Raw genomic sequence first — 72089 nt, 5'->3', positions numbered from 1 at the left:
ACTGAGAAACATATACACTGTCAGCAGTTCAGTAGTCATGTCTATGGACTGACAGATAAAAGAATACTACCAGAGGTAAAACTTTATACGCTGAATCCGTTTTACATTCACCTTCATGCAGGGCTGTCATTTTTTTCGAGCCCTGCTTCTGCGTCCGTAGAGGGCACGCGTTTGTTTCCTTTGAGCCTCTTGCTTTCATGTGTTTGGTCTTTGACTCATTTATTTTTAGCCCAATCCCCCTAGACGCTGCTTTCAGTCTGGCGTAGGTAATCTCCGCCGTCAAAGTTCAAAGTTCGTTGGGCATGATACCAAAATCATTTGCAAAGCTTAAGAGTTTGCTACTCTTGGTGAAAATCGTGCCTCTCGTTACGGCGTCCGCTCATCGGGTCACCCTTTCAGCAGGATAAGCCGTCAAACCGCCTCTCGAAGGGACTCGAGAGTGTCCCCCAAAATGCGTACGAAACACATCCTCCAGCCAGTGTTGCTTTGATCAGTCACGTCAGTTTATTCGGAAAATCTTGCTATCTGCCCTAGCTGGTCTCGATCGACTATATCGTCTGCTGCTTTGAAAACAATTAGGATATGATGCGTGGGCAAATTGTACTTCCGACATTTCTGCATTTCAGAACTACAGGGGTTCGTTAGACAAAATGATCGGGACTGGCAAAATTTTGACGAAATTGAAACAGCCATAAGTTTTTTTTTAAGATATTTTTAGATGAAATTCGCATTCGACGAGGAAACTTTTCTAGTTTTTTCCAAAAAATTCATTATGGACAACGGGTTTTAATTCTCTTTTCACCAATAGAATGAAAATGAAGTCTTGTTTTGGGATAAAATATAAATATTATTAAGTATCCATGACAGAAAAAGGTACAAGCGATGAAAAAAGTCAGCTTTTGACATACCCCCGTACATCCCGGAATATCACCAGTGTCCACTTACTTACTTACTTTTATGTGTTCACGTCCGCCGCTCCGGCAGAACAAAGAGATGAAATCTCCACTGCTGACGGTTCCCCGCCATGGCTTTTACCTGTCGCCAGGACAGGTTCTCGTCTACAGCCCGGATGTCGTTGGCTAGGCTGCGTCACCATGAACCTCTGGGTCTGCCCCGTCTACACTGTCCTTGTGGATTCCAGTCGAGTGCTGCTCTGCAAACCTCGTTCGCTCCTTTCCTCAAGGTGTGTCCGATCCACTTCTACCTACGTTCACGATTTTCTGTGGCTATCGGCCGTTGATGACACCGACGATGGAGTTCCTCATTGGATATCCAGTTATCAGACCACCAGGCACGAATGATGTATTGCAGGCACCGGTTAATGAATACCTGCAGTTTTTGCGTTGTCTCCGCTGAGACGAACTACGATTCGTAGGCATACAGCAGTACGGATTTAACGTTTGAATTAAAGATTCGGGTTTTCGTGCGTAGAGTGATCTGGTTTAAGCACCAAATGTTTCGCAGACCTGCAAAGGCACCCCTGGCCTTCCTGATCCGTGTGGCTATATTAGTCTTGCTGCTACCATCGGGCGTTGTCCATGACCATAGACTTAGTTTTCGCTACATTGACTGTGAGACCTGCTGCCTAGGAGCTCTCGGAGAGGTCGTCTAACTTGCTCTGCATATCGTTTCGGCGTTGTGCGAGCAAGACAATGTCGTCGGCTAGGCCGAGGTCATTTATCTGCTCCGTCGTTAGAGGATTCCAAGGCAATCCTCGATTTGGTCTACTGTCAATTGCTCCAACTAATATCTCATCCATAACGATAAGAAACAGAAGCGGTGATAAAATGCAGCCCTGTCTCACGCCAGCAGTAACCCTTATGGGGTCGGACAAGACGCCGTCGTGCAAAACCTTGCACGAGAACGCCTCGTACTGAGCCTCAATGAGATGGACTAGCTTATCTGGAACTCCTCTACGCCTAAGTGCGCCCCAGATGTTTTCATGGTTGAGTCGGTCGAACGCCTTTTCGAAGTCAACGAACACCAGCAGGAGAGAAGGAGTTCGTTGATCTGCTCCAATATAATTCGGAGCGTTCTGATATGGTCTGCACATGATCGGCCAGCACGCAATCCAGCTTGAGGATCCAGTTGAAGGTTACCTTACAGAGTACTTTGAGAGTAATACAGAGCAACGTGATGCCACGCCAGTTACCGCATTCCGTTAGGTCTCCTTTCTTAGGGACTTTGACCAATATGCCCTGCATCCAGTCCACCGGAAAAGTTGCGGTTTTCCATGTATTGCTGAAAAACTGATGCATCATCTGGGCTGACAAAGATGGGTGAGATTTGAGCATTTCGGCTGACAGTCTATCCCTGGCTGCTACAATTTCCACCCACAGCCAGATCTCCAGGACTTTTTAAGTAGACTTAGAAGTTGGATCATCAGAACCTCTCACTTTGCAGGCAACTCCGTATCGTTCTTTGGCAATAATTTAAATATCCGTCCTTAACATCTCCATCCCGAAGCTCAAGTTCTTTTCTGTAGCGTGCCGTCGGTTCTCCGCGACAAACCTTGAATTTGACAGCCAATTCCGTATCACGAACCGTCCTTGAGAGGGGTTTAAACGTACTTGCCTAGCTAACGCCACAGCCGACTTTCGCCAGATGTACGATGGAAATCTCTCCAAGTAATGCATGTAGCTCGGAATTCATACGCCTCCGCTACTCGTAAGTAGCGTTCAGTTTGTAAGGGTGGCAAGGGTGCGTATCTTCTCCGTGAGTAGCGTCCAGATACACGAATTCATCTACCACTTCTAGTTCGTCGCCGCCAACGGTTATCGCCAGTGGGAGGCGCACCTTTGTTTCCTTTGAACCTCTTCCTTTCATGTATTTGGTCTTCGACGCATTTATTTTTAGTCCAATCCTCGTAGACTCCGTCTTCAGTCTGGCGTAGATTGCCTCCACCGACGCAAAGTTTCTGGCTATGCTATCGAATCACTCGATCCAGTGAGCTCGAGTGTCACTCGCGTCAGTTTATCCCGAAAATCGTATTCGTGCCTTATCTACCATAGGTGATCTAGATCAATTGTATCATATGCTGCTTTGAAATCAATGAAGATGTGATGCGAGGGCACGTTGTACTTCCAACATTTCTGCAAAATCTGTCGCAAAAAACAAACATTTCACATTGTACCACAAGCAACACAGAATTTGGCACTCGCTAGGATAGACACAAATGATTTGAAAATTAGGGCCGATATAGCACATGCAGATCCCAATTTCTTCGAAGCCAGACTCAATAGATCGTTTAATTAATCGTTTAAGTTTAATCGTTGGGGCAGAAATCTTCTACAACGTGCTCATAGCTGACAAATTGAAGCTATAGGAGATGATGGCCCAACTCTACAAAATACTGACTTTGGGCAGATTGTTTGAGGTCTAATTTTGAATGCTGCCAGCGCGAGTGGGGTTTTCTCGCTGTGGAAAAGCGGTTCAAATTAAACAAATATTACTTTTTATCAATTAGTCAAGTTAATTTGGACTTCTTACTAAGGAGTAAATGTGTTTTTGTAAAGAACTAACATTGGAAGAACTGGGGAAAATGATAAACAAATAATAAATAATAAATATAAACATAACACAAGATAAACAAGAATTCAAGATAAACAAAGGTATTTCCAGTTTGTCGAAGAATACGCTTGGGCTATATGAGAGAAGCCACGGAGGATAAAAACTACAAGGTATACAGCCCTAAGGGTTGTACGGAAGGGTGACGTACGACTATATCAAATCATTAGATCAAAGACTAATGTAAACTGCATTTCTGGCCTATGTATGTTTATAAGAATCTGTGAGTGCCTCTGTTTAAGTGAATATTTAAAAGAGAGAAGCGAAATATTCAGATTCGATTCTTCATTGATTGCAATGATGGTTTTGAAAAAACGTGGACGGGGGTTCACAAGTACAACGCCTGCAACCTTTGAGACAAAGAGATTTCTTTAAAAAAATCACTTGTGTGCATCATAAAGGTTGAAATAGTAATGAATGACCAGCACACAGATTATTGTATTAAATATGGTTATGCGTAGCTTGACACTTTCAATAATCTTATTTTAACTCGCTTTTGGCCTTTAAAAGGGCCATTGGTTACAAATAAACATTAAAGCTAAAGCACGTTCAACGCAAATATGACGTGCCATTGGAATGACCTTCTCTTTTAGCGGCGTCGATTCACTGTCGTTTGTTCCGAGAAGGTTTTACTAGTTTACTTTCACTGCTTACCGCTTGTTACTTATCAGAAAATATGGCACACACGCAAAAATGTCTGTTTTATTTGTATGAGAGTCCTTATCCTTCGTTCCACGGAGGTGAGGGGTCTCAAACCATCATAAAATAAATTCAAGCCTCCAAAAACCCCCGCATGCCAAATTTGGTTCCATTGGCTGGATTAGTTCTCGAATTAGGAGGAAATTTGTATTTCATTTTTATGGGATCCTCCCTTCTTAAAGAAGTCCTAATTCACCATAGAAAAAAATCCTGCCACAAAAAACCCGCAAGCAAAATTTTGGTTCCATTTGCTCAATTAGTTCTTGAGTTATGAGGAAATTGGTGTTTCATTTGTTTGGGAGCCCCCATGTTAAAAGACAGATGGGTCTCAGTACACCATTGAAAAAATTCCTGCATTCTAAAACATCCACATGCCAAATTTGGTTCCATTTGCTTGATTAGTTCTAGAGTTCTCTAGAGAAAATCTACAAAGAGCTCAAAAGAGTTCTTGAAAAATCCAAGTAGAGTCCAAGAAAAGTTCAAGAAGAGTTTCAGAAGAGTTTAAGAAGAGTTCAAGAGAAGTCCAAGAAAAGTCCAAGAACTACCCGCGGAGGGTTCAACAAGGGTCCAAGAAGAGTAAACGAAAAGTTTCTGAAGGGCCCAAGAGGAATCCACCGAAAGTCTACGATGAGTCGAAAACGAGTTATAGTGGTCAAACTTTCCGACATAAAAAGGAGAGTCTACGATGAGTGCAAGAAGGGGGAGTCCAAGAAAAGTCCAAAAAGAGTCCACGAAAAGTCCAAAAAGAGTCCACGAAAAGTCCTATAAGAGTCCAAGAAGAGTTTAAGGAGAGTCCAAGTAGAGTCCACGGAAAGTCCAAAAAGGGTTCAAGAGCAGTCCACAACGCATCCAAGAAGAGTTCCAAGAAACAAAAATCCAAACCAAAGAGAAGTCCAAGAAATGTGTTCGAAAACTCCGAGCGTTCATCAAAGGTCCTGGCTTCCTGGCTTTCTTTTAGTAATGTTTATGGCATTTTTTCTGGTCCGTTTTGGGCTTGTTTCTCGCGTTGTTTTTTACCTTCTTCGCGTCTTCTTTTTGATTTTCATCACGATCCCCTTTCTGGTATTCTTTGTGACCAGCTTTCTTACCTTCTTTTGGACTTCTTTTTGATCATCTTTTAGCCTTCAAAACATCTTCTTTCAGAACTTCTTTCTGCTTTTTATAACGTTCTATTTGTTCTTTTGTGGTCAGGGCCGGCGTTAACCAATTGGTCGCTCCAAGCAATTATATTATTGTCTGAAAATCAGCTTAAATATCTCTAAACAAAATCGAAGTCGTACACAAAGCTTATTAAATCGCACCCTAGATTATATTCAATCGTTCAAAATTATTACAACTGATTCACATACGATTTTCATCACAGGTTGCATTGCATTATCATAGACAAACAGTCATAACGCTTGGAAGAACAATCAACAAAAATTATCGTGCCACACATTTTGCCTGAAGACTAGCACCATCTATGATCGACATCCCAAATATCAAATAGCAACAGGAGTATCCCTCGAACTAGCAAGTATTTTTATGGGGCATTCCCTTTCTTTCGTTAAAAAGCGCCACTTTGACCAAAACGGAGGCATTCCCAACTAAGCCCAATTTTGAAATGACGGTTTAATCGGTGAGAAGAATGGAAAACGAGTGTTATGTCTGTTTGTCTGTGGCATTATGTTGAGTTGGATCTCATCGTTACAATTACTTATGAATGTGAATTATTTTCACACCATCTGCAGTGTGTATATAACTTATCCTGCAGTCCTCGAGCGTACACCTGAAGACTACATGGCGGCTTTCAAGGCGTGGCAAGCCGTCAGTTGTCATGTGCGACAACGGTTGTAACTTCGTTGGTACTTGACGTATACTCGGCAAGCTTCGAAGACTGTTTCTCACTCAGCAATCACGACTGACAATCGCATCAGAAGCAGCCGATGACGGAATCGCGTTTAAGTTCATCGCAGCCAAATCCTCTAATTTCGGGGTCCTCTGGGAGGCCGCGGTAAAATCGATGAAGCAGCACGTTAGAGAAGTAACCGGAACAGAAACTCTAACACCTGATAATACTGCAAATTGCGTGTTGGTTTAACTCAAGGCCTTTGGGAGCTTGGTATCAACACAAGGACTGCGATATTACATCAATCTCCATCTGAAAGATTACCGTACCGCGCACGGCACTGGGTAGATCGAGCTACTGCATCGTATACGTCGAAAGTCCTGCGGAGGCATGCAAGCCATCAAATGAACCACAAAAATGTTGGTTAAGGTACGGATTTTTCTTCAGCAAAGTCTGACAACGCTGATCACCGAACCAGATCTGACGGTCAAAGACTGGTTGGAAAATGGAATTGGCCATTTTAAGAATCCCAAGTGGAGTGTTTATTACCAAGAAACCAGAAAAGGCTGGTACAATTCCAAAATCCAAGTCCTGAGTCTTTCGACTAGAGCTTCGATTGGATACCATACTCACCATGGTCGTGGTTAGGAGATTTTAACTCCAACAGCATAGTAGATTTGGGTTCTCTTTCCAATGAAATTTATAATCGTTTCAACAAGAGGGCTATAGTACGGATAAATGCAGAGTTAGGGCTATCTTAGTGCGGCCTGTGGACTGTGATTTTCAACTGAAGTTCATGCTCTGTAAATCATGTTTGTACTTCAAAATAAAAATGGAAACAAAACATTTAAATAAAATCCTAACATCGTGCTAGTTGTTGCTGAACTTTTCACGGAAAACCCTGAGTATACGAACAATTCAGAGGCCGCATTCCAACGGACTGTTTTTGAGTTTTTTCTTCTTTATATGAATATAATGCATATTGTATCATCTTCTGTTTCGAAATAGTTCAATTTTCTTTGCACTCTTTCGGGGTGATGAGCTAAAAGCCAGCGAAAATGAAGGCACGCCAGAGAAGGCAAAAAAATTGTTTACGGGCTCAAAACCAGTTGAAAAGCAACAGAAGGCTTCGGCTCCTTTTGCTATAGGAAGCATTGGGAGGGGGGAAAATAACAACAACAACCCCGCCACCACTACCAACATCATCATCTATCCAATCCATCCATGGTGATGATGATGATGATGATGATACCGTCTACCGCTCAGCTCAGCTAAACAAGTGGAGGAAACGAGACACAAGGAAAACACCAAAGTCCCGTTAGAGATCGGATCGGATGGTGTAGGCATCGCGCACTAAAGCTGTGTATAGCCAAACGGTGAAGTTGAGTTTCTTCGTTCAACAGCATTTCCCTTGCCCCATTTCTCTCTCACTCGTTTTCTTTACCACCCACCGGACTTTCTTTCGGAGCCAGCAAGAGCAAGACCATTGTTTGATTAGACTGCGCATAAATCCTCTCTCCTCGCTCGAATGTACCTACCTACGAAGCATAGGTTGGTTGAAACCGGTTGTTTTACGGATCCAGTTTGTTGTGTGTTGGAGTCCGATCCGAAATGCCGGACCACTTCTGTGTCTCTGTTCGGTGCGGGAAACCGGAATTTGACTCGAACTCGGACTCGGACTCGAGCTTTGCTATGTGGAGCTAAAAGAAATTTCACAGAGTTACGAAACGAGCTGTTGTAGCGGGTAGGTAGGTAATAATGATGTAAACTTTTAATTTCTTTACCGAATCGAGTGCTGCTGCTGGCTGCCTCGAAAATGGTGTCAAAAGAAAAAGAAATCTCCTCGGTTGAAACATAACGGTTGTGTCACGGGGTTGCTTTTGCTTGGCATTACCTACTCGCGTCGGAGTCGAAGCTTGGAGCTAATGTGCGAATGACGCGCCCGCCGCACACGAAACGAACGGAATCAGGGCACACAGCACTCCCCCCGTCCTCACCTGGCCACACCATTTTGCAAGTGGGGGGGTAAACCAACGCGATGGAGGAAGACAGATGATTTAACAGGAGTTTGTTTAGTTTGTGGTTATCATGTCAAGTTCATATTGAAATTGATTTGCTTGCGATTACCATCATCGTTGGGTTGCGGTTACGAAATTAGATTTATTGTATTTTGCACAAGGAATAAGGAAAATATATGATTACTTCCGTGCGAATTTGCTCGTTGCTAGGATTGCATTTGAAATGATGAAATGAAAATGGATTGAAAATACTTACAGCGAAATTTCAGCTTAACGCGTCGTGTCGTGTTTCTTCCTGCAGTCGATAAGTTTTACTTTCACTGGCTGCTTTTTTTTTATTGGTTCCTTGACCATTGAGATGACTGTCGTGGCCAGGCATGAACATTCTCTTTTGGCCTATTTAACACTACCCAGATGTAGGTACATAAACATATTCAATTTTCTTTCTTTACTTGCACTGAGGCGTTGCTATGGCCTCGTTGCTATCCAACAGCTTATAGAACAAATTTATATTTGACGGCTACTTTCTGTCATCAGACGAAAAAAAAAATCGTTTTTATTGACACTTAATAATCTTTTGCTCATCCAATTGTATCGTAGCTCTGGTCCTGTGGATGCGATTATTACTGGGACGTTTTAAGAAGCTTGTTTAAAATTAAAATGTATTCGAATTTATGTGGTCCGTGTTACAGAATTATTAATTGATGCGTGTTGCGAACGTGGCTGCAACGAACCAACATCGATATAGCAATTACAAATCAAATATAAGATGCCACACCTCTATTATTACCATGAACCGTGCCCACTAACACTACTGCAGAACCTCATACGTGCACCTTTCACAATTAATCTATCTTGCTTCTATCTGTCAAAAAAAATCATTATGTCTTTGGAAAAGCGACTAAAAGGAAGTAAGAAAATTTCAACGTAAGATAACGTGCAATCTAAATTATAACTAACCTATATATACATATTATCTTAAAGCTACTTAATCCTAAAGTGAACGGCTTAATCCTAAAGTGAACGGTTTAATCCTAAAGTTACAGCTAACGATTATACTAAAATTAAATCTACGGCAGGTAACTGTTTAATTGCTATTAAATAGCTTGTGAATCCAGAAGCTAACCTAGCTGATCTACATACAATTGTTTCAGCACTTACGGCACGTGTTAACACACAATTTATAAGAACTGATTGATTATCCTAAAGACACTAAACGTAAGTAATTACAAAATATGAAAATGACAGTTTCTTACAGTAACATTGATTTATACAAACATGCACAAGATTCTAACTATGTATCTCTATATATTATATATCTATAATCGGTAGGAAATATTTAACCCGTCGTCCGCACACAGATATCGTCGTAAATAAACGGTGGTTAATAATTCGGAAAAGTCTTTAGTTGCTTTCGCAACAATGCGATTGAGTTGCAACTGTAATCCACTATGAGTAAAATTTCACTGAATAACGTTTAGAGAGTGTAGAAACAGAGTAGATTTATCTGTTTACTTTATGGAGACAACGGCAAAAGCACGTCATTAATCGATACTGCTTGCTCGCAATGAAATTCCCGAAGAATTCACTCGTAAATTGGCTAAACTGGTTAATTATTACTAACCCACGTTATGCAATGTCTTATAATGATTTGGAAAATGTCTAACCATCATCGGCAGGTAACCCGGAAGTGACAAATAAGCGATTAAGTAGAATTTGCTAGCGAAATGCGACTGCGTCATTATGAATGATGAAACTTACTGAATGGGCGTCGCTTTCAGAGCTTCTGAAACCACGAACTAGAAAATTTATCAAGAGAAGTACCAGCAGAACAGGTTGCTAACTTTTCTAGAGCAACATGAGTCGACTTGGCAAGCTGTCACTATTCAAATTTAGTCAAACAGCGTATGGTACAACGACAATGGCGTCACTGCGGTTCCCAAGAAGTAAAATCCGGTCGATACCTTAGAGTTCAGGCCGATTGTGAAGGGTAAAGTGACGAAGGAAAAAGAAGTTCAAACGAAAAACAAATTTCACTACTAAACAAGTGAGAAATCTTTCCTCTCCTTCGAAAAACCTTAAACGTGATGAACTTTTCTGCGTTAACTTCCTTCGTTAACATTATACCTCGAAGCTAAATTTCAAGACCTCCATCGGAAAGCTGAGAAAAAATGCTATAAAAAACATTCATCAAGCTAGATATGCAATGGCATTAACTAAATAAAACAATTAATTTTCTGTAGCAAGAAATTCCATTATATGGGAGTTGTAAACCTTGATACAGATAATTATTTGTTTTGTTTAGTTAATGCCATTGTTTATCTAACTTGATGAATGTTTCTTATAGCATTTTTTCTCAGCTTTTCGATGGTGGTCTTGAAACTAAAATCGGTTGGGGGATCATTGCGAAAACGGCGATTTTTTGATAAAATCCAACATGGCGGCCAAATCAAAGATGTCCGCCAATTTTTTTCACAAGTCCTATCTCTCCTCTTTACAAAACCGTGTCGTTTGTAGTTTGTTTCATAGCAGATTTTCGAAATATAATAATAATACGACATAAACATAATAATCATAATAACACGAATAATTTTCGTATTGTGAACCTTACTACAAATAACTGGTTGTTTTATTTAGTTAATGTCATTGCACACCTGATTTTATAAATGTTTTTGTAGCATTTTTTCTCAGCTTTCTTATGGTGGTCTTAAAATGAAAATCGGTCTGCGGGCTCATGATGAAAACAGCGATTTTTTGATAATATCCAACATGGCAGCCAAATCCAAGCTGGCCGCCAAAATTTTTTTTACTCCTTTTGAAAGCCCTGTTCTTTTTCTTTACAGAACCGGGGCATTTGTTAGTTGTTTCATGACAAATTTACGAAATATCACATGATATAGACTTCAAGGTTTGCTCAAAATTCAACTTTTTTTGAAACTGTTAGGCCCCTTGGCGAACGAGGGGTCCACCATTTTGAGGTATTAAAAGTGCAATTCTTATTTTTTAACCATTTCCAATCAATTAAGGGCAAAAATTCCAATATTTGAAGACCTCGTGTCAGTAGTGGCCCCGTTTCAGCGAGAATCTATACCTATAAAAATGGATTTCTGTCTGTCTGTCTATCTGTCCGCCCGTATGTTCTTTATAGAATCGAAAACTACTGAACCGATCGGCGTGAAAATTTGCATGTTGGGGTTTTTGGAGCCAGGGAAGGTTCCATCGATGTCAAAAGACCCCTCCCCCCACTAAGAGGGGGGGCTCCTATACAAATAAAACACAAATTTCTGCATAACTCGAGACCTAATCAAACAAATGGAACAAAATTTTACATGTGGGTGTTTTTGGAGACAAGAATTTTTTCTATAGTGAATTAAGACCCCTCCCCACTTTAGGAGGGGGGGCTCCCATACAAATGAAATACAAATTTCCTCATAACGCACAGTGGGACGGCTTCAAAAATAGGCGGACATCAGCGTTTGCGGCGAAACTATTAAATTTTCCGCATTAGTGTCTTCGCAAAAGTTTGGTTTTTAATGTATTTTTTTTTGTTAAATAAAAAAAATTACATTAAGGGGGTGGGTCAATATATAGAGAAATTAACTTTTTTATTTTAGATCCAAAATAAACAGTCTCTAAGGAAAAGTGGTAGACGACGTTTTTAAAGAGTATTTGGTGAAGGAAGAAAGTTTCTATCCCTTAAAGGAAAAAAGGTATTGAGCTACACAATAACAAACCCCCTTAATATCAGTTTTCCTAATTTTACTTGCTTATTTTCATTTTTACGTAGTTTTGATGTTCAGTAAAGTTTAAGATATAGTAAAAATACATCTTTTTGCTGAAGAGAGCAAAGCTCTAACCTTATGGGATTTTGAGCTGTTCAAGTTTTCATATAATTTTATAGTCAATTTTAAGGTGATTTATTTCAAAAAGGCGCAAGTATGCGCAGCCAATCTCAACGACTTTAAGTGTTGTGATGTAGGGCCTTTCATTTCATGTATATGTCACGGTGGAACACGGTGGAACATTTGAGCAAACTGCGACTAAAATATCACGTAAACGTAAAGTCTGAAAAATTATAAAAATAAATTTATTAATATATGATTTAAAAGTTCAATGATGCTATATTTCTAAATAACTGTTCATTTCTTCATCGTTAGCTTCGGAAGAGTCTGGTTCACGCAATAACTTCAGTGCTGCTTCACTAAATGGCATTTTCTTCCGTTTTGTGTTCTTACCCACTGTTGAAATTATCGGATCAAATGACAGCGAACATAAGCGAATGCAATTAGGAACAAAATACAACATATATGATGACTAATATGCACCTTGAACATTTTGAAACAGCAAACGGGAAGCGGTACTCTTGACTCCTCCGAAGCTAACGATGAAGAAATGAACAGTTATTTAGAAATATAGCATCATTGAATTTTTAAATCATACCTTACTAAATTTATTTTTATTTTAAACGGGTTTATACCATTTGTATTGGTCTATTATGTTATTTTATGTAATTTTGCAGACGTTCCACCGTGTTCTACCGTGACATATACATGAAATGAAAGGCACTACATTACAACACTTAAAGTCGCTGAGGTTGGCTGCGCATACTTGCGCCTTTTTGAAATAAATCACCTTAAAATTGATTATAAAATTATATGAAAACTGTAACAGCTCAAAATCCCATAAGGTTGGAGCTTCGCTCTCTTCAGCAAAAAGATGTATTTTTGCTATATATTAAACTTTACTGAACATCAAAACTACGTAAAAAGCGAAAATAAGCAAGTAAAATTAGGAAAACTGATATTAAGAGGGTTTGTTATTGTGCAGCTCAATATTTTTTGTCCTTTAAGGGATAGAAACTTTCTTCCTTCACCAAATACTCTTTAAAAAACGTCCTCTACCACTTTTTCTTAGAGACTGTTTATTTTGGTCCTAAAATAAAAAAGTTAATTTCTCTATATATTGACCCACCCCCTTAATGTAATTTTTTTTATCTAACAAAAAAATACATTAAAAACCAAGAAACTTTTGCGAAGACACTAACGCGGAAAACTTAATAGTTTCGCCGCAAAAGCTGATGTCCGCCTATTTTTAAAGCCATCCCACTGTGTAACGCCAGAACTAATCAAGCAAATGGAACCAAATTTAGCATGTGAGTGTTTTTGCAGGCAAATTTTTTTTCTATTATGAATTGAGACCCCTCCTCTCTTTAGAAGGGGAATTATGACCCCACTCCCTTTTAAGAGGGAGGGCTTCCATACAAATGAAATACAAATTTCCTCATAATTCGAGAACCAATCAAGCAAATGGAACAAAATTTGACATGTGGGTGTTTTTGGAGACAAAAATTTTTTCTATGGTGTTCAACACGGTTTCATGCCTGGTCGATCCGTTTGTACTAATTTACTGGAGCTTACTACGACGTGTATTAAGCAAATGGAAGGCAAAAAACAAGTAGATGTCATCTATACTGATTTGAAAGTGGCTTTTGATAGAATTGACCACGGGATACTTTTACGGAAACTGTCTCGTCTCGGTGCTTCCCAACAAATGATTGAATGGCTGAACTCATACCTCAGCGGTAGAGTATTACGTGTGAAACTCGGACCCAGTATTTCCTCGATGTTTTCCAATAAATCTGGAGTGCCTCAAGGCAGCAACATGGGGCCTTTGCTTTTCTACTGTTTTTCAACGATGTGGCGTTACTACTGGAATCCGGCAGCAAGTTAGTATACTCCGATGATTTGAAACTATACGCGGCGATTAGTGATGTAGAAGACTGCCGTCGATTACAAGGTTTACTGAATGTATTTGCCGATTGGTTTAGACAGAACTGGCTCATTGTGAGCATAACAAAATGTGAAGTTATTAGTTTCCACCGCATCAAAAGCCCTATCTGCTTTAATTACACTATTGACCATACTGAATTACACAGAGTGGATCGGGTTAGTGACCTGGGTGTCTTGCTAGACGCTAAATTAACATTTAATTTACACCGTGAATTGATTATTTCAAAAGCAACTCGACAGCTTGGGTTCATTTCTAAGATTGGACGAGACTTTAAGGATGTCCATTGTTTAAAATCCTTGTATTGTGCGCTAGTACGACCATTGCTGGAGAACTGTAATTTAGTTTGGTATCCCAAGCAGATCACTTGGCATCTACGCATCGAACGTGTGCAAAGGAGATTTGTTCAAATGGCTTTGCGACATCTCCCTTGACGTCATCCCGATAACTTGCCACCGTATGCAAACCGGTGCCGTTTAATCGACCTACACACGCTTGACCACAGACCCAAAATGCATCAGGCGATATTTGTGGCTAAACTAATCAATGGTAAAATTGATTCTCCAAAACTGTTGTCCTTGCTGAATTTCCGGGTATCACAACGACCATTACGATCGACGGGCCTACTACAAACTCCATTCATCGAACGGCATTTGGATGTAACGACAAAATGATAAAATCCGTCAGAAAAGTTTTTCCAAGGTGTGTTGCTGCAAGACGTCAGCAGGAAGTCCTGATTCTTTCAACTATAGATCAGACGAATTTGAGTGGATAGATGTAATTGACGTGGATATGCGCGAAACATTAATCGACGACACATCAGCGACTTCCGAAGTATATCCGATCACAGCAATTGGTGATTATCATTAAATGGATGTCGCCCAAGACACATCCGATAATTTGTTGGCTGTTTATACAATCATTAACTGCTCCATTGTAGATTTCTTTCTGGTACTTACCAACTTACTGTTTGCACACCATCTCAAAAAGAATCATTTGAGGTCATCACATACACAATACACAATTTTATCCGAGAAGCCGTTAAGCCTTAAGCCGTTGTTAAAATATAGCGAGAAAAGGAGCGGTCCAGGATTGCTTCCTTGTGCGACGCCCGAGGTGCTTTGATCTCTCCATCAGAGCAACAGAAAGCTCTTTCTCTCCATCTTTCTGTCGCTCTCTCTCTCTCTCCATTTTTCTGTCGCACTCTTCATCTCTCTCTCTCTGTCTCTCTATCTTTCTCTCCATCCTTTTGTCGTTCTCATTCTCTTCATCTTTCTGTCACGCATTTTAAGGGATGGGAACTATCATTAAAAATCGTTACTGATCACTATCAGTAGTTTCTAGTGCGTTACTGATAACAATCAGTAAATATCAGTAATTTTACCCATCACGACATTGAAGCAAAAAAAAGGAAATGGTTATATTATAATTTCGTTATGCATTGTAAGTTTACTTAATAATTTACCAGGCGGATTTGATGGCGGCATCGAAACGAGAGGCACGATTTTCACTAAGGGCAGCCAACTCCTAGCCTTTGCAGATGACTTTGAAGAACTTTGAATGACTTAGAAACCTTGCGACGGCGGAGGCAGTCTAGGACAGACTGAAAGCGGATTGAAGTCTAGGAGGATTGGGTTAAAAATAAATGCATCCAAAACCAAATAAATGAAAGGAAGATGCTCAAAGGAAACCAACCGTTAACGGCGATGAACTAGAAGTGTTAGATGAGTTCGTGTATTTGGGATTGCTGAAGGGCACGGACAACAACACTAGTAAGGAGGTCCTTATTAGACCAATAGTTCTTTATAGACTTGAAGCCGTGCCGCTGCTCACGGAGGATTTACGCGCCCTTGCCGTGTTCGAGCGGAAGGTACTGTGAACGATATTTGGCGGGGTACAAACTGATAGCGGAGATTGGCGAAGGCATAGGTATCACGAGCTACTTGCACTACTTAGAAAGATTTTCATCGTGTATCTGGCAAAAGTCGGTAGGCTACGGAGGCGTGGACTCGTCGTAAGGATGTCGGACGGCAGTACGACGAAAACAGTTCTCTTCAACAACCCTACGGGTACCAAGAACAGGGGGCTCAACGTGCTAGGTTAAAGGTGATTTGCAACTTCTTAGATGACTTGGAAATGGGCGATGAGTAGCCCAAGATCCACTTGAATGGAGACGACATATTGTGTCATTCTCGTTTATCGTACGCAACTACCGACCAATAAGTTTTGTCTTACTGAATTTTCTAACAGAACGACGTAACTGTATCAGTAAACATCAATAACAGCGAAAGCTTACTGACAACTATCAGTAGTTAGTGATAGTTTTCCCATCCCTAACTTTTTATATCTTTCTATCGGTTTCTCCCCATATTTCTGTCACTCTCTCCATCATTCTATCGCCCTTTCTTCATACACTGAGGTCGCTTTGGACGTGATTTACTTTTTAAGCAAATATTTTTACGCGAATTTCGGAATTTACGCGGTTGTCGTTGATTTACGCGGAGCGTATTCTTCGCGTAAAAAGGGCCTTGAGCGTATTTCTACCGCTCTCTCTCTCTATATCTTTCTAACCTCTAACACTTTCTCTCCATCTTTGTGTCGCTCTCTCTCCGCACCCTCTTTCTATCTTTCTGCCGCTCTTTCTTCGTCTTTCTATTGCTCCCTTGCACTACAACCACTTGGTAGCATTTCCCATCAAACCAATCGTTTTGTATTCTCCGGGCCTCTTCTGTGTTTTAAATTTCCAATTGTTATCCATAAATCGTTTTCTTGTTCTTTGGCGTGTCCTATACCGATTGATCCATTCCGGATTAGCTTTTTCGTAGTTCGTGGTAAATGAGACTTTCGGTATACTACCTTACTAGTATGTCATCTTAGCTACAGCTTGCGGGATACCGCATTTTATATTCAGCCGTTCGCTGCGAGTCAGACGCTGTTTGAGTCGCCCCTCACCTGGGGAACAGGCGCTCAAGTGCGCACCCCCTACATTAGATGCCGAGTTTCAACCATAAATCAGCCATAAATAATGATCACGAGAAGACTTGACTTGCTGATTTTGATGTCGCTGTGCTGTGTAATGACATTTTTTGAACTGGTAAAGTGTATCAGTAAAGATACTTAACCCTTTCAATAGTACCTCAACCTTTTGAGACAACATGAACATGCCCATTAGTGACTTGGCAAAGGTCCTAAAACTTTAAAAGAAATTGTTACCACTTCTTACATTGGAAAAGCGGAGCGGAGAAGATGCGTTGTAAATCTCGAGGATGGCATAAAAGGAGATGGATGTAACGAATGATACGAGCTGTGGACAGTTTATTGCTTTCATTTTCATCGTGATTCGCAGATACTTCACGTAGAAAGGTTAGCTATCAAGTTTGACCTCTCACGAAGCTATTAACTCCTTAGTTTAGTACTTGAAAGTCGTGAGTGAGATCCAAACTATTCGCTTACAATCATCGGTGAACAAAATACGACCGAAGTATATGAGAAATTTCCAGTCCATCACATCCATATTATCTTGAAAAGTACCATAAAAAATGCCAATGATGTGCAAACAAAAACAACGAATTGGTGATTTTCGAGAGTGGCTCAATTGCATCGCAATTTGCAGGGTTTGAACCACGCACCAACATCCCGAGTAAAATGTGCGGCCGGAAGCGGAATCAAACAAGTTAAAAGCTCTTTTGTTTTTGATATAATATTGATACAAACTTTCCACCAACGAAACTAGAACCGGTACCGGCCAGACCGTTTATCAGCGAAATCGCTGCCGCCAGATATTCAGCGAGCAGAACCGTCGGCAAATTTAGGTCACTCGGCCAAGGTGAGGGGTATCGGTTACACCACTGGTCTTGGCGTAACTTTTTTTTTCGCACCACTTCGCGTCTTGTCTTTCCGCTGCTGCGAACCGGTCCAACACGCGCGCGGGCAAACTTTCCTGTGCTCGTATCGGAGTCGCGGAGCGAAGGCTTAAGCAGCTTTAGTGCAATTTAAGGGAAGGCTTTCATCGAATCGCCAACGAGGGACAACAGCAAAACCTGGGAACTCAGAGCCCTGAACTGACACGGACGACGGCAGCAATTTTCTTTAGGTGCAAGTTTTTGCACGATGTTTTTTGCTTCTCTACTGTCGTCCTGCTTGCACATGGGTAACTCGCTGCTACCGAGGAGCGGCTGGTTGAGGGGTACCCTGCCAGCAGTTTAAGTACCTCTACTGTAGCGTTTACATGAAAAGCCTTATTTCATAATGTTGTCCGAGTCTGAGAGCGAGACTGGTAGCTAGTATTCATGTTTAAGAGTGGTTACCACGGCGGACGGCTACTCAAGGTGAATCGTGGTGTGTCCGACGGAGAATGATTTAATACAAAATATAAATAAAAATCGTTTGTTTACCATTAATTTCAGGCGACGAATATAAATCAACAAGTTTGCCTTACAAGACTTTACGAAATTTGATCGAAGCAAGCTTGATGAAAGCCTTAAGAATAAAATTTGTTTTGAAGTTCTAACCTAGAAATTCGTTTCGCCAGGACATTCAAAACTATGCAGAACTGTCATTCACTCCGGAGGAGTGGAGTCCCACGGAAGAAAACTAAAACAAAGTCCGTCGTCCATCAGCGAGGCTGAGATCCGCTTTACATACATCTACATAGCATTGCTGCCTGCAGCAGGAAAGATTTAACTTTCCAATTGCTTACACAACAACATTGGGGCTTGCAAAAAAAAAAGAAACAACAACAAACAGTGCGCGAATATTTTCATACATATATGTATAGTCAACAAGCGAACGAGCGAACGAACGAAAGCAGAGCCCGTTCCGTGGTGTCAAGGTTTCGCCATTCGCGCTCACTGACACCGTGTGTTCAATTAAAAACCAGTGTCTTACTGTTGGCGGCTTTGGGAAGCATAGTGCAATGGAGGTACAACGGCTAGGTTAGGCACATGCAGTAAGTAAGTGCTTCTTTATTCGCATCGCCAGCAAGGCAAGGCACGGATTCCGGCACCACTGACTCACATTCTGACCGACTATGGGCTCTATGGGAAAGTAAGGCGAAGGTTAGGAAGAAAAAAATATTGTTTGGACAGCTTACGATTGTAACTATTTCGTTAGTTGTTTCACAATATTTGCATTTTAATAGTGTTTAACTGAATTCGATGGGTCCACATAGAAACACAAATGAGGACAAACCGTCTCTACCAAAGTTTTTCTGCATATTTCACGGGTTGGTCACGGGACTAGTGCACGGTCGTTGAAATGATTGATATTAATTGTTGCCGTAGCATACATGTTAATGTAGCACACTCGAGAGGCCCAATGGTTCAGGACACTACCGACGTCGATGGCACGAGCATCTACTACCAGAAAGTCAGAGGACTCCGTTTATTGGACGAGGAGCTCAGTATCATGGTTTAGACAGATATAGAACGTCGAACTGCATTGGGTTAATGTTGACGGTGGAATCGTATGTGAGCAGAAATGAAAAACAGATAGACTCTCCATACGTCAACGAGATGGATATGCTGGACGCTTACACGCCTAAGCCAGAACTTCTAAAAGCTCCAGCTTTTAGATTGGCTGTACGAAATAGTCCACCGAACCATTCTCGAGTGTAAAGACTATCGACATTGCTCAATTTTGCCTATAAGGTGCTCTCCCGTATCCTATTCTTTAGACTGAGACCGACTGTTTGCTCTGCGCCCGTTGCTAGACAATCTGTTTGTGGACTATAAGGCAGCGTACGATTCAGTCAAACTAAATCAAATCTTATTTCCGATCCAATTTTCGCACTGGTTTCAGTTCGTTTCAAATCTAGTTTCAAGTTCAATTCCAGGTACAATTTCAAGTGCAATTTCCATTCCAACTTTAAGATCAATTTCAAGTCTAAGTTCATGCTCATTGCCAAGTTCGACTTCGAATCCAGTTTCAAGGCTAATTTAAATTCATTTTCAATTTTAAGCTCAATTTTACGATAAGTGATGATGGAAGACTCCAAAGAAAAGTGGGAAAATTATCTTCTGTTAGTTCTACATGGCAATTTCTTTCTTGTTTGTCGATTTCTAATCCTTGAATGATAACGTTTTTCGCTGTTTCTGAGATTTTCCGAGATGTACCGAAAAACTTGGTTCTCCCGATGGATCTAGTGGTAACACGTCTCCTGGTGGGTCTGAAGAAAAATAACGATGACAAAAACTGGACAAATGGAAAAGAAAAAAGGGGAATAACGTGACAGAGAAAAAGAACAAAAGTAGCACGAATCAATTAAAAACTAAAGAAAAATCTTGGCCGAATGCAGGGGAAAAGTGGAAAAGAAGAAAATGGGAGAATAGAAACGAAATCGCAGCTAGAAACTACAAGGTATACAGCCCTAAGGGTTGTACGATTGGGTGACGTAGAACTATATCAGATCATTAGATCAAAGACTAATGTAAACTGCATTTCTGGCATATGTATGTTTATAAGAATCTGTGAGTGCCATTGTTTAAGTGAATGTTTAAAAGAAAAGAGCGAAACATTCAGATTCAATTCTTCATTGAATGCAATGGTGGCTTTGAAAATACGTGGACGCGGGTTCATAAGTACAACGCCTGCAACCATTGAGACATAAAAGATTTCTTTTAAAAATCACTTGTGTGCATCATAAAGATTGAAATAGTAATGAATGACCAACCCACAGATTATTGTATTAAATATGATTATACGTAGCTTGACATGTTTCAATAATTTTACTTTTACTCGCTTGCGACCTTTAAAAGGGCCATTAGTTACAAATAACATTAAAGCCAAAGCACGTTCAGCGCAAATATGGCGTGCCATTCGAATGTCCTTCTCTCTTGACATGAATGGCAACAGGCACGTCGACGTTAACGGTGTCGATTCACTGTCTTTTGCTCCGAGAAGGTTTTACTAGTTTACTTTCATAGCTTACCGCTTGTTACATAGCAGAAAATATGGCACATACGCAAAAATTTCTATTTTATTTGTATGAGAGTCCTTATCCTCCGACCATAAAATAAATTCATGCCTCCATAAACCCCCACATGCTAAATTTGGTTCCATTTGATTGATTAGATCTAAATTTACATGGGAATTCGTATTTCATTTGTTTGGGAGCCTCCCCCCCCCCTCTTAGAAGGGGAAGGGGTCTCAGTACAACATAGAAAAAATTCTCACCTCCAAAAACCCCACATGCCAAATTTGGTTCCTTTTGATTGATTAGTTCTCAAGTTTAAAGGAAATTTGTTTTTCATTTGTATAGGAGTCCCCCCCCTCTTACGCCCTCCTTAAAATTGATCTCTAACCCCTCATAAAATTGCTGGTCATTTTATCCATCCTACGATATATAAACTGTTCATTTTCGTTCAGTAGTTTAGTAGTTATTAGCATATGAAATCTTTCATTCAAACGTTACACTTCTATTTTCGTTTTCACAAAGTGCTGCTCAGTCCCAGTATAGTAAACAAAGACGCAGTCCTACGTCAAAAAACGGAGGATAGTGCAGGCGTATGGACCACGAGTTGCATGCACTACTTGGAGAGATTCCCATCGTACATCTGGTGAAATTCGGGAGACTACGGGGGGCCGGCCACGTCGCAAGGTTGCCGGACGACTGTGCAGTAAAATCCATTGTCTTCAAGAACCCTACCGGCACCAGCAATAGAGGGGCCCAACGTACTAGATGGCTCGACCAGGTTGAAGCCGACTTGCGTGTGTCGAGACGCGCAGCAAATTGGCGACGAGTAACCCAGGACAGAGTACAGTGGTTCGATCACTTTGACTCAATTTTGATTTATTTGACTGTACCATCTCAGCCGAGCAAAATTTGACTAAGTTATGCATGGAACATTTGTAGAACTAGTTATTATCTACAATTTTGCTGAACAAAGTTATGCTGTATCTTTTGCAGTTACATGTTACAATGGTAATACCTCATTAGTAACTAAGTGAATGTTCATTTTGTTACTAATAAAGTACTAGCACTGTAGCTTCGTAACTACAAAAGAAATAGCAGAACTTTGTTTCAGGAGACTGCACTGGCGACTTGTATGGCATCTACTTACCAGAATGTTAGCATCTACTACCAGAACGTTAGAGGAGTCCATTCGAACGTCTATGATCTCTTCGCTTACCTTTCCACAGCAACTCGGGTAACATTGAGTGAGAGACTCGCTTTGTTGTGGTCCAACAAGCAATGTTAGAGAATGTCAGACGAGAAGAATGCAGCGCGGGCGTCGATGCTGTAGCAAATCTAATTTTTTCAGGATAAGAAGCCTGAAGCACCGCCTGAAAGAAATGGAGTGCAAGGACATGGAACTGCTGTATCATTCTCAGGAAACGCGTAAATTCTACAAGAAATTGACCGTATCCCGCAAAGGTTTTGTGCCGCGTGCCGAAACATGTCGAGATAAAGACGAAAGGAATGTTGTCGGATGGGTGATCGAAAGGTAAAAGCAGCACTACTATGAGCACCAGAATGGCGCGGAGACGGAATATCAAGACAGCAGGGAAAATGACTCAGTACATCAGTACGGCGAATGATGGTGATGTGCACCTCCACAATAGGTGGTTTTCTCAGATCATCTTTCGCCGTCTATCGCCGTTAACCGGTAGAAGTTATTAATCCGGTTTTGTGGACGGTTGATCGACAATGGATAATATCTTTATGCTGTAACAGAGTGTCGCGAATACCAAGGCACTGCTCACCACCAATTGATAGATTTCATAGGCCTCATTGTCTAGTAACTGACCCATGGTAAACATCTGATCCGTCGTGTAGTTACCCTCACGAAATGTCGATTAAAAAAGGATTTAAAAATAGGGCAAATGAGGCCACTCAATCACTCCTCCCGCATTTGTTCTTCCGCTCGGATCCAGATTATGATCCGATGGATTGCTTCGTACAACCGTTTTCTCACTTTTAAAAGTTCAGCCTTGAAACCGCCCTTCCCAGCAGTCTTACCGTTTTTCAACTCATTGCCTTCTTAACATCCTCTTGTGCTAGTGGCTTCAGAGCTTGGCCATCGTTCACAATTCTTATTCTGTTCCTGCTTATATCTGTTTTTACTTCTGCATTCAACAGATTCTAACTGGAAATACCTGGCTAGTATCGCCGTTTGTCAATTTACAGGTTGCCACCTCTAGCTTGCACATCACATGCATGACAAAATTCCTGCACTTCACCATTTTGTAAAAACTCTATATAGGGCATGTTGCTACTTCGTCGTAGTTGCCCATTCCCGTCCTATCCAACGCAAATTGTTAAAAATATCTGCATTTTTATGACACACAATGCAAAACTCGTTATTCCCTAATATTTTAGTTTGTTGTCTATCATACGCGATCAATCAAAGTGAGCTGCGATCTATTTAAATGCTTTTTATCATTAAAGAAGTCCTCCCAGTCAAATTTCCTACGTTTTTTCGTGCGACGAAGAAGAAAATGTCGACTGATCATTTTAATTTCCGTCATTCATGAATGAAAATGACTCACGCAAGGCATAGTCGTTATCCTACAGCCAGGAAAACTTGCCTGACCTGCAGAAATTTTGCAGAATAACATTTGTCATGCCGTCGTACACAAATACATGCGCGTTAGCTTCGTAAGCATTGTTGTGATTTTTAGTTCGGACGATGAAAAATTTTGATGGACGGATTTTAAAACGGTACGACGGATTTAGGAAATAAAGTTAGTTGCGTAATTTCAATAATATGCTTTAATAATCGGTAAGTATGTTTTAGTCAAATCAGCACAAGAACTTTTGGAGTATTCATTAAATCCATCCAACAAATGATGAAAATTAAAATGGCTTTACTTATTACGACGGGAATTAGAAATAAACTCTATAGTTGTTGGAGAATCTCTCATCTGCGCCGGTGAGAACGTGCTCCTCGTACTTACGTTTTTGTAACGGTGGGTTCTTTTTTTCGCTGCTCTAGTCTCTCTATACCTTGCTCTGTTCTGCCGTCTGGCCACAGTGAGCATGCAACTTTCAGCCTAGGTCTTCTCATCTGTCACTCTCTGGCCTTCGGCATCGAACCAGCGTCGTCGTACCCACCATCTCACTCGTAGTTCTTTCAATGGCTCCACGGAGGTTCATCCACAGCCTACTTACAACTTTTCCTGCTGTTCTACGATTCGTTGATCAAGCTTTCTGACGTATTCCGTTGCCACGCCATCTTTTACCGCTGAATTTTGAACCGTAACAGAACGTTGGGCTTAAACGTCTTTTTAAGACTTGATCCTGGTTTATCGACAGACTTCACAGCCGGCTATTTGAGTACAGGGCAGTTGCGGGGCTAGTGCAACAATCCCACTGACTCTTTCTAGTCATAGCCAAGATTCAAACATACGACGACTGGAATGTTAAACCTGTATCGTACCTCGAAACCAACTAAACGGCACCATAGCTGAACCGTAGCGTAGCGTGAAAATCAGAATCCCTTAATAGCAGCGATCTCTACTCCGATGCAGCTCGTACCAGTTCACGGAGAGTTCTGACTTACCAAGTACGAATTTTCCAATCGTTATCTATTATTCGTTTTCTTATTCTTTGCCGTGTCCTATGCCCATTGAACCGTTCTGTATTTCCATTTTCTCTTAGCCATCTTAGATGTAGCTTGCGGGATACAGCGCTTCATACATAGCCGCTCGCTCCGAGACAGACGCTGTTTGATGCCGCCCCTCACCTGGGGTGAAACAGGTGTCCAGGTTCGCACCTCTTAGCTTAGCTGCTCCAGAATGTATATGGAGCATTTCCAGGCATGGCCATCGATCGTCATCATTGACTTAGATTTTCAAGGAGGCGCTAGCTAGGTCAGGCTTGAGAGAGTCAGAGGCGTATTAGCCGCTCCTTTCAGGTAACTGTCCCCATTTCGTACCCGGTGAAAGTTAAAAAATGCCAATATATGTTAACATTGTCATTGGAAATTCTGCTGTTTACTTGCTAAACAATCTAGAAATGAATTTCAACAACGAAAATATCAAGCTTCACTTTGATACTATTTTTATAATCTCGTTTTTTTTTATTTGATTTGGCTCGTTTGCGGTAGCTTAGAGGAGCCGTAAGGCTTTTATAAAAATAGTACACGATTTACTGGGGTTAGTCGCCTCAGAATCTATCCAGCTTTTTACGAGCCATAATATTTGGGTATGAAATGGAGAGAGTTAGCTGGAAGGAGCGTCAAACATAGCTCTGGCTCTCCCAAGCTCCCACCTGGTGCCTCCACGCAGATCTAAGATAAATGATGACGGTCGATGGCCTTACCCGGAAATGCTTCATGTACTTACTGAAGCAGCTAAGCTAGGAGGTGCGAACTAGAGCGCCTGTTCTCCAAGTGAAGGGCGGCTCACACAGCGTCTGTCTCGTAATGGGCGGCTGAATATGAAATGCATTGCAGGCACTTCTTTCAATCTACTACAGTGGCGGTAAGAAAGCAGAACATGGAGTCGGTTTCGTAGTGTTGGGAAAACAAAAGCAACGAGAGCAACGAGCAAAAGGCCCGTAGATGACCGTATATGCGTGTTGAAGATTAAGGGCAAATTCTTCAACTATAGCCTAATCAACTTATACGTACCGACAAACGATAAATCCGATGATGCTAAAGACGAGTTTTGCGACAGGCTTGAGAGGACCTATGGAGAGTGCCCAAAACACGACGTGAAAATCATCATCGGAGATGCAAACGCGCAGATCGGGAGGGAGGAATTCTTCCGTTCAGTTATTGGAAGACATAGACTGCATCTGTCGACCAATGATAACGGTCTGAGGCTCATAAATTTTGCCGCGGCCAGAGGGATGGCCATCTGTAGCACCTACTTTCCACGTTTGAATATTCGGAAACACACCTGGAGGCATCCAAATGGTGACTCTAGCTCTCAGATCGATCATGTCACCCACACAGGAGGAGGTTAAGAAGGCAATCAGTGAGCTGAAAAACGGTAAGGCTGCTGGGAAGGACGGTATCCCGGCTGAACTTCTAAAAACGGGGAGCGAGCGGCTGTACGAAGCAATCCACCGGATCATTGTCAGGATGTGGAAGGAAGAACATATGCCGGAGGGGTGGTTGGATGGCCTCATTTGCCAAATTTTCAAAAAGGGACATCGACTGGAGTGTAAAAACTATCGAAGAAATTACATTGCTCAATTCTGCCTACAAGCTGCTTTCCCGTATCCTGTTCTGCAGACAGAGACCGTTAGCGGAGTCCTTCGTCGGCGAGTACCAAGCTGGTGTTTTCGTGAGGGTCGCTACACGACGGATCAGATGTTTACCCTGCGTCAGCTGCTGGACAAGTTCCGGGAGTACAACTTGCAGACACACCATCTTTTTGTGGACTTTAAAGCGGCGTACGATTCAGTTAAACGAAATGAGCTATGGCAGATAATGCTAGAACATTCTTTTTCGACGAAACTATTTACACTGATTCGTGCGACACTGGACGGACACTCTCTAACCTGCTATTCAACATTGCCTTGGAAGGTGCATTACGAAGGGCAAACGTGGAAAGGAATGGAACTATCATCACGAAATCTCACATGCTTCTTGGTTTTGCGGATGACGTCGAAATCATCGGAATCAACCGTAAAGCAGTGGAAGAGGCCTTCAGGCCTTTTAAAAGGGAAGCGGCGAGATTTGGACTTACCATTAATACCGCCAAAACGAAGTACATGGTTGCTAGTAGGGAACGTGGGAGCCCAAGTGGTGTTGGTGCCGAGGTGGAGTTAGATGGGGAACGATATGAAGTAGTGGAGGAATTTATATACCTTGGTACAGTCGTGACATGTGACAATGATGTAAGCCGCGAAGTGAAATGACGAGTTGCAGCCGCGAATCGGGCTTTCAACGGATTACGTAACCAGCTGAAGTCCCGTAGTTTGCAAATTCGCGTAAAATTCTGCGAGTCATACTTGGTGGCAAAATGGAAAATGAAGTGTGGCGCAGACGCGATAATCATGAGCTGTGCCAAGTATACAAATATGCTGATATAGTGAAGGTAGTGCAATGTGGCAGGCTGCGGTGGGCTGGACACGTGGCCAGAATGCCCGATGAAAGAGTAGCCAAAACTATTTTCAGCAGAGAACCAGGAAGAGGCCGTAGACTCCGAGGCAGACCGCGCACCCGGTGGGTGTGTGCTGTCGAAGACGATGCATGTTCAGCTGGTGTTCGTGGCTATTGGAAAACGGCAGCCCAGGACCGACGGTACTGGAGGACCATAATTCGTTCGGCGCAGGATCGGTAACGGACCGTTGCCACGAAAGTAAAGTAAAATAAGTAATATTTGACGTTTCAGTAATACACTGCACGTTTTATTTCCGTACGTTTCTTTGGTTTTACCGTGAACGTGCGGAAACAAAACGAGCGGGGTATTACTGAAATGTCAAATATTATGGCTCGTAAAAAGCTGGATAGACTCTGTATTTTGCTCGTAAGCCTTCATTATACGAGGACCTAGCAGGACCGCTCAATTTCTCGCTGACAATTGGGATTCTGTACACCATTTGCGCATAATTTTTCGACGATGTTCGGTTGAAAATCCACGTATTTTGTAAAAAAAGCTGCTAGAAAAAATGTAGGATAACTGGTGGTAAAATGCCCAGTCGGGGCAAAATGCGCCGCTGTCATATTTCACGAATTACTCACTTTTAAACTGTAATTAAGGTGCCAATCGCTTCTATTTTACATTACAAACTTGTGTTGAGCATATAAGCTTTCTAAATTACATAAATCCTATGAAAAAACAAAAAAATTATTTGCCGTCTTATTTCTTACAATTTTCGCAACTTTTTTCGTAAGACATTACGCCACCAATAAACAATATTACGTATCTGTAAATGGCTCTTGTTTTGAACAATGGTCTCGGTCCAGCAGCCAATGTAAAATTGCTTAAGTGAATTATTATTTATGTGATTTAAACGATTTTTTTAAACAAGTTCTAGCGGGCCAAAATGCGCCGTGAGAAGCATGAATTTACTTGCAGTGCAACCAAACGTTAATCGATCTAGTAGCCCATACACTTTTAGGCAAACGTCAAAACGTTGGTAAAAGCAAAAGGCAAAGTGTTGTTTTAATTCTGATTCGCTCCGAAAAACCCGGTTAAGATGTCGTGAAGCTACATAAAAAACCCACCGTCGGTCTTGGCCGGAGCCTGCCACTTGCGGCGGTAGCGAAAACCAGTGAAAAACAGTGAAAGACGCGTTGCCGGCAAGGTACCAAGAAAAACCCTTGTGTGATATCTTAGCATCGACCGCTCCAGCGAAGATACCTGGCGATTGCAAAACCGCGATCCGGAATAACTGATTTAACAAGTAGGTAGGTCCTCACGCTGTTCTGAGTCGTGCCGGGTTTGCATTAAAATAAAACGGACAGCGCATTTTGCCAATTTGTTGTGGTGCATTCTGACCCTTTGTTGTGGTTCGTTTTGTACACACCTATGCGCATTTTACCCCTAACGAATCTGAAAACAAATTTTCAAATGCCTTATATAATTTCACGATTCAAACGTGTTTTATTGATTTTTATGCTTCAGGACGAGCATGTTAGGTAGAAAACTGTTCTAATTTAGGGTTTATAGTCTAGTTTCTGGAAATGCATTCCGCATTGATGAATAATATGACATTCTTCTTAACGTGGGCATTATACCCCCAGTCCCCCTACCGCTACACAGGTGCTGAGAGAAATAAAAGTAAACAATATGGCCCAGCCACAAAAATTGACTAAATATAAAGGAACGGTGAAACGGCAGCAGTTTCTGACTATCTTTATGCTTTATGGGACAGTCTTTAGGTTTCCTCGCATGAACTTAGGGTATAAACTGGCGTTCTGTGTCATTGGACATTAGCAGAGGAAGTTTGAGATTTGCAGATACCCTCAGCTCAGGTGGATACTAGTTCTATTAGTATCTGTAGTTAATGGTGTATTACAAGAAGATTCTGACTAGGTTTTGAATAATCGAAGTGGATTGTTTAAACATTGGCTTGGAGAAATAGTCAAATTTAGTAGGTTCGTAATGAACTTAAAGCTGCCATCATAATGCCTCTATTTATTTCATGTCCAAAAGACAGAACTCCGCGGTACAGAACAAAACGTTCAGGTCATTCACTTTTAGCAGGGTGCTTTCGGATCAATCACGCCAACAATCACACTACAAATGATTAGTATATTTTGTTCCGCAAGTAATCTCCATCGAATGGACTTTGACTTTTCAACAAGTTTTCATTTCCGAAATAGAACATTTACAAAATTAAAAAAAAAATCATTTTCGCTCCCCTCCCTCCCGGGCAATAATGCAATATATGTCCAATGTATACAAATTTTGTCGTCCGAAAGGTGAAATACTAGGTACAGCAGCTACAGCAAAAATACGGTCAAAATTTAATACAATAATTAAATACTTGCTCCTCGCCGGCGGCGGCGCGACGAACCTTCGAGGTTCGTCCGCGTCACATGGCCTTTAGATTTAGAACTGAATTCGATACTTGTTCTCGCTGCGTGTCAAGCTGCTACCACGCCGTGCGGCCTGCGAGCTGCTCCCGGCGTTGCTTCCGGCTCCGCTTCCGGTTAGCTTTCCGTCCACTACCGGTTTGGGCGGTAGCGAAGCCGTGGTTTGCTGACCGATGGCCGACGTGGCCGAAGCGGTGACGGCGGCGTGCAGGATGCTGGCACTGGGCAGAGTTGTAGTCTTGTGTTGCTGTTGCTGCTGCTGCTGCTGTTGTTGATGGGCACTAATTTGCTGAAGCTTCGAAGCTGTACTCGGCGAAAGTTTGTTGAAGAACGGCGATTGCTGGTGGTTGACGGTGGGTGATTGGGGCGAAGGTGGATTCAGTGAGGATTTGGTCGATTCGGCCGATGTCGATTGCTGATGGTGGATGAATCGAGGCGGTGTACGTCCGTGGTGAAGATGATTGTGGTGATGATATACGAGTGATGTTGGCAGATTTGCTCCCGAAGTCGGAGCCATAGAATGAATCGGACTCGAGCGGGAAATGGGGTTGGAGTTGTTGGAATTATTGGACCCACTGGAGGCGGAGTTCAGCGACTCGCGGGAACCCTTAACAGTGGCAGAACTTAGCTTACGAACGTTCGGCAGTAGAGACCGTTTCATCGTCGCAGTATCGAGCGAACTTTTGCGAGGACTTTGCTCCTCCAGCCTTTGATAGTTCTTCGTCGATGTATAATCCGGTTTTGAGAATTCACAGCTATTGGCAGTGCTGCTGTTAGATTTGGAACCAAAACCAAACTTGCTGTCATTTTTCATCGGAACCATCGAAGTGTTTCCCAGTGATCCGTAATTTTTCGATTTCAGTGTTCCGTAATCTTTGGCTAGTTGGAAGGTATCCTTCATTTCCAGGTAACTTTTTCCAGGGGAAAACTCTCGCTTACCATAGGCACTAGCATTCGCTCGCTTTAAACTGGAGGTTTTAAGCTCGTAGTCCTTCTGGGCATCCGACTTAGGGGGAGTCTCTGCTCGCTTTTTACCTTCAGAATCATTCAGCCGACCATACTCGATCTTGCGGGGAGGTTTCAGACTCCTTGGTGGACGCGGAAGTGCACTCGGAGGCAAGGAAGATCCTCGATCTTTTCGAGGAGGCAGAATTCCACCCGCGTGTTGGGCAATATTAGACAGTATCTTTGGAACCTATAAAAAAATTCTTTTAGATGACTGATTCTGAAATATTGTTAAAATTCAACTCACCTTATTACCACCGATATTGCTGATGTCCGTCATATTCTGCCCAACGGTATGAGTCACATGAGCCAAATTACTCAGCTGATTACTACGAATTTTCTGCGAGCAGCGTCCCTGCTTCTCGAGCAGCATCATATCTTCCGGTTTCGTGGCACCACCATTGGAGCCACCATTCGAACCACCGCTTGCGCCTCCACCTACTCCAGAACCACCCACCGCACTGCCGCCGCCGCCACCACCACCACCGCCGCCGCCATCCTGCTCGCGACGATCTTGTCTCTCCCGATCACGCTGATCGATGTGAGCAAGATTCTGCGGAAGGCAAAATTCGTTCGTTTGCATGAATGAGACGTGTTAGAAACCACCGCATGCACGCAAGCAAGCAAGCAAGTTGCATATATTTATTTTATTATATCTGGATTTGCATATTACCTGCAGAAAGCTATCGCTATTGTTCGTCGACAGTACGGACACTTCGTCCGAGAGAAGTGGTTGAATCGGTTTCTTCGTGGTTAAACTTGGGAAACAGCACAAGCCCCTCTAGAAGAAGAAAAAACAAAAGACGAGAGAATAAATTGAAATGCATGCTGGGAATAATTATTAGAATAAAAAATGCTCTAAATAATATGGACGGTTACCAATTTTCAGTTTTATTTCACCCGATCATAAAATTATTAGCAAAACGCAATAGTTCAGGAGAAATTTTTACTTACCGAATAGTCAAAAACTGCAACTTTGAATGCCAAAATGGTAATGTGTTTGCAAAAAATAAAAATAAACTTTGAATCAATTCAAGATTCATTATGCAAATCTCGCGGTGAAATAAAAAACAATCCACGCAAAAGTATCAATTTTCACGGACGTGAAAATTTGCAAACTACTAATAAAAAATATTGCATGCGAACTGGAAATCAACATATTATTACCAGTTTAATTTTTTTTATAAATTCTCATATTCAAACTAGTTAATAAAAGATTTAGCTATAATACAGTTTTATATTTGGCAACTCTTGCCGTATCCGGAGAGATCGACGAAAAAGAAACTGAACAAGAAATCCTAGTAGGTTATGTGCTCGCGCCCGGGAATAACTCATAAGTAGTGTTTTTATTTATTTTTTTTTATTTGAAGCGGGTTATCAAGTAGATAAATCAAGGGTAAATTCTGCAATCACAACCTGAGGAATGTAGTGAAAGTCTCCACTCGGTCGCAAACGATCATGACTTGAGGATGAATTTTGCCACAGCCAGCGTTGGTATGACTATCTGTAATATTTGTTTTGTACGTTGGAATATCCGAAAGCTTCTTTAAAATGGATCAAAATCAAACACTATTTGATCAATAGGGACAACAGTACCATCCAACTTTATACGAATGGGTATTTGAAAAAAAAAACACCTGGAGGCATCCAAATGGAGACTCTAGTTCTCAGATCGATCATGCCGTAATTCACGGTTGGCACTCTTCGGATGTCATCGATGTACGGTCTTTTCGGGAACCAAATATCGACTCTGACTCTCGTCATGTGTAAGATTCGCGTAAGGTTGCCGAGCCCGGCAAAGGCTCGCACTGACAGAACGCTGCGTTTCAACATCCAGCACTTGACGGCACTTTCGGGCGTGGCAACGAAAAACGCCCGAAAGCTTGTACAATAGGCCGTATGAATAAAACAGTTTACTTTGCTTTTCCCGTTTAAATCGTATGGGAGCATTCCCAGTAAACCATTTGGTTTGTATATCTCGATTGCAACTGAGATATTCGAAATCATATCTGAACGAAAAAGTTATATTTCACGCCATATAAGAGCATATATGTACCAAAGTGGAGGCGATATACGTGCGAAAATTTTGCCAATTATTTTTAATTCTATTTTGCGTAGTTTTTATAACACGCAACTAAATACTCCTGAATATATGATATAGATATAATCAAATATTGCAATCGTCTATACTGCTTTATAATTCACAGTCATGAATTGTATATGAAGACACGCACGACTGCAAAACAACTTATTGTTCACTTCGATTTGACATACTCTAATCATTATACAATTCCAATTTGAAATTGACATGAAAACGATTTGATGTGAACTTTCTATTACGATTTTGTGTTATCTGGGTTTGCTCTAACTCTATTATTCATACGGCCTAATAGGAAGCAAGGGAAGAAGATACTAATGGGTTGTGGAGGAATATCTATGGTGCCATCGAAACAACTACGAGAGAGATGGCAGGCAAAACGCGTAGAAGACCAGCGTAACAGCTGGTTTCATGAGAGCGTCAGATGAGAAGAACCAGGCCGGGATTCGCATGCTCACCGCGACTACACGTCAGAATCAAAAGAGAGAATGGTATTTAGAGGCTACCCAGGTAACCAATAAGCAGTAGTATAAGCAGTAAATCAATCGTTTATTAGCATCTCTGGCGTTTTATACTGCAGGTTGCTGTTTATCAGCATTTTGATTGCAAAACTGTTGTAAATTGGCATCTACAATTCTATTTAAATTCTTCTTGTCGGTAACTAGCTGCAAATAAGTATTGTCAGCACTATAAGAATGCTAGCAGTAAAATAGCCACATATTTTGCCAAAATAGCATTTAGGTAGCATTTAAGGCAACTTAAATGCTTATTGACTTGCAATTAAATTGCATTGAAAATGCTGATTGGTTACCTGGGTAGCGCTGAAAAAAGAAAAATCCACCGTCTAAAAAAATGCGGGTACGAGGCGCACGTGCTGGGCAGTTCAGAGGAGCGATTCGCCAGCAAAACGGTGAGATGTAGAGCTTTCGCCATACCTGTCACGATAGTGCTGGCAACCTGCTTACTAACAAAACGGCGGTAGAAGTTAGGTGGAAGAAGCTATTCGAGACGCTGTTGAATGGAGAAATAAATACGGAGATTATCAGGAACAGGATAAGAATTCTAAACGATGGCAAAGCAGTGAAATCACCAGCACAGGAGGAGGTTAAGAAGACATTCAGTGAGCTGAAAAACGGAAAGGCTGCTGCGAAGGACAGTATCCCAGCTGAACTTCCAAAAGTGGGGAGCAAGCGACTAACCAATAAGCATCACCAATGCTTTTCAAATGCAAGCCAATATATCTATACCTATAAAAAAGGATTTCTGTCTGTCTGTCTGTCTGTCCCTATGTTCCTTTTAGAATCGAAAACTATTGAACCGATCGGAGTGAAAATTTGCATGTAGGGGTTTTTGGTGCCAGGGAATGTTCTTATGATGGTTAGAGATCCCTTACCCCGCTAAGAGGGGGGGCTCCCATACAAATCTATACCTATAAAAATGGATTTCTGTCTGTCTGCTCGAATGTTCCTTATAGAATCTAAAACTACTGAACCGATCGGCGTGAAAATTTGCATATAGGGGTTTTTGGGGCCAGGAAAGGTTCTTATGATGGTTAGAGACCCCTCCTCCCACTAAGAGGGGGGGCTTCCATACAAATGAAACACAAATTTCTGCATAACTCGAGAATTAATCAAGCAACTGGAACAAAATTTTACATGTGGATGTTTTTGGAGACAAGAATTTTTTGTATGGTGAATTGAGACCCCTCCCCACTTTAGGAGGGGGGGCTCCAATACAAATGAAATACAACATTCCTCATAACTCGAAAACTAATTAATGAAATGGAACCATATGTGGCATGTGGGTGTTTTTGGAGGCATGAATTTTTTCTATGATGAATTTAGACTCCTTACCCTTTTAGGAGGGGGGGGCTCCCATACAAATGAAATACAAATTTCCTTATAACTCGAGAACTAATCAAGCGAATGGAACCAAATTTAGCACGTGGGTGTTTTTGTAGGCATTTTTTTTTTCTATGGGGAATCGAGACCCCTCCCCTCTTGAGGATGGGAATAATGACCCTTCTCCCTTTTAAGAGGGGGGCTTCCATTCACATGTAATACAAATTTCCTCATAACTCGAGAACTAATCAAACAAATGGAAGAAAATTTGACATGTGGGTGTTTCTGGAGATAAGAATTTTTTGAAACCTCTCCCCACTTTAGGAGGGGGGGAGGCTCCTACACAAATGAAATACAAATTTCCTCATAACTCGAGAATTAATTAATCAAATGGAACCATATTTGGCATGTGGGTGTTTTTGGAGGTATGAAATTTTTCTATGATGAATTAGGACCCCTTAACTTTTTAGGAGGGGGGCTCCCATACAAATGAAATACAAATTTCCTCATAAGTCGAGAACTAATCAAGGAAATGGAACCAAATTTGACATGTGGGTATTTTTGGAGACAAGAATTTTTCTATGGTGAATTGAATCCTTTCCCTACTTTAGGAGGAGGGGCTCCTATACAAATGAAATACAAATTTCCTCATAACTCGAGAATTAATTGATCAAATGGAACTATATTTGGCATGTGGGTGTTTTTCGTGGCATGAAATTTTTCTATGATGAATTAGGACCCCTTACCTTTTTAAAGGGGGGGGGGGGGTCCCATGCAAATGAAATACAAATTTCCTAGTAATAATTAAATTAAAAGTAATTAAGCAAATGGAACCAAATTAGGCATGTGGGGGATTTTGGAAATTCAGCGCGAGACGGCCATAGGCCGTGAGTGTTGCCGGCGACCTGCCGTCGGATTCGACGGTTACTGCGGGGAGACAGCCTGCCGTAGAGATCACCTCTATCTAGGTTTATTTATTTTCCTAGATCTACTGACCTCTATTACTTTCCTTCAGTTTGGTCACCCCTGCGAAATTATACTTTCTACAAAAAGATTTTCCGTGAAATGGTACATCTCGCGTAAGGTTTTTCGCGAAATGGTATTCTGCGAAATTCTATATTCCGCGTTATGGTCAACCGAGAATTGGTGTTCCGCAAAATGGTATTCGGCGAAATGGTTTGTAATGATGGCGAATATTTAAATGCTATCTGCTTTATTTTATCAGGCTAAGCAATGGGGGGAGCTGTTTTCTATTTTACTGAGGAAAATTTGTATATTAAAACACCCATGAACTTCTCAGAAATTTGCAAAACTCGAGATTGTGATAAAGGTCATCCGAGATTCAGGATTGATGTACAACACAGTTTGATTTGTGGCAATACGAAGTTTGTCGGGTCAGCTAGTTATACATAAAATTAGCTCTGCCTATTTAGTTCCTAAAACCATCTCTGAGCAAGCTATCGACTATGTGAATGATAGCTAAATCTTCGGACGTAGTGGTCACTCAGCATATCTCCGCGTCTAGCGATTTACGTCTGGGACAGAGCGTGACTCTCTTGGGAAGGCCTTTTCTAATACAATTCCGATTCCGTTGTCTGGCAACAAGGACTGTAACAGACTGTCTTTTGTGAAGTTAGATAGCTTAAAGCAAGGTTGTGGACGGATGAATTTACATTACATTAGAAGGGTTCATTCGAAGTGCAGGCGTGCAGAGAAACGGTTCCATCATTACGGATTCTCACACTCAAACCACATACCTGAAAGCAGGTTTTGTAGACGACATCTCCCTTATCTGTAAACCAGTGGAGGAGGCTTTCAAGCTGTGAGATGGAAGCTGTGGGAATTAGACTCTGTGTTAAAAAGAAGTATCTAGAAACGTTGTCCCGTCGTGGTCATGTATTCCCGTTGCGGTAGTACCAGATGGAGATGCTTTTAAAGTAGTCGGTCAGAGAAAAGTGATTAGCTCAAGTGACTGTCCTGCACCGTTCTAGATTACTGCCATCACCGAGGTACACCTTCTCGCAGTGCAACGGTTCCATGCCCAAATAGCCAAATAGCCAACGCGCGTCCGGTGAAAGTTCAACCGTCAAAAATAGATAGATTAGGCAGCTTTTCTGTACCGATAACCGTTAGCGTTCAATATTCTGACTGATTATGGAATAACTGTTTTGAATTGGAGCCTTCTTTCGGCTGTAACTGATTACGGAACACTTGGCAACGCTGATGCTGAGCTAATAACGGAACATGTCGATAAGCTGCAAAGTAGATTTTGAGGCCATCACCGTGCGCGGATTTGCATCCTGGTGGAAGTATCATGCAGACATCATTGTAATACAGAGTGAATAGCAAGGGTTCGACGTTGCTACCCTGAGGAACATCTGAGGCACTCCGGAAGGCACAAGACTAAGTGTTCCCCACTTTCACAGAGAGACATCGATTTACGGGGAAGGAATTCAACCACCAGACAAAAGCAGCAGAGGCATCTAGGTGTATTTATTTGCCTAGTATTTTCTGCAAGAGTAGCAAACTGCTAAGATTCGCAGTTGATTTCAACATTATAACTTGAGATTTTAGGATGGCTCGCCGTGGTAAATTACGCTAGACTAAAAGTGAAGACTAGGAAGATTGTTCGTCGAATAAGCCCGTTGAAAATCAAATAAATGAAACGTAGAGACTCAAAAAAGACAACCGTGTGCTTGCCACGGACAGTAATCGTAGACGGCGACGAAGTAGAATGTGTTCTTGACCTCGGATCGCAAAGGGGAAAACAACACAAGTAAAGAGATCCAGTGGCATATTTAAGCAGGAAATCAGATCTAGCGGATCGTGATGCTAATCACGAAGGTCGCGTCCTGGTCTTGTTCAAGCGGAAGGTATCGTGGACGGTCTTTGGTGGAGTACAAACTGAAAGTGAGTGAATCTCACACTACAAACACTGTTTTGGGGAGAATGCCACTGTACATCTGGTGAAAGTCGTGAGGTAACAGTTGGCTGGACATGTCGTAAGAATGCCGGATGATGGTGTGGACGAAACTGCCCGCTTACTATTGCTCAGACTGTGTTTCATAAACATCGCCCCTCATGTTTTTTTTTTTTTGACTTATTAATGAAGTCAGGCCAGTGGAAACTAAGGTCGTATACTAACCGGGAAGGAGGTATAGTGAGTCTCGGCACTATAAGATGGCAGCCCCATCGCGAGACTCGGTAGTGTTGCCCAAGTACGGCTACACACCTAAATTAAACTTAAACTAACAACATTCAAGCATATTCGGAGCGGAAAATTCGGCATCGACCTAGGCGACGGAACAAGGACGACGAATGGAGACTCGGGACTTGGAACTGCAGATCGCTAAATTTCGCAGGTTGCGAGCAGCATTGCATTGAACAGCAACCCCGCAAACTCGACATCGTAGCTCTACAGGAAATCTGTCGCAAAGGAGAGAAGGTATGGAAGATCCGTGGCGGAAAGGCCCAGTTTCACCAGAGCGGTGGCGCTACCAACGAACTGGGAACATGTAGTGCTGGGCGGAATGCAGGATCGCGTGATAGATTGGAAGGCGATCAACGAGAGAATGTGTGTATTGAGGATAAAGGGCCGTTTCTTCAATTATAGCATCATTAACGTGCACTGCTCGCACGAAGGTAGACCCGACGATGAGAAAGAAGCGTTCTACGCGAGGCTGGAAGCAACGTACGACAGCTGCTCGTCACGGGACATCAAGATCGTCATCGGAGATATGAACGCCCAGGTCGGTAGGGAAGAAATGTATAGACCGGTGGTAGGACCCCATAGCCTGCACACCGACACAAACGATAACGGCCAACGATGTATAAACTTTGCAGCTTCCCCAGGCCTGGTGATCCGAAGCACCTTTTTCCCGCGCAAGGATATCCACAAAGCCACCTGGAGATCACCTGACCAACGTACAATGAACTAAATTGACCACGTTCTCATAGAGGGCCGGTTCTTCTCTAACATCACGAACGTACGCTCCCGTCGGGGTGCGGATATTGATTCTGACCATTACCTAGTAGCAGTACATGTGCGCTCAAAGCTGTCCACCGTATACCGGACACGTCAAAGCCGCCCTCCTCGGCTGAACATCAGGCAGCTAGATAACCCACAAGCTGCCGAGAACTACGCGCGAGTACTAAATGAGGCACTGCCTTCATCCGAGAAGTTAGGTGCTTCAAACCTCGAAGACGGTTGGGGCAGAATACGCTCGGCCATCGGAGAGGCCGCTACCGCGGCACTAGGTATTGAGCCTCGGAGTACACAAAATGATTGGTTTGATGGGGAATGCCAACAAGCGGAGGAGGAGAAAAAAATGCTTGGAAAAATTATCTAAGTATTGTCACTAGAGAGAACCTGGCCAAATACCGACGAGCTAGGAACCAGTTGACCACGATCCTGAGGAGAAAAAAGCGCCAAAAGGAGGACAGAGATCGTGAGGAATTAGAGCTTTACTTTATGAGAAGGTGAACCAAACTCGGAAGGGCTACACACCGAAACCTGACATGTGTAGGGACGAGGAAGGGAATCTAATTACAAACGAGCGCAAGGTGGTCGACAGGTGGAAGCAGTTCTTCGATGAACACCTCAATGGCGAAGTCGCAGAAGGAGGCGGAACGGAAATTAACCTAGGAGCGCCCATGGACGATAGTGATGTCCTAGCACCTGATCTCCAAGAAGTCAAACGAGAAATCAGGCTGCTGAATACCAATAAAGCCGCTGGGCAGGACCGCCTACCGGCAGAGCTTTATAAACATGGCGGAGAAACGCTAGCAAAGGCTCTACACTGGGTTATTTCGGGGATTTGGGGGGAGGAAAAGCTACCGGAGGAATGGATGGAAGGAGTGATTTGTCCCATCTACAAAAAGGGTGATCGGCTAGACTGCTGCAACTATCGTGGTATTACGCTGGTAAACGCCGCCTACAAGGTACTCTCCCAGATCCTGTTACGCCGGCTGTCACCGATAGCACAAGGTTTCGTAGGGAATTATCAGGCGGGTTTCATGGGGGCTCGCGCAACTACGGACCAAATTTTTACTATCCGACAGATCTTACAGAAATGTCGGGAGTACAACGTGCCCACGTATCACATCTTTATTGATTTCAAAGCAGCATACGATACAGTCGATCGAGACAAGCTATGGCAGATAATGTATGAATACGGTTTTCCGGACAAACTGACGCAACTGATCAGAGCTACATTGGATCAAGTGATGTGTTTCGAACGCATCTCTGGGACACTCGAGTCCCTTCGAGACGCGACGAGGGTTGAGACAAGGTGACGGTCTATCCTGCATGCTGTTCAACTTCGCTCTTCGAGGCAATCTACGCCAGACTGAAAGCGGAGTCTAGGAGAATTGGGCTAAAAATAAATGCGTCGAAGACCAAATACATGAAAGGAAGAAGCTCAAAGGTAACAAATGCGCGCCTCCCACGGACGGTAACCGTTAACGGCAACGAACTAAAAGTGGTAGAGGAGTTCGTGTATTTGGGATCGCTGGTGACCGCGGAGAACAACACTAGTAAGGAGATCCAGCGGCGCATCCAAGCGCGAAATCGGGCCTACTTTGCCCTTCGTAAAACGCTACGATCAGGAAGCATACGCCGCTGCACGAAGCTAACAATGTACAAAACCATTATTAGACCGGTAGTTCTTTATGGACTTGAAGCCGTGACGCTGCTTACGGAGGACATACGCGCCCTTGCCGTGTTTGAGCGGAAAGTGCTGCGGACGATATTTGGCGGAGTACAAACTGAAAGCGGAGAGTGGCGGAGGCGTATGAATCACGAGCTACAGGTACTGTTTGGGGAGATTCCCATCGTACATCTAGCGAAAGTTAGCAGGCCACGGTGGGCCAGACACGTCGTAAGGATGACGGACGACAGTGCGACGAAAATAGTCCTCTTCAACAACCCCACCGGCACCAGGGCCCAACGTGCACGATGGCTCGACCAGGTCGAAAGCGATTTGCGACTTCTGAGACGACTAAGAAATTGGCGCTGAGTGGCCCAAGACCGAGTTGCATGGAGACGAGTGCTTGAAACAGCACGAACCACCCCGGCTCTAGGCTGCTGAAGAAGAAGAAGCCTTTGAATAATTTTTTTATAACGATAGCCTTTCTTATAGACGAAGGAAACAGTAGCAGAAAGTAATCAAATATAGCTGTTTAAAAGTATGTTTCATGTTCCATTATACCACGGACATCCTGGTATACAGGAACGAGCTACGAACCTAGTAAAGGTTACTTACGCGACCCTCCCCTTATCATTTATTGAGCCATCATATATCATATTCGTCAAGCATTTGAGGACTACAATCCCACTGACACCAGGAGCAGAGGAGCACAACGGTCGAACTCGTCGATTTGCGACTTGTGAGGCGCCTGAGTGGCCAATTTTTGAGTTCCTTTACTCTAGGTCACAGAAAATCCTGAGAGATAAAACTAAAAAAAAACAAAATAGCAAATAGAACTAAACTAAGTGTGCGTTGAAATGTACCTCGTCTGGTAACATATGGCATTACTTTGCATTGTTGTAGAATTCCTTGATAGGGAATCAGTAAGCGGTGCATGAAAGTGACAGGTCACGTAAAACTTCCGGTTTTTTCGTTTACAGTACTTCATCAATTTTAAAACATTTGCCTTCATTTGGTTGAATGATAAACGGTTATTTTCGATCAAAAATTTATGAGTGCTCGAAGTTACGAACGGAAGTCTTCGCAGTTACAATCAGAACGGTATGTTAATGTTTGCTTGTTTGTAACAATCAATACAAGTGATAATTTACAAAACTCAGAAACATGAATCGCTGAGGAATTCAGCTTTTTTGTGGAAAAAATACAAAACCATCAAAGTTTCAAGTTGGCAGGTATGTAGTAGAAAGACACCTTTTAAAAATTCAAAGAAGTTTTAACTGTTTTTCTAAGAATTTTGTGTGCCTGATACGGGTTATATATTGCCATAGGACAGGCACATTTCCAGTGACAGTATGTCATAAGAAGATAATTTAATTCAGTCATTTTTTTCTTATTATTCATACTTACCTCTGCATTTGCTGTCCCCTTCGAAAGTTGCAAATCCGAATGTCAATCAAACGATTCAAAACACATCGAAAGGTAAACCATCATAAAGTGAGCAAACACTAGCTGTTATTACAAGTTGGGGGGTGGGAAAACACCCGAGCGAGGGCAAGGCAAGTATAAGCTGTTCACACCGAACCGGGGGGTACGCATGGTATTTTTCATGTTTTCGAGCAGCAGCGATGGCAGTAACAGCAGCAGCAGCAGCATTATTATGGCAGTATAAAGGCTTTCAAACAAACAAACAAACAGCACACGCTAATCAGCAAAATCAAACAAAAAACGGGGGAACAAACAAAGGGGTGAAACGAAAAAAAAAAAATAAACAACAAATCACACATAGTTTTTAGTTTTTATTGATTTCAACAATATGTGTTTTATTTACCGTTCAAATTGTCGATTTCGGGTGTTTGGGTTGTATGTATATAGATTCCGGCGGAATAATTTTGCATTTGCTTCAAATACACGGAGAAGCTTATTTTTTTACAGGTTAGGTTAGGGCTTCCTCTAAACGGTTGACTTTTGTTTCTATCCACAAAACTGTTGTGTACGTGTTAATTAATGTGCTATGCGATTCTATTTTTTCTATTTTGGATTTTAATTGTTGGGATTACCAGCCATGCATTTGTTTTTTCTCTTTTTTGTGTGTGTAAATGTTACTCTGAACGTTTAAAAAAAGGCACTATAAAATCCTAAAAAAATTCTCAAGCAGCTCAAAACACGCTTTAAGGCAACTCTGTTTCAGACAGTTCATCAGTGTGTTTAGGAAATTTTCATCTTAATATCTAAGCAGGATCGCTGAATTCAGCGGAATATTATTTTTCTTTACAAATAAATTAGTGACTTAATCTAGCTAACAACGAAAAAAGGGAGGTCGGTTTTTTTGTTGTTCCTGGGATGGGGGGTTTTGGGGTTAGGGTAAGAAACATACAGGCGGACCACCTCTTGGTTGGTTGGTTGGTCGGTCGGTTTTTCGGTTTGATTTTATCTGATTTACAGGCGAAAAGATTCCACAATAAACACAAACACAGTGATTAGGACACGCGTGCCAACACGAGAACGTTCCGTTTTGTGGGAAAACGAAAAAGCGATTCAATCATTGATCATTTTAGTACGCACACTCAAGAGTCTTATTTAATCTTTGGCTTTGTTATTTCTTTTTTTCTTTTCCTATATTCAACGCATCATAACGCATTCGATTTCTTGCCAAGTGAAACGCTTCAACGACGACGACGACGACGACAACAACAAACACTCGCTTGCTCATATTTTGTGTGGGGGGGTTTTCTCCTAGATTGCAAATCAGATCTTTTCGGTTACATTCGGTCTGTTTTTGATTGTCACACTGAACAAACTTAAATTTTTCAAGCTTTTATAGTCACTATCAGTCTCTCGAATTGCTGTATTCTTTCTTGTTTTTCTAGTATCTTTGTAAAATGTTACATCATGCAGCTGTATTTTGATAGTCAAAATTTAAAATGCAGGTACACTTTACAACATGGTGGTGAAAACAGTGCTGCCAGAACCGACGTTCTGTTTCCATTCCGGTAGCACTGGCATTTTGAATCGCTGTTCTAAAGCTCGAAAGTGTTAAATTTCCCTCGACATAACCTATCATAGAAGGTCGAAAATTCATTTGACAGCACTCTATCTCGATCCAGTTAGTTAGCCTGCTTTGATTAGAATCACCTAACGCTAGTAGAACGTTTCCTGCTCGGTCGAAGGGGTTACCGAGGAAACATTTTTACAGGAGGAGGACAGCTTCTTAACTGAGGTTGCCTTTTTGGGTACCAGTTTGGGCAGGGCCGTACTGCCGACCACCGTCGCATTGATTGCCGGCGTCGAAATAGTCTTAGGGAGGTGCTTCTTGTCGCTTACCTTAACCGAGGTGGATAACGGATTAGCGGCGGACACAGCGGATGCAGACACGGTGTTAGCGGTGTTATTGAGCACTCGGTGTGCTGCCGTTACTGTTAGTGGGTTACCATTGGAGTCAACCGAGCTCGAGCTCGAGGTGGCACCGCTGGCGGAAGCTCGCGAGGAAGCGGTTGCCGAGTTTGTCCCGCACTTGGCAGCCGCCGTAGCCGCCATATGGGCCTTATTCAACAGATTGCTCTTCTTTTCGGCTATCCACAGTTCACTCACCTTGCTGAGCAGCTGTTCGTCCAGTTGCTTTAGCTGATCGTCGATGGATTTGCGCTGGGCGTCGAAATTTTTCGCATCGTAGATGGTTGTGTGTTCGCTCGATCCATAGTTGGTGCTGTAGTTCGAGCTGCTGCTCGGCGAGCTGTAGCTGTTGCTGCCGGCCGTTTGCAGATTGATCGAGCTCTGGTTGAAGCTCGGGTTCGTCTGTCCATAGTTCGAGGTGAAGCTGGAAGACGGGTTCTGACCGTAGGTCGGATCCAGCAGAGAAGCCGCCGTGGTCACGTCGAACGAATTGTTCGAGACGTCGTAGGAAACCTGCGAGTTGTACGCTCCCAGTGGATTCAGTGCGAAGCTATCGCTAGATAGGTTGTACGATCCGTAGGAGTTGGTTGAACCGTAGACTGCAATCAAACAGAGAAGTTTTATGAAGGTTCTAGAACCATCTAAACGCAACAAAACTTACTTTTTTGTCCCTGGTAGGCCCGAATCATGGCCTCCTTCTCGGCCAATCGATTCTCGACCAGTTTAAGACGGGTTTGCAGTTCGGTTACCTTACGATTGGCCGCGTGGGCCTCGTCCAGGTACCGAATCTTCTCCTGCTTTGCCTCGGCAATAATTCGTTCGGTTTCCTGCGAGTTACGCTCCATCGCCAGCTTGGCAACGTTGCGCACGTTCGATTCCTCCAAGTTACGCTGCTCCAGTTTGGCACACTCGGCTTCCAGTCTGTTGAAAAAAAAAAAACTTAATTAGCATCTTGCTTTAGTGTTCGGAGTCAGAACCATACCTCATTATCTGTGCGTCTTTTTCACGCAGCTGCCACTTGAGGTTTTCGGTTTCACTAGTCGTGCTACTGCCGCTTCGATTCGGCAGATCATTCTCGTAGTCCATTCGGAGTTTCCGTTCCACTTGCTCACGCCTCTCGCTGGCATTCTGTAACGACTGCAGGGCATGTTGCAGCTGGGCACAACGTTCCACGTACACCTGCTTTTGACGGCACTGCAAAACATCAAAATCAATCCACTGATCCACCTGAGAAATTACCCAATTTAACTTACCTCCTCTTCCAATCGCTTCAGAGCCGTGTCCAGCACATTAATGTGAATTCGCTGTTCCTCCAGGGTCGCGTTCTGGGCTTGCAGCTCGATGCATTGACGTCGGTTAGCATCCACTAGTGATTTGTCTGTGGAAAAGCCAACGCTAAACTAACCGATAATTCTAACCTAACATTATTGACACTCACTTTGAGTCACCAGTTGCGAGATGAGCACGTCCTGCTGCGTTCGGCCCAGCTGGTGATCGGAAGAGGACAACAGTTGGTTCTGCAGACCCTCCACCTGGTCCCGGTAGGCCCGGTTAAGCTCCTGCAGCCGTCGAAGGTCCTGCTGAAGCCGATTCCGAGCCGCCTCTTCGAGGCGCTCGCGCCGCTCGCACGACTGAACAAGCTCCTCATGCACTCGGTAGATGTTTGCTATCTCCTGTTCCATCTGAAAACCCAACAAATCAATCAATTAACTCTTCAAACATAATCTAGAAGAAGAAATTACCTTCTGACTCTTGGCAACCTTCAGGAAGCAGCTGTTAAGCTGCTGCTTTAGCAGCCGATTCTCCTTAAACAACGCCTCCACCTCTTCGGGTTCGATATCATCCAGTCGCGTCAGATCGGGCTGACTCTTGCTCTTCAGCTTAGCACTGCCGGAGTTAGCGGAATCATCCGTAGACGCACTCTGGTCCGCCGCCACCCCGCTGCTCATCGTTGTGGTCGTCGTCGATGTGGTCCAGTGCTGACCGTACTTCGGCGGATGATCGCGGGAGTCCGTATTCTCCGAAACGCCCGAATCGCGCGTGGTAGAATCGCTTCGGTTGCGCGACGGTAGCTTCACTTCCTTGGCCAGGTGCTTTAGGACGTGACTCTGGCTGAGGTATTCCTCCGGAATTTCGGCAATCTCCTGCATCGGGGGTTGAGATTCACCGTACGATCGGGGCCGCTCCTTTTTGCCGTACGGCGGCGGGCTGGAATACTCGCGGTTCAGCGAGTAGATTCCTTCGTCGTGAATCGGGTACAGACCTTCGTCGTGGATTATCAGTGTGTTGTAGGAAGACTGGGAGACGTCCATCGACGAGCGGTTCGAGTTGGGTTCCTTCAGCGAATTTCGGTTCGAATTAGATCCGTTGAGAGAGTTGCGATTAGATCCTTCGTTGACACTGTTGGCGTACGCGTGGACAGCGTTTCGAGATTCGGAAATGCTGCGGCTGCTGGTTGGCGTCGCATATCGCGTAGAATCCGACGACGTGTTTGACGAAAATTTGTCGGGAATGTAACGACTTTGGATTTCGTTAACCGGAGTCGTGTTACCTTGCATGTTCTCTTCGCCTTGCGGTTCAACGCGCGCATGACGCAGTACGTAGCGTTCCTCCCGGGTCAGGTTTTCCGTGGATGTCGAGACATCCGTGTCCGATCCCGACAGGCTACCACTAATGGCCGCGTATTTTGGGCTCGACGAAGCGGCTGTTTGACTCTGCTGCTGTTGCTGTTGCGCCTGTTGCGAACTGCCTTGGGATTGTGGTTGGGGCACAGGAGGAGCAGGCATCATCGAGCATCCCGAGGATGTGACCAATAGCGGAGGTCGTACCGCCGGTGGCGGTGGAATCTGCGGTGTCGTGCTCCCCGGTCGTCCATTGCCGTTGCCGGCGGCCGATGCTGACTGAACCGCTTTGCTGCTAGTCTGAGGACCTGCCCCAGACGACGAATACTGCGAATATCTTAAACCGTGCGTATGCGACATTGTAACGGCTGGTTGTACTCGCTATTGGCATTCAATTGTCGTACGAAGTGACGTTGGGTAAACTTGAGCTCTCTCAATCTACTGGTGTTCTCTTCTTCACTGTGGTACGTGCGTTTGAATTGGACCATTCGATTCTATGTGCATTAAATATGCTTCGTTCTTTATGGTTTTTTGTTCAACTTTTCGGACATGAGACCCGAAGTTTCAATTGTCAATTTACGTCGATTTAACCTGAAAATAAAAAAAACAAGTTGTTAAAATAATGTATCATTATAAATTCAATATATTTAATCATCGACGTTCCATCCCTTTTTACTGGTAGCCGTTCTTTCTCATTACAACTAAATTATCTAATAAGTTCCTAAGCTAGTCACCATGCTGTGGCAGCTTGATCAAGATGTTTATTCAACATCAGATCAGGCTTACTTTGAGCATGTAATTTCTTCTAGAACATTTCCTGTGTATAATTTTATTATAAAGCAAAAGTACCGGATACCACATTGGCGATCCTGCCGGATACCGCATTTTTCAGCGATTTCTTGGCGTTTTTAATTGCTCTCGATGGTCTTGATGGTCTTTTTGTCGTCATTTATAGTTATTTTTTGCATTTCCTTTTACTGTTTTGCCTTTTTATCGTCTTTTCATCGCACTTTCTACAACTATTTATAGCCTTTTCGCAAGGGGTCGGACACTCAGCACATAGTGCCACGGCACTGCAGAGATATCATGCGGCACACCTCTAAAGCCTTATGAAAATAACATTTATAGGGCTTTACATACCTCCGGTTCAATTTTACATATGAAATGGGCGCACTGCCAGTTGTCAAAATCATCTCGCACGGTTGCCAGATCTATTAGATTATAACGACTTTAATAAATCTCGCAGTTCGGCACTTTCGGTACAGCATCGGCACAGTTCGGCTGGTTTCAAGTCGCCTAACATAAAAACGGCTGTGCCGAGTGACCCACCCCTTGCCTTTTCGTCATTTTATGTTAGCTTTTGTCGCTTCTCTAGCGTTTTTCGACAGTATCTTTTCCTCATATTTTTGTCGTATTTCATCTTTTGATGTAGGACTATGTCTTTGTTTACTATCTGGGACTGGGTAGCACTTTGTGAAAATGAAAATAGAAGTGTAACGTTGGAATGAAAGATTTTAAATGCTAATAACTACTTAACTACTGAGCGAAACTGAACAATCTATATGTCTTCAAAAAGATAAAATAGTCAGCAATTTTATGGAGGGGGCGAGAAAGCAATTTTAAGGACGGCGTAAGAGGGGGGCTCCTATACAAATGAAACACAAATTTTCTAAAAACTCGAGAACTAATCAAGCAATGGAACCAAATTTGGCATGTGGGGGTTTCAGAAGGCAAGAATTTTTTCTATGGTGAATTGAGACCCCTCCCCTCTCTAAGAGGGGGCGGCTCCAATACAAATAATATTCAAATTACCTCATAATTCAAGAACTAATCAATCCAAAGGAACCAAATTTAGAATGTGTGGGTTTTTTGAGGCAAGAATTGTTTCTATGGTGTACTGAAACCTCTTCCCCTTCTAAGAGGGGGGGCTGCCATACAAATGAAATACAAATTTCCTTGTAACTCGAGAGCTAATCAAGCAAATGGAAACAAATTTGGCATGTAAGGGTTTATGAAGGTATGAATTTATTTTATGATGATTTGAGACCACACACCCCTGCACTATGGGCCAGAAATTAAAATTTCTGGACAAAAATATTTGCGGTTAAGCGGCATGTCTCAGCTCAATGTGGTCTTCGGCAACTTTTTGAATGAAAAATGGATGCATATTGATGGGGACGACCCCTTCACGTCCAATATTTAAGCGTTACTTAAACAACAATTTTAGTAATAACTTTTTGAGTAAACTTTTTATCACCTTTTTGGTTTCAAAATATTAAAGATAAACCAATTTCAAGTATTTTTTCTGAAAAGATGAAACTTCTACCTTTTACCCATTTTTAGTAATAGACCTTTGTTTATAAACGACCCCTCAAATCACATTTCTTCTGGCAACATGTTTATTTCAACAGACAGCTCAAATACTGAATACTGTTTTGCTTTATTTGTATTAATTAATAAGATATAGCTGATTTTAGGTTAAAAACCGTCAAAAAGTAAGATTATTGAAATATGTCAAGCTACGGATAATCATATTTAATACACTAATCTGTGGGCTGGTCACCATATTTCAACTTTTATGATACACACATTTTTAAAGAAATCTTCTATGTCTCAATGGTTGCAGGCGTTGTACTTTTGAACCCCCGTCCACGTATTTTCAAAGCCACCATTGCATTCAATGAAGAATTGAATCTGAATATTTCGCTCTTCTCTTTTAAACAATGGCACTCATAGATCCTTATAAACATATAGTCCTCCGCAGGGCTTGAAAAGGGATCGCAAGTTGAATGTGACTGCCGTGAATGCGAACTTTCCGCATTCAAACTCCGCTTTTTGAACGATCATTTGACTGTTTTTCTTATCCAGTCAATATGCCGCTTGCGCTGCTGCCGTCTTACAATTCATGCGGCATCTCAGCAAAAGCAAACAGTCAATCTCCCGTTTTGCCTTGCGCTTTGAGAATATAAACTGCAAACTGACTGGAAGCATACGGTGATGTATTTTTTCGTTTCTCTTTTTGTCTCCAAATCGGCTGCTCACAGTAATAGTTTGTCACCCGGACGTCGGTCCGACGCAAGCAAAATATTCGTTTGTATTGGACGGAGTCCGACCGACTTCTTCCATGCACATGTAGTGGTTGTTTTTTTGTAGTATTGAATCATACGATTGTGCGGTTGCTTTTCGTTAGCGTGGTGATTGCCAGTCATTTGACTGTTTTGCAGTCATTCGCAGCTCCAAACGGTAAAGGCAACTTGATCGAAAAGAAAATGTCAAAAAGCATTAGAACGCATTCATACTGTTGCGTGCATTCGGCGTTTGACTGAGCAAACTGCCAGTTGTGTTATGCATAGCGTTCGTATTCCATCTCTAAACGGACGGTGTGAACTTGAATGCGCGTTGGTGTGACTGCGGTAGAAAAAAAGGATCGGTCGAAGCCCTGGTCCTCCGTCACCCATTCGTCACCAACCCTTAGAGCTGTATACCTTGTAGTTTTTTCTATTGTCACACACATACACACACATTCCATCTTTTTCCAACCTCAGCCTTGTCATTACTTTTGCATCGTTTTTGCTGTCATTTGACTGCCGCTTCGTTATTCGTTTCTATTTGCATTCTTTTCATCATCTTTTTGTCATCCCTCTATCTTAATGCTGTTGGCCTGTCATGGTCTTTTAGCCAGTTGCTGTTTTGGCGTTATTTCTTCGTCTGTTCGTCATTTTTGACGTTTATTTCTGGCAATTTTTGTGACTTCCGACGTGTTCTTTGTGGCTTTGTGAAGGCCAATCTCGTAGTTTTTCTGTCATGTTTACAGCGTTTCTTTGTCTCTTTTAAGCGATTTGTTGTCGTTTTTTATCGTGTTTCATGGCATTTTTTCATCATATTGTTGTCGTCTTCCGTCTGTACGTGGACTGTACGTATATTTAGACATCACTTCTTCGTCATTCGTTAAATTTGTCGTTCTTTCGTTGTCTTTTCTTCGTATTCGTCGTCTTCCTGTCGTCTCTTTGTCGTATTTATGTAGCATTTTTATAGAATTTTCGTCATCTGTTCGTCTTTTTTTGCCTCTGTTTTCGTTTCTTTATTTTGCTGTTGCTTTTATCGGCGGCTTGTGCCGTTTTTGTCCCCTTTTTTTGCTAGTGACTTTTCGTCACCATTCTGTGGTCTTTTCTTTGTTTTTTTCAACTTCTGATCGTCTTATGTCATCGATTTATTGTCCTTTTTTCATCTTGTTTGTTATCAGTTGTCTCCTTACTGCCTCTGTGCCTCTGATGCTGGAAACACTGCATGGCGAACAGTTAGGTTTTGTTACCGCGTATGTTCTAGAAAGTTTTTCGGTGTGTTGCAACGCGAGTGGAAGTGATTGCTAGTGTGCCAAATGAAGAATAGTGATCAATTTCATCATAGAGAATGAAGAATGCCATATACTCCTATTGAATTGTAATATAGTTTTTGGTTTATGTTTGCCGGTCATCGAGTCAACGAGTTGTCATGTTAACGAAAGAAGCAAAGCAACGAGGGATAAGTATTAGTATTATTTCATACAGGGTTACAAATTAATTCAACACTAAATGCATCAAGTTAAACACTCCAACATGTATCCATTTTCATATTTCATATAATTATTTTAAACATACTAACTTAAATGCAAACATTAAATTCTTTCTTAGTGATAACAGTTATTGAAATCATACTAATTACAAGCTTTCCGATATCAATACATCTGCAGCCCCCTCGCGAAGCAAGTGCTGCACCGCACCGATCCATTACCGTTTATCCTACAGACAGATTCTTATTAGAACTAGTTACCTCTCTCTCTTTCTCATATTTGCACTTGCAACTGTAAAATACCTCTCTTTCTCTTATATAGTGTCACGTTTTTTTGGCGAAGTAGATATGGTGTGAAGCGTGGGAGGATATTGCGCTCTTCACACTCAATTGGACTGCACAGTTATAAAGTGCAACCTTCAAAACTGTGATGAAAAGTGTGCTACTGATAATATCGCTAGTAATCTTATATCGATAATACCATCAAACTTTATCGTCACGGAAGAGTATCGAAAATTGGAGGGTTTAAAGTGAAATCTTCTTCTTGGCTTGTTATTATTTTAACATTTTTGTACTATTTCTTACGTATTTTTGCTTATACTGTCATATTATCGTTATTAATTATTAACGATAAGAAAACTTTATCAATAATCGTTATAGATTTTGATCGGCATTTCCCATCATTACAACTCTCCCATCTGAGCTGACATTTGATTTAGCAGTGGCGCCAGTACCAGTTGGAGGAAAAGCAAATATTGTCAATTGCAAGGAAAATTGTACCATCCAAAGTGCGATATCGCTCATAAAAGTGCTATTTTGCATTAAATCGTTTCGGTATCTTCGGCGCACTTTTTCGTTACCTTTCAAGCAATAAGTGCGCCGAAGATACCGAAACGATTTAATGCGAAATAGCACTTTTATGAGCGATATCGCACTTTGGATGGTACAATTTTCCTTGCAATTGACAATAGTATTTAATTTTTCATTTATTTCATATATGCTGCATATTTGTTAAAATTATGAATTAAGCGCGGAATTATGTATTTAGAAACTATTTTTATATTAATCGTAGCGTCGATAACAACTCTACGTAAGCATTAGAATTCAAATAGGAATCAACCAAGATTCATGGGTTTTTACCACGAAATTTTGGCAACTTTTCTCACCTACAAAATGTGTGACTGAACAAGTGTGCTCAAAATCCAACTTTCAATGCAAAGGGCAATATTGTCATTTTTGATTTTATTCGTCATGTTTGCTATCCGCGTGCGCATGTCGTTGAACACCATTGACTGATTTTTGTTTCGTAAATGCAGTTACATGAGCTCACTGTGCTTCCAGGTCGAGCCTTATATTGCGGGACGGTAAATCGGCATTGTGCAGATTTCATAAAAGTGTTTAACCCTTGGTTTGGACTTGCAATTAATTGAGGGTGCGGTGGGTGGTATGCGTTTTTTTCGCCTTTGGACGTTGGCTTGGCTTTGGATGCTTTGAATAGATTCTTTTGATGGTTGTTTGGAAGACCTGTGAATTCTCAGCTGTGAATAGGTTTAGTGCAAATGTGTTTTAAGCAAATTTGGATAATTTGACATTTTCTCAGTCAACTGAAAACTATGTATTGTCTGTCGTTTCGTTTTTTTATGTTGTTCAGAGCTCTAGATATATGGAATTTTGCCTGTTTGGGGACGCGATAGGTAACTTTTTCGACACGTACAGAGTGGTCGTGCGGTTCTGAGTACACTTAGGTATCAGGCTTTCACTTTAATCTGTAGACTTCGTAAGCGGTTTTTGCCGCCACACCGCATCAACTATTAGAAGCATATAATTTCCTTCAATATATTTCTTATATCGCGTGATAAAGATAATAACTACTAGTTTAAAATTGTAACAAGTAGCCAGTTTCATCCATGTTACCGAGAGTTATGAATGAAGCGAAATATTGACTTATTTTACCCCACTACCATCTTTCGGTGAGTAGTATTTATGTTTAAACGTACTATTCGTACTATACTATGAAATACACCATCTACAGGGATGAGACATTGTCGCGGTTATGCACGATTGAGCAACACTCCCTACAGCCGGCTGTCTGGAGTTTAAATTGCTATAAATACTTTTACCTAATATATAACTCTCTGCTTAGACTTAGTAATAGTGTGAGTACTCATTCAAATTTTTCATTGGAACAAATATATTCTCAAAACTATAATAAATGAAAAAAAATTAAATACGATCGAATGACTAATGAATAGACGAAAAACATACCTAAAATTCTACATTTTATAAAAAACAAAAAAAGCAACGATCGCATCACTTATCAAGGTGAATCCTGATCCAACAAACCCAACCTTACTAGCAAAACTCCTTCCTGTAATCTTTGTAGGGATGCAGAGGTTAACACGGTCCCTAGAACAGCAAAGATTACACTAACATTCCTTCCCCGTTCCCACCTGATTGCAAGGACGTGGCCGGCGCAGTTATTGATCATTACTATGTCGAATCACTGAATTTTGCACAATGAGAATGATCGGTAAATCCCAACCACATTCATTTGATTCATTGTGCAATTTCACTGGTTCTGGTCAATCACTGAGTGCAACCATTGATATGTACAATCAGTCTAAGCTAAGCTAAGCTAAGTTGTCTCCTTACTGCCTCTGTGTTGTTCTTCCTTCGTATATTCGACATCTTTTCGTCGTACTTTCAGCATGTTTTGTCGTCTTTTTTCGACGTTTCGTCGCGTTTTTATCGTATTTTCACCATCTTTTTATAACTTTCGCGTCATCATTTTCGTCGCCATTACACCAGTTTTCACCACCTCTTCGTTGTCATTTTTTTATTTATTTGCTGTGATTTCGTTACTCTTTGGTCATCATATTGTTGTCTTATCAACGCCTTTTCGTCAACCTGCTGTCATCTTTTCTTCGTATTCTTTGTCTTTTTGTCATCTCTCCGTCGAATTTGTGCAATCTTATTTTGAGTTCTTTTAATCATATTTTCGTCGGTGTTCATCGTATATTCATGCCTGCTTTTGACATGTTTTGTCGTCAGTTTTCTGCCGTTTTTTCCAGTTTTTTTTGTTTCTGTTTTGGCGAATTTTGGACGTCATTTCGGCTTTCAAGTTTTTTTGTCATCTTTTCATCGTTATTTCGTCATTTTTGACGTAGGACTACGTCTTTGTTTACTATACTGGGACTGGGTAGCACTTTGTGAAAACGAAAATAGAAGTGTAACGTTTGAATGATAGATTTCAAATGGTAATAACTACTAAACTACTGAACGAAACTGAACAATTTATGTGTCGTTGGATAGATAAAATGACCAACAATTTTATAGAGGGGGTGAGAGAGCAATTTTATGGAGGGCGTAAGAGAGGGGGCTCATATACAAATGAAACACAAATTTCCTCAGAACTAGAACCAGAACTAATCAAACAAATGGAACCAAATTTGGCATGTGGGGGTTTCAGAAGGCAAGATTTTTTGACGTAGGACTACGTCTTACGGCAAGTTTTGAGATAGGGTGTCATTCCAAAAAATCGAAAAATGCGAGCGTCACGAAAAATGAAAGGTTTTGAGCGCTAATAGCTCAGCGGTTTGCCGATCGATTTTCAATATTCTTACACCAATCGATCGGAAAATCTTCTAAGAATTGACCCAAATGAAGAAAAGTATGGATTCTTGATGTTGAACTATTGGAAAATTGAAAATAATGAATCTATGTTTTACCATAATTCTCGCTTCGTGATTGGTTGGAAGATTCTTTACGATGATCTAAACCTATACTAATTTGATATCTGTGCTTGGGAAGTAAGCCAAAACAAGTGACAGTTTCCTCATTTCAACAAGATTTCTTAACACCGCGGTTAAACCTAGACCATTTTGATGTCCTTGCTTGGGAAGTACGCCAGAGAGAGTAACAAAGCCCCCTCGTGCCAACAGATTTCTTACGAACGCGATTAAATCTAGTCCAATTTGATGTCTGTGTTAGGGAAGTGTGCCACAAAAAATGACGCAAGTTCGTTGTCCCAACAGATCGCAAATTCTTTGCTGCGAGACGATTAAACCTCGGCGAACTTGATATCTGTATTGAAAAAATGTGCTACAGCTGTAGTGTTCGGTTATAATGCGACTCTGTATGAATACGCATGCTTGCCGTTTCATTAGAAGTGTAGTGGAAAGATGTGCTGTAGATAAAATAGGACTGAATTGGTAAAATCCCTTCAACGTGGGAAACCATGGATAATAAAAACAATCTTGAATTTCAGTAAGGTAGCAGGAAAGCAATAGTTTGTGTTCTTGATTTTGTTAAATTGTTTTCAAATGCACAATCTTTTGAGAATTGAACGTATGCAATGTTAATACTTTGATAAATGTTACATACAACGCATGTAGCATGTATATATGTTGCATATAGCATGTATACATTAAGAATCGAATGATTACAAGCATGAATACATGCCACTATCACTACAAAGAGACTCACGTAGTCCTGCGTCACCTATATATGCGGTCGTGTCTTGTACACAACCCCTCTGATTTTTTGTAGCTATTTAATGATAAAAACCGTGAGGCTGTCAAAAATACTTTCGAATCCCTTGACCACACGTTACAAAATCGTTTGAAAATATTTGACAACACAGCAGCTAGATGCAAGATTGGAATACCTGGGGCGGGATTAAAACCAGATTTAAATGACTCAAAATGCTATACAAAGCTTGCTTGTTGAATCCTTCGAAGACACTCTAATGGCTTCAAATCCAAAAGCTGGCATCGGTCTATGTTGCGGGGAAGATTATTAGGTAGACGCCAGGGTAGATGTCTCAGGGTGATACGAACAAATCATCAACAAATCATATCCAACAGTACTTCAAGATCGCTGATTTTATCGATGCATCTGTTTATCTGGCAATAGCAAAGACCCCAGACTACTGCCTTGCGGAACACCACAATGCACGTAAAACTGTGGAATCCAGCTTGACACGTTAAATACCGTCTTTAAGATATGAGCTCAACCATGAGGTCAGTTTATCAGATACTCCCAGTTCTGAGAGGCACGACAACGCGCTACTGCTGCAACAGAAAATAATAGCTGAAAAACCATTGGGACCAGGTGAGTAGAAGCTCTTCAATTTCTTTGTATCAGAAATGACCATATCGGGAGTGATGTCAAAAATGTCAAGATCAACGGTACCATCAGAGACACCTGACGCAAATAGCATCAGCATCAGACTGTGTGGTACATCCACTGGCGAACAGAGCAGAAAAATGATCAGCAAACAATTCGCAAGATTCGGAAACAGTTGATGATTCTGTTCCGTCCAAGATCACACACGAATGTCCAAACGCCAGTGTAGGCAATACGGGGCGTACCAGTGTAGGCAGTAATAAATCCAATGGATTGACTTTACGAATTCAAATCCATTGGGCGCAACAGCACTAGCATCAGGAAGTATCGTACTGTCCGTCCTCTTCATTAAACCAAAAAGTTTGCAGTTAGTTATAATCACCACAAATGAGAATTGTTTCGTCTGAAAATCTTTTATCACATAATTCACGGATTGAGACGATATGCTCGTCGATAAACTTAACAACATAACTTCTGTCGAGTGGGATGTAAACTGCAACAAGCTAAAGTTTCATGCCTTCGGCAGTAGCAGAAACACAGACTTTTTCGAGACAATTTTCATGTCTTAAATTGACCAGTGAACTAGGAAACTGTTAAGCAACGGCAATCAGTACGCCACCAAAAACTACTTTGTCACTATTCTACGAGCTACGATTACAAAGATACACGTTGAAGGTTGATCCAAACAGCTGAAGGGAAGTGATGCAGCCATCTAAGCCGGTTTCAGTCAGCATTATTGCATCATAGTTGCAATCATTAGATGCAAGGAATAGGTTTTCATTCCTTAAACCTCGCACATTCTGATAGAACGCGTTATTGGCTTGTGCATAAAGTTCCAAAACAGAACTCCCTGTACGTGGAGATGCCAAGCGGGAAGCCGGAAATACCTCAGCGGAAGGAATGCACTTGCTGGTACAACTAGATTGGAAGACCCTGTCACCCCACCAGCACACAGACCATGGACGACTACCGGCCACTGATAGGAATTGCATGACTGTGCCAAGGCGATCAAGAGCTTCCATAAGTAAGTTAGTAAGTAAGTAATAGAAACGGACCCTACCTCGAACATCCGTGTTGAGAATCGCGCGTACAGATTCATCGTACCGGGAAGAAAACCAGTTAAACTTCTCATTCGCGGGTTATCTACACTAGACGGGTCGAGCTGCAGTTTATAACTCTGTCGTCGGGTATCGTGAAGTGCATTACTCGAGCGCTGGCAAAAGCCCTAAATCGAAGCGGAAAGGCTGGCAGCGAGTCTCAACAAAAGTCTGTAAGTCTCCTGGTAAATACCGTCAATAAAACCGTCATTTTGTTTGAGCTCAAGTCAACGGCGTGGACATCCGCCTTGAGTTGGAGAATGGGTCTAGTCTAGCGGGCGAAAAAGACGTGCAGGAGTACGGGACCAACCTTCACCATTCAGCCTGAGAAGTGGACATTCGCTCAATCGCTTATCAAAGGGAAATTCGTCTCCAGGATGAGAACTCTTCGATACCCGTTGGACGAGCTGCTCCAGGACACTCACACCGACCGAGCGAAACTACAACCAGCCAAACCGATCGGATCGTGAAGGTCTAGCGATCATATTCGCAGTATCAAACTTTCATCGAATGCTGTTTGGTCAGTAATTCCATCTGGAGAGGGACCATACATTCTGGTCTACACACCTAACCCACTGCAGGGCTGGGTACTAACGCCGCTTTTGTACGACTTTAACCATCGAGCGTAACGCAGACATGCTCTCTCGACTCATCAGCCAGCACTTGAGGCCGAGACCGGGCGAAGGTTGAAAACGCCCGCATCGCTCTTATTTCTTCATGCACTGCAACGAGTTTTTGTGTGAGTGTGTGTTTAGCTAACAGATACAGCTGTCGCTCGTCGTTCGTCGTTACAGTCCGATCGCTGCGTCACGAAACATGAAAGGTTTTGAGCGCTAATAGCTCAGCGGTTTTCCGATCGATTTTCAATATTCTTACACCAATGGATCGGAAAATCTTCTAAGAATTGACCCAAATGAAGAAAAGTATGCATTCTTGATGTTGAACAGAATTCTCGCTTCGTGATTGGTTGGAAGATTCTTTACGATGATCTAAACCTATACCAATTTGATATCTGTGCTTGGGAAATAAGCCAAAACAAGTGACCAAGTTACCACATTTCAACAAGATTTCTTAACACCGCGATTAAACCTAGACCATTCTGATGTCCTTGCTTGGGAAGTACGCCAGAAAGAATGACAAAGCCCCCTCGTGTCAACAGATTTCTTACGAACGCGATCAAACGTAGTCCAATTTGATGTCTGTGTTAGAAAAGTGTGCCAGAAAAAATAACACAAGTTTGTTATCCCAACGGATCGCAAATTCTTTACTGCGAGACGATTAAACCTAGGCGAATTTGATATCTGTGTTGTGCTGTGCTACAACGCATGTAGCATGTATATATGTTGCATATAGCATGTATACATGAAGAATCGAATGATTACAAGCATGGATACATGCTACTATCACTACAAAGAGACTTACGTAGTCCTGCGTCACCTATATATGCGGTCGTGTCCTGTACACAACCCCTCTGATTTTTAACTCGAGAAAAAGCTATGCAAGAAGACGATGTGAGGATGGGCGTGCGTGAGTGTGTGAGTAGCAGAATGTCTACACACAGCACCGGCGGCTGTTTCTTTTACGCCTGCGTGTGCGGCGTAAGCGTTGAATGCTATGTTTCTCATACTCTTTCGGTTGTGAGCAGGCATGGTTAAGTTCTCGCTCGATTTGCAATAATGTTTCTGGAACCGTCACCGCTGCAACCTCTTCGGCGACCGTCTGGTCATTCCTGCGATGTTCTGGTGGTGCCAACCTTACCGTGGTTTTCCTGGCATCTAATCCAACCGACGTTGCACTACCGCTTCAAAGTCTCTACCGAAGTGTGCTCCGGTACCGTGACCAAAAGCAAGCAAGCCATGAAAACGTGATCACATAGACTATGCTGAACCCATCTCCGGATAATCCTACCTTATCGTGGATTTGTACTCAAAGTGGCCCTAAATCTTAGAAACTCGTAGTTCGACAAACGAAGCAATAATCGAAATCCTGAAGAAGTTACTCGCTCGGTTTGTCAACCCTCCAGCCTCCAGCGTTGGTCAATGGGCAATGGGCCGCAGTACACAAGCGGGAAGCTCGAAAAAGTTTTGTATGAGGATATTCATCGAGCATTTAACCATCACGCCGGCGCCGGTCCATTCACAATTCAACGGGCAAGCCGAATGATTCATGGACAAAAAAGAATCGAGGAGGGAAGAGGCTCCTAATCTTTCTGCTTTAGACGGCAAGTCGCCGGCGGAAATTACGCTCGGTCGTCGAATCTGAAAGTCTCCGGAAAAGAGTCTGATCCAGTAATCCAAGCTACTCACCGCTCTGGCTCTAAAACGGCCTGAACCTCTCCCTAAAAGCATACTCTCGTAAGGGTCTTCCCCAAGACCGGCACTGTGTCACGCTAGGACGCACTGGAATCAGGTCTAGAATCTGATTCAAAACTAGATTCAAAAAATGTGTACCAAGACATGGTCTACAATCTAGTCCAAATGTGTTCCAAAATCTGAAATAAAGTTTGTTAAAAAAATGCGGTCCACGGTATAGGCTAGATCTAAAACATGGTCCAAGACCAGAATCTGGTCCAAAATATAATCTAAAATCTGGTTGCTGGTTAAAAATCTGATAAAAAATCTGATCTAACATGTAGTCCAAGATCTAGTTTATTATCTGGTCCAGTTTAAGAGTCTGGTTCAAAATTTGAACAAAATATGGCCCAAAATCTGATTAAAAATGTGCTACAGAAACTGGTCCAGACTCAAAACCGGATCTTCATCTAGTATGTGGCTCAAAATCTGGTCCCGCATTTGATAAAAAATTTGGTCCCAAATCCAAAGCCTGGTTTGATAAACATGTGGGCCAAAATCTGATCCAGAATCTGAGGAAGGTCCAACATCTGGTTCAAGTCCAGAATCTGGTACAAAATATGGCCAAAATTTAACTAAAAATGTAATCCAAAATCTGGTCTAGTATTTAGTTAAAATGTGGAACTAAATTTCATAAAAAATGTGGTCCGCAATACATATAGTTCAGGCCCAAAATACGGTCCAGGTCCAGAATCTGGTTCAGAACCTGATCCGAAATCTGGTTGGTGGATTAAAATCTGATCAAAAATGTAACCCAAAATCTGCTCTATAATCTCTTCTAGTTCCAGAATCTGGACCCAAATTTGATCTAAAATCTGATAAAAATGTGGTCCAGAATTGGGTCAAACTCCACAAACTGGTTTTGGTCTAGAATTTAGTCCAAAATTTGGTCCAAAATCTGACCTAGAATCTGGTGCAGCTCCGAGATCTTGTTCAGGCCCAAAATCTGATCAAAAATGAGGTCTACAAAGTGATTAAAAATGTAGTCAAAATCTTATTCAAAATCTGGTCCAAATGTGATAAATATGATGTACAAAATTTGTTTTAGAATCTAATGTAATGTCCAGAATGTGATTCAGACCAGGTCTAAAATCTTGGTCCAAATCTAATATGATTCAAAAGCTGGTCAAAAATCTGATAAAAAATGTGGCCCAAAAGTTGGTCTAGAATCCAGTCTAAATCTATTCTAAAATCTGAAACATGAGTTGATAAAAATGCGGTTCGAAATCTAGTCCAGATCCGGAATGTGTGGAAAAATGTGGTTCAAAATCTGATCCAGAATTCAGCCAAATCTGCTCTAAAATTTGATACAAAATTTGGAACAAGCACTGATGCAAAATGTGGTCCATAATTTGGTCCAGGTTCAGAATCTGATTGGTAGTTTAAAAGCTTATCAGATAGAACATGGATTCAAGAAACGAGGGAGTGCTAAATCTGGTCTTCGCCAGGGGCGCCACAATGCCACGCTACGGTTCTGATTAGCAGAGAGTGTTGGGGCCACCCACAGTATTCTATTTATACTGTACAATTGTACATTATCAGTTTCGTACAGCTGAGTATACTTCTTGATCATGGCGCCTTGTGAATGGCAAAGTAAGCCTAATTAATGTTTGAATGTTCCACTGGATGCCCTTACTCGAGGTATTTTCCGTGGTCACTAGCTATCTCAAGTACACAAACTCATTTACCACCTCCGTTCCAATTTCCGTCCGTGGAGAACACACTCATCTCGTTCAAGACTCTACCTTTCATGGATTCGGTCTTCGAAACGTTTAGTTTACCCCAATCTTAGCTTTGGATTTAAGTCTAACGTTGCCCTGCGTTTCCTCTACTTCTAAACCCATCCGTGGAATCGTCGAATCAATCCATCAAGGGTAATGTTAAATAGTATCAGCATTAGGCATCATCTTGTCTCAACGCTCACCAGGTCTCGAAAGAGCTCGAAATTGCTCCCGAGACACACACAGAACCACTTCAATGGATTCCAAGTTGCTTCGGAAATCCGTACGTTCGTGCGTTATCTGCCATGGCTGGTTTCGATCGACTGAATAGTATGCTGCTTTGAATTCTATAATTATATAATGTACAGTGTATGTAGGCATGACGTTTCGGCAGAGTCTGCCGGTTGGTGAAAATTTTGTTAAGAGAAGCGCGAGTTCCCGTGAAACCTACGAATCTTCGAGCTATCAGTGACAGCATGCTTAACAACATCTGGGAAAGCAGTACATTGTAGGTGGCGTTTATCGGCGTTATGTCGTGATAGTTGCCTGAATATTTTCATAAAGCGGGCACCTGAACTGCGTAACGTTTCTGCTAACTCTGCTTCAACTATCGTCTGACTTTTTTTTTGAGTGGAGGGGAAAGAGCGGGAAGGTGAGTGGGGGGGGGGTTGGTAGCTATGCTTAGCAAGTAGTCGTTATGACTCCTACCTTTTGTCCAATGCTGGAAGATGCATGGGTCGAACCAAGCTATAATCTAAGATTAAAACCGGATTTGAACCCACGTCACCCGCCAGGGCATGTGGCTCACTGGTACCCGTGTACCTAAGAATCACAGAGGCGCTGGACAGAAGGAGACAGCAAAACCCACTTATCAAGGTAGCGTCTGGCTGGGTTTTTTACACACAAATTGTGCCTCTTCCTCCGTCTACTGTAGATTACAACCGACCGAGAAGTTTAAATCTAACTTGTTTTTACTTTCAGGACGACGACACTATGCAGGCCCTTACGACTTGCAAGGTACTGCGTGTGACATTGTTCGTCCGTCACCGTGTTAGGCCGCGATTCTCAGTGCGGGTTTTTCGGAGAAAGGCTCCGTTCCGACCAAACTCGTGTTTTTAGTCTTTGACCTTGAAATGCGGTCAGGCATTAATATTATTATTTTTTAGAAACGATGGTTCTACAATTGATGGAGGGGCGGAACAAACAAGAACAATTCACGTATTTCTTGTGCTACACCTGCCTAAATCACTACGTAGACCGTAGTTCTTCAACCTTCCTCAGTAGGTCGGTCTTCTTTCCAGATAGTCTGACTGGTCTGTTTAAACTATTCAGATGGAGTTTGAGCACTAAATTGAGTTGTATTCGGCATTAAACGTTCCACATTCTCTCAAGTTTACAGTTTTTCCATCACCAAAAGTTTTAATATGAAACCAACAGTTTCAATATGAAACATCTCCGTTCCGTTTCTGCTCTCCTGGTAGTCCTGGTTTTCTATTAAAACTCAGTTTTCTTTGCCATTATGTTGGATGATTCATCAAATGCAGACAAACTTGTGCATATTGTTATAAATTATTCCCCAGTTCTGTTTCTAAATATGATGCAGAACCAAACATTGTATAGTAACTCAGTTTAGCACGACCCAGACGTATTTGTTTTTGTTTATAACTGCATACTCTGAACCGGAAATATTAAACCATTGGAATCACAACTTTTTGCATTCGTGTAGGGTCTCGTGAGTCACAACCGTATATTTCTCAAATCAGTAACGTCAACTTAAATTCCGCAAGCAGTTGGAAGATTTGTGCCATCGCAGCCCAAGCCCGAATCATAAAACTTACAACACTATGACTCATAATTATTCGCCAATAACACCAACACAAATTGTCAATTTTTTTTTTTAGTTTTTTCTTGCGCAATTCTCCAAATCCTTCCCACCAATCGCACTTGAATAACCTTCAACTTGTGGCCAGTGAGCTGATTGTTTTCAATTTCCAAACACCATCGACGACTGTCGCCGCACAAGTATCACTTATCAATGTTCACTCCACCTCAGGCCGGACGGTGCCGGTGCCGGTGCCAGTGCCGGTGGTGCGGGCGCTTCGTGTCGATCATTAATCATAGTTGGTTTGGCTCCGCTACTGGCCTCGAATTGCCGAGCTTGAAATTCCACACTTCTCAAAACGGTAGTCGCAAATTGCATAACGCCACTTGCCAATTGACTGACGGCTCTGGCACGGCCGCTTGCTTCGCCTACAGTACACCGTTCCGTTGACAACGGTTATCGTTCCATAGCGCAGTAGCGCAATTTTATCAATCAAAGTAGGCTAAAAATAGGCCCCAACGGTAGATTACCATACTGACCGATTGCACGTTTTGAAAGCTCAGCTAATCCGCTTCTCACCAGAATGTTAATGTTAATGTACTTTCACTGCACTCGACACGAAATCGACAGAAACAACACGACATTTTTGGCTGCCGGCTGCGGTTGTTTATATTCTCTTACAAACACTCACTGCAAAACTTGTATTGAGAAATTCATCACCGCTGCGTACCCCCTTTGTACCGAAAGGAATGCGTGTATAGACAGCAATAACGAAGAAAAAAAATACTTGAAATGCGACACTGTTCTTCTTAATCTTCTTAAGCCTGCTCGCATTCTTGCGGCCAAGCGAACAACAAACACCACATCCCGTCTCGTTCTCTCCCGTACGAACTTCACCGCCCGCCGCCAGTGAGGTAAGCTCATAACATATCGCAGATTTCTTCTTTACCACCTCGATTGCCGCGGACCACCTTCCCGGACCCTCTCGGACAAAAATTCAACTCGTCGTCCCTATAAGCTTTACGATGCCTTCGATACAGTGCTCTCCAAACGAGGCACTTTACCAACATCAACACTATAGCTACAGCTAGCTAGCAATTCTGTGGCATTCCATGGCAAACGGAATCCGTTTATCGGCGGCAACGGAGCGGTGTGCGTGTCATCTCAGGCCTGTAGTAGAGATCGCATTACACCCAGCGATGTGTGCGTGTATCATGATATTTATGAGGAAAAAATACTATGAATGGAATGTGCGATTTGCGATTCTCATTGACATTTTTAGCTACGCATATTCTTGAAGAGCACCTTGAAAAAATCTTCCCACTGCATTTAAGTACTCAAATCAAGCACAATTCTACGAAATTCAGCAACTAAACACAAGAATCGTGCAGCCTATTTGCCTTTTACTCGAGAAAATAAATCACCGACCAGCAGCGACCGCAGTCGCTGCCAATTCAAGTTTGAATTTCTCGATCTTCCCGATCCCTTTCACCAACGACGGTTATCACAATCGGTTTCTCACATATTACCGCTCATTTCGAAACCATTTTTCAGCACTTACGTTCGATTTAAACAGACGATTTTAGTGAAAATAATCCAGCGCTATCACTACCCGACTTCCACTTTTCTCTTGGCACACTAGAATGAGCTTGCTGCATTCCTCGGTGGTGGCGCTGCCGTCCAGTTACGCTGATGACCGCGTATGAACCGGGGGGCTGCGAAGTCCTGACTAATTGAACGGGTAACCTAATTATTGGTCATTGGTTTGGATACGTTTTTCGTTCCATTCAAATTTTTGTGCGATTTTTCCGGTACTTTTATGTTTAATGTTCGCATATGGTCTTATGTTTTGTACAAAACCATGATAACTCGACAACCCCTTGGTACGAACATACACGATTTCGTATGCAAAGCATAACGTCAAAAGAGCAATGCTGGTAGCGGCGAAGTAGACAGGACACAAACCCGCAGGCAAGCGTTTTGCCTTTGGACCTTTGGAGAGGTGCAAACGCTTCGTAGGTATCAAACACGAGGCGAAAACGCCATCGGATGGAAGTGGTTACTATTCTCGTCTGTCTTCTGTGTGGGCTGATTAACCATTGCGATAATCCATTTATGTAGCATACCAAGTGTCTTATAGTAATATCAAATCCCAAATTAAAAGAAAAATCTAAAAATGCGATCGTCACGAAAAAATGATATATTTTGAGTGCTAATAACTCGGACATTCCTCAACCAATTCGAATGATATTTTTATTGATTGGTCAGAAATCTTTCTACGAATTGAACACTGCAAATTACATTTACAAATTCACTCTTGAACAAATGCATAAACGTTAAGGATTATCATAGTTGACGATTTCATTTGTTTCCATTTTTGTAAAACTGTGACCAGATCCTTCCGTACCAAACGGTCACGAACTGTATTCTTTTCTGTCAATCTAAACGAGTTTGATGTCCTGAACGTAACATGTGCGCAACCACATTAATCTTAATAGTTCAACGCAACACAATAAGTTAAGATTCATATACGAGGACTACTAACACTTTTACCCTACAATGAATTTTGAGTGCAAATACGTGTTAAGTGACATTTTAGAATTATTCGTTCTTGAATCCATTTATGAATTATTAGAGTTTATTTCTAATTCCCGTCGTAGTAAGGAAAGCCACTCTAATTTTCATCATTTCTTAGGTGGATTTAATAAATACTTCAAAAGTTCTGCTGCTGATTTGACTCAAACACACTTACCTTCCGATCCATGCCCTTTGAATTCACTAAAAAGCGATTATTAAAACATTTTATTCAAATTACGTAACTGACTTTATATCTTAATTTCGTCGTACTGTTTTGAAATCCGTCCATCAAAAGTTTTCATCGTCCGAACTAAAAATCAAAATAATATTTACGAAGCTAGCGCGCGTGTTTTTGTGTAGGACGGCATGACGAATGTTATTCTGCAAAATTTCTGCAGGTCATGCAAGTTTTGCCGGTTGCAGAATAACGACAATGAGTTGCGTGAGTTATTTTAATTTTATGAATGACGGAAATTAAAACGATTAGTCGACATTTTCTTCTTCGTCGCACGAAAAAACGTAGGAAATTTGGCTGCTAGGAATTCTTCAATGAAAAATGTCATTTAAATAAATCTCAGCTTACTTTGATTGATCGCGTATGATATTAGGGAATAACTAATTGTGCATTGTGTAATAGAAATCGTTGATATTTTTAATAATTAATGTTGGATAGGACGGGAATAGGCAATTACGACGAATCAGCAACATTCCCTATTTTCGGTTTCCTCTATTTTGGTTCGAAATATTTTCAACTTTTCAAGCATTTTGTTGTTATTTTAAACGAAGTTAATTCTATCAAAATTATGAACATTTTGGATCAGATTTTTGACCAGATTTTGGATTGAATTTTGAACCCCTGTTCTAGACCTGATTTGGACCACATTCTGGACCTGTATCTGATTCCGGACCAGATTTTGGACCACATTTTTATCAGGTTTGGGCCAGCTTTTGGATAAGACGGTAAGCCTCATTTTAAATCACACTTTAGAACTCATTTTCGATCAGATTCTGAACCTGGAACATTCTGGATCTGAACCAGATCTTGGATAACATTTTTATCAGATTTGGACCAGATTTTGGATACTTTGGACCACATTTTGGATCAAATTTTGGTACACATTCTGTACCAGATTGTGGGCCTTGGCCTGATGCCGGACCAGATTTTTTAGACCAAAATTTTAGACCAAATTTTGAAACAAACTTGGGTTCAGGTTCTGGGCCACATTTTTGATCACATTTTAATCCACCAACCAGATTTCAGATCAGGTTTAGAACTCAGATTCTGGACCAGGACCGTATTTTGGACCAGGACTAGATCGCGGAGCACAATTTCTTTCAAATTTGTTCTAGATTTTATATCAAATTTTGGAACAGATTTTAATTAGGTTCTAGACCAGATTTTGGACTGCATTTTCGATTAGATTTTAACCATATCTGTCTGTCTGTCTATCCCGTCTGTCTGTCCCGTCTGTCTGTCTGTCCCGTCTGTCTGTCTGTCTGTCTGTCTGTCTGTCCCGTCTGTCTGTCTGTCCCGTTTGTCTGTCTGTCCCGTTTGTCTGTCTGTCCCGTCTGTCTGTGTCCCGTCTGTCTGTCTGTCCAATCTGTCTGTCTGTTTGTCTATCTGTCTGTCCAGTCTGTCTGTTTGTTCAGTCTGTCTGTCTGTCCAGTCTGTCTGTCTGTCTGTCCTGTCTGTCCAGTCTGTCTGTCTGTCCAGTCTGTCTGTCTGTCTGTCCAGTCTGTCCAGTCTGTCTGTCTGTCTGTCTGTCTGTCTGTCTGTCTGTCCAGTCTGTCTGTCTGTCCAGTCTGTCTGTCTGTCCAGTGTGTCTGTCTATCCAGTCTGTCTGTCTGTCCAGTCTGTCTGTATGTCCAGTCTGTCTGTCTGTCCAGTCTGTTTGCCTGTCCAGTCTGTCTGTCTGTCCAGTCTGTCTGTCTGTCCAGTCTGTCTGTCTGTCCAGTCTGTCTGTCTGTCCAGTCTGTCTGTCTGTCTGTCCAGTCTGTCTGTCTGTCCAGTCTGTCTGTCTGTCCAGTCTGTCTATCTGTCCAGTCTGTCTGTCTGTCCAGTCTGTCTGTCTGTCTGTCCAGTCTGTCTGTCTGTCTGTCCAGTCTGTCTGTCTGTCCAGTCTGTCTGTCTGTCCAGTCTGTCTGTCTGTCTGTCCAGTCTGTTTGTCTGTCCAGTCTGTCTGTCTGTCTGTCCAGTCTGTCTGTCTGTCCAGTCTGTCTGTCTGTCCAGTCTGTCTGTCTGTCTGTCCAGTCTGTCTGTCTGTCCAGTCTGTCTGTCTGTCCAGTCTGTCTGTCTGTCCAGTCTGTCTGTCTGTCCAGTCTGTCTGTCTGTCCAGTCTGTCTGTCTGTCCAGTCTGTCTGTCTGTCTGTCCAGTCTGTCTGTCTGTTCAGTCTGTCTGTTCAGTCTGTCTGTTCAGTCTGTCTGTCTGTCCAGTCTGTCTGTCCAGTCTGTGTTTCTGTCCAGTCTGTCTGTCTGTCCAGTCTGTCTGTCTGTCCAGTCTGTTTGTCTGTTCAGTCTGCCTGTTCAGTCTGTCTGTCTGTCCAGTCTGTCTGTATGTCCAGTCTGTCTGTCTGTCCAGTCTGTCTGTCTGTCCAGTGTGTCTGTCCAGTCAGTCTGTCTGTCTGTCTGTCTGTCCAGTCTGTCTGTCTGTCTGTCCAGTCTGTCTGTCTGTCTATCCAACCTGTCTGTCCAATCTGTCTGTCTATCTGTCCAGTCTGTCTGTCTGTTCAATCTGTCTGTCTGTCCAGTCTGTCTGTCTGTCCAGTCTGTGTTTCTGTCCAGTCTGTCTGTCTGTCCAGTCTGTCTGTCTGTCTATCCAGTCTCTCTGTCTGTCTATCCAGTCTCTCTGTCTGTCTGTCCAGTCTGTCTGTCTGTCCAGTCTGTCTGTCTGTCCAGTCTGTCTGTCTGTCCAGTCTGTCTGTCTGTTTAGTCTGTCTGTCTGTCCAGTCTGTCTGTCTGTCCAGTCTGTCTGTCTGCCCAGTCTGTCTGTCTGTCCAGTCTGTCTGTCTGTCCAGTCTGTCTGTCTGTCTGTCTGTCCAGTCTGTCTGTCTGTCCAGTCTGTCCGTCTGTCTGTCTGTCCAGTCTGTCTGTCTGTCCAGTCTGTCTGTCTGTCCAGTCTGTCTGTCTGTCCAGTCTGTCTGTCTGTTTAGTCTGTCTGTCTGTCCAGTCTGTCTGTCTGTCCAGTCTGTCTGTCTGCCCAGTCTGTCTGTCTGTCCAGTCTGTCTGTCTGTCCAGTCTGTCTGTCTGTCTGTCTGTCTGTCTGTCCAGTCTGTCTGTCTGTCTGTCCAGTCTGTCTGTCTGTCCAGTCTGTCTGTCTGTCCAGTCTGTCTGTCTGTCCAGTCTGTCTGTCTGTCCAGTTTGTCTGTCTGTCCAGTCTGTCTGTCTGTCCAGTCTGTTTGTCTGTCCAGTCTGTCTGTCTGTCCAGTCTGTCTGTCTGTCCAGTCTGTCTGTCTGTCCAGTCTGTCTGTCTGTCCAGTCTGTCTGTCTGTCCAGTCTGTCTGTCTGTCCAGTCTGTCTGTCTGTCTGTCTGTCCAGTCTGTCTGTCTGTCTGTCCAGTCTGTCTGTCTGTCCAGTCTGTCTGTCTGTCCAGTCTGTCTGTCTGTCCAGTCTGTCTGTCTATTCAGTCTGTCTGTCTGTCCAGTCTGTCTGTCTGTCCAGTCTGTCTGTCTTTCCAGTCTGTCTGTCTGTCCAGTCTGTCTGTCTTTCCAGTCTGTCTGTCTGTCCAGTCTGTCTGTCTGTCCAGTCTGTCTGTCTGTCCAGTCTGTCTGTCTGTCCAGTCTGTCTGTCTTTCCAGTCTGTCTGTCTGTCCAGTCTGTCTGTCTGTCCAGTCTGTCTGTCTGTCCAGTCTATCTGTCTGTCCAGTCTGTCTGTCTGTCCAGTCTATCTGTCTGTCCAGTCTGTCTGTCTGTCCAGTCTGTCTGTCTGTCCAGTCTGTCTGTCTGTCCAGTCTGTCTGTCTGTCCAGTCTGTCTGTCTGTCCAGTCTGTCTGTCTGTCCAGTCTGTCCGCCTGTCCAGTCTGTCTGCCTGTCCAGTCTGTCTGCCTGTCCAGTCTGTCTGCCTGTCCAGTCTGTCTGTCTGTCCAGTCTGTCTGTCTGTCCAGTCTGTCTGTCTGTCCAGTCTATCTGTCTGTCCAGTCTGTCTGTCTGTCCAGTCTGTCTGTCTGTCCAGTCTGTCTGTCTGTCCAGTCTGTCTGTCTGTCCAGTCTGTCTGTCTGTCCAGTCTGTCTGTCTGTCCAGTCTGTCTGTCTGTCCAGTCTGTCTGCCTGTCCAGTCTGTCTGCCTGTCCAGTCTGTCTGCCTGTCCAGTCTGTCTGCCTGTCCAGTCTGTCTGTCTGTCCAGTCTCTCTGTCTGTCCAGTCTGTCTGTCTGTCTGTCCAGTCTGTCTGTCTGTCTGTCCAGTCTGTCTGTCTGTCCAGTCTGTCTGTCTGTCCAGTCTGTCTGCCTGTCCAGTCTGTCTGTCTGTCTAGTCTGTCTGCCTGTCCAGTCTGTCTGCCTGTCCAGTCGGTCTGTCTGTCCAGTCTGTCTGTCTGTCCAGTCTGTCTGTCTGTCCAGTCGGTCTGTCTGTCCAGTCTGTCTGTCTGTCCAGTCTGTCTGTCTGTCCAGTCTGTCTGTCTGTCCAGTCTGTCTGTCTGTCCAGTCTGTCCAGTCTGTCTGTCTGTCCAGTCTGTCTGTCTGTCCAGTCTGTCTGTCTGTTCAGTCTGTCTGTCTGTCCAGTCTGTCTGTCTGTCCAGTCTGTCTGTCTGTCCAGTCTGTCTGTCTGTCCAGTCTGTCTGTCTGTCTGTCCAGTCTGTCTGTCTGTCCGGTCTGTCCATCTGTCCAGTCTGTCTGTCTGTCCAGTCTGTCTGTCTGTCCAGTCTATCTGTCTGTCCAGTCTGTCTGTCTGTCCAGTCTGTCTGTCTGTCCAGTCTGTCTGCCTGTCCAGTCCGTCTGCCTGTCCAGTCTGTCTGTCTGTCTGTCTGTCTGTCTAGTCTGTCTGTCTGTCCAGTCTGTCTGTCTGTCCAGTCTGTCTGTCTGTCCAGTCTGTCTGTCTGTCCAGTCTGTCTGTCTGTCCACTCTGTCCAGTCTGTCTGTCTGTCCAGTCTGTCTGTCTGTCCAGTCTGTCTGTCTGTCCAGTCTGTCTGTCTGTCCAGTCTGTGTGTCTGTCCAGTCTGTCTGTTTGTCCAGTCTGTGTGTCTTTCCAGTCTGTCTGTCTGTCCAGTCTGTGTGTCTGTCCAGTCTGTCTGTCTGTCCAGTCTGTCTGTCTGTCCAGTCTGTCTGTCTGTCCAGTCTGTCTGTCTGTCCAGTCTGTCTGTCTGTCCAGTCTGTCTGTCTGTCCAGTCTGTCTGTCTGTTTAGTCTGTCTGTCTGTCCAGTCTGTCTGTCTGTCCAGTCTGTCTGTCTGTCCAGTCTGTCTGTCTGTCCAGTCTGTCTGTCTGTCCAGTCTGTCTGTCTGTCCAGTCTGTCTGTCTGTCCAGTCTGTCTGTCTGTCCAGTCTGTCCAGTCTGTCTGTTTGTCTCTGTTTCTCACGCTGTATTTTTCTCGCTCACTGTTTCTCTTACGCCGTTTCTCTCGAACGCAGTTTTTTTCCATTTCTCTCTCACATCGTTTCTCTCTTACACCGTTTTCCTCTCTTTCTGTTTCTCTCATCGTTTCCTCTCTTTCTGTTTCTCTTTCTCTCTCTCTCTCTCGCTCTCTCTCTCTCTGTTTCTTAATTTTCTTCTTTGTCGCTTTATCAGCTTATCTTTCTATCACTTTTTTTCTTGCTTATTTTTTCTCTCGTACACTTTCTCTCTGTTTCATTCGCTCTTCCTTTCGTTCTTTTATTCGCTCTTTCTTTTTTTCTTCCTATTCCCTTCTTTCATTTTTTGTATTCCTTTTATCTGCTAATTTCTTCCTTTCTGTCGTTCTTTCTTCTTCACTTTGTTACTTCTTTTATCTCTTTTTTATCTCTTTTTCACTGTGCCTTTCACTCTTCCTTGGTTTCTTTCTGTCTCTTTTTCAAACTCATTCTTTCTCTTTTTCTCTCGCTTTCTTTCGATTTTCCTTCTCTTTCCCTTTCCCTCTATCTCGCTTTTTTTTCTTTCTGTTCCTATATGCCTCTCTTCTCTATCCCTCTTTTTCTCACTCTCTTCCTCTCCTTCCCTAGCTTTCTTTGTTACCTTGACTCCCTTTCACTATCTATTTTTCTCTTCCTCGTTTTCGCTCTATCTCCTTGTCTCTCTTATACTTTCAAGCAAAATTACTTCTTGGACTGTACTGCCTCAGACAATTGTCGCTTCATGTATGAAAAAATCACTTTGTTTATTCGTAAGCGTAAGGTTTATAAAAATATATTGTAGGGGCGAGGAACGGATTAATCATGGGCGCCAATTTTATTCAGTTCAAAATAAATAAGCTGAAAATGCAGTGTCTATTGTTCATATTTTCTTCAAAATGTGTTCTTATACGAACATAATTTACTGTGTTTTTGACAAAAAAATATGATGAATTTAGGACTGCTTAAGAAAGCACCAGCGTTCCGCATGATTGAAATTAGTTCTAGCGCACTAATTTCTAACGCAAAAAATCAGAAGTTTAGCTTAATAATAGCGATTTTCAGGGATAACGGCTTGAATAACTAATGTGAACACGAAGATTGGTATGTTGATATCCCCCACTTAGTCAACCCATCGCTTGAAAGAAGTTGGAGGAAGCATTGATCGGCTTAGATAAATTAAAGTTGGTTGCTTACCCTACCTATTTTAAAAACGGAATCAAAGTGGGGCTTAAGAAAAGAGTGCGGTTTAAAGTGAAGGTCGTCAGAGACCAACTGCTTTTTTACTGATTTCAGTACTTGTTGCCACTACCGTTTTGTTTATGCTAATTTTATGCTGAGTCGCTAGTAGCAGGTAATAATCTGTTATGAACAATTATGAAACGTAGAATCTATTT

At 42.4% G+C, this 72089-nt stretch overlaps 1 protein-coding gene across 1 annotated transcript; it reads right to left on the bottom strand.

Annotated features, from left to right (window-relative positions):
• Nucleotides 1-29352: 29352 nt before the first annotated feature.
• LOC128738928 (angiomotin-like protein 1) lies at nucleotides 29353-64235 on the bottom strand. Its single transcript, XM_053834419.1, has 11 exons — nucleotides 64167-64235; nucleotides 45061-46530; nucleotides 44757-45000; nucleotides 44572-44696; nucleotides 44301-44512; nucleotides 43980-44239; nucleotides 43517-43917; nucleotides 31015-31122; nucleotides 30589-30894; nucleotides 29641-30531; nucleotides 29353-29595 (listed from the first exon to the last, which is right to left on the bottom strand). The coding sequence occupies exons 2-11, from the start codon at nucleotides 46297-46299 to the stop codon at nucleotides 29353-29355; spliced, it is 4029 nt and encodes a 1342-aa protein (XP_053690394.1). The 5' UTR covers nucleotides 46300-46530; nucleotides 64167-64235.
• Nucleotides 64236-72089: the final 7854 nt, after the last annotated feature.

Source organism: Sabethes cyaneus, chromosome 2 (genome assembly GCF_943734655.1).
Source record: "Sabethes cyaneus chromosome 2, idSabCyanKW18_F2, whole genome shotgun sequence".
NCBI lineage: Eukaryota > Metazoa > Arthropoda > Insecta > Diptera > Culicidae > Sabethes > Sabethes cyaneus.
Note: the sequence above shows the minus strand (reverse complement) of the source record. Positions and strands in the feature narration are given on the sequence as shown.

Bases quoted from the DNA above. Each gene is read 5' to 3' on its own strand.
- LOC128738928 (XM_053834419.1), bottom strand. From the start codon at position 46,299: ATGTCGCATACGCACGGTTTAAGATATTCGCAGTATTCGTCGTCTGGG. The intron at 44,697-44,756 runs GTGAGTGTCAAT...GCTTTTCCACAG, and splicing joins CTCGCAACTGGTGACTCAAA to ACAAATCACTAGTGGATGCT. The intron at 29,596-29,640 runs GCTTCGAAGCTT...CAACAGCAGCAG, and splicing joins ACAAACTTTCGCCGAGTACA to CAGCAGCAACAGCAACACAA.